This window comes from Anser cygnoides, chromosome 2 (genome assembly GCF_040182565.1).
Source record: "Anser cygnoides isolate HZ-2024a breed goose chromosome 2, Taihu_goose_T2T_genome, whole genome shotgun sequence".
Taxonomy (NCBI): Eukaryota; Metazoa; Chordata; class Aves; order Anseriformes; family Anatidae; genus Anser; species Anser cygnoides.
Window position 1 is genome coordinate 96,345,489 of NC_089874.1, and position 72,089 is coordinate 96,417,577.

Consider the following 72,089-nt stretch of genomic DNA (forward strand, 5'->3'; position numbering starts at 1 on the left):
GGAAGAAAATCTAAAGTTAAGTGGAAAAGTACTAGACAATATTTCACGTTCTGGTTAAATGCAGATCAAAACTGAAGTATGAAGATCTTGTTTGCAACTGAACATATTTTTCTTTTTTCCTTGAAAAGCAAATATTACTGATTCAGTTATTGTGGAATTAAATATAATAATAACTATGATGGAGAGTAAAATCAACTTGGTCTTTCACATTTGTTTATTATTGGATTCATGTGCTCTTTATGTGTGTTTTCGTCCATTCTGTAACTCAGTAAATTAAATTTTTCTAGAAGAAATTACAAAATGTAGAATATTTCGTACATGCAATGGATTGCACTATGATAAAATTCAGAGGAGGTATTACTAAGTATTACCATATTGATCACTGGGCACTGCTTTTGAGACTTCACAAAGGCAATCAAATAAATGAAAAAAAGAACTTCCTTTCATATAGTAGGTATATCCATAGAATAAAATAAATGATTCAACTAAAACATATTTCTAAATTCTTGGATTTATTCCCAGTTTAACTGGCAATTATTTAGCTCTTTCTTACTAGGGATAATTTCCTCAGTCTGGATAAAATACTTAAATTCATTTTCGAGTGTACAAAGTTGGACATTTAATTTTCTCTGTCCCACAGAATTAGAAAATATTATTTTAGCTATTTACTAATTACTGATTCTAGTCAAGGCTTAATTCTTATTTATGTATGGCTGATGAGCACTACACCAGCAATGTGAAGTATTACTTTCATACAGTCCCTTTAAAATGCTCATAGTCTGATAAAAGTTAAATTTGTAATAGGAAATACTGTATTTACAATGTTATTCCTTTATTTGTAAAAAAATGGTGGAAATGATTCTTTAAATATATATATATATATATAAATTAGATAGATCATCTTCTGACCACAAGAATGAGAACTGGACTGAACTATTTAGTTAATCCTGGATACAAATTTATTTCCCTAATTTTCTGCAGAATTTGTTGAAGGAGAGGTTTTGTCTTAATAACAGACATTAAACTACACTTTTATCAGTATGCTGAAAAAGAAAATAATAATAAAGGATACTAGTACTCAAAACTCTTTCACTGCATGATTCAAGAAATGCCTGGCTGAACCCTGACTTGACTCTTGACTTGTCTTGACTCTACTAACAACCCAATACAATCCAATGGCAGGTGGTCACTTCGATCACAGAAGAATACTGATGGTAGCCATCTCTGTGTGTAGAGCAACTGAATTCCATGCTTAATACACAATCATACTTCATTCTTGAGATCCGGGACTTGATTTTTGGTCTACAGTTTCTAAAACTTAGAAAAAATACAGCATTGTTTTTTAAAGCTAACTTTTCTACTGCTTACTAATACTCGCTAAAAACTATCCCCATGCTTTCCTGACATGTTAACCATCTTCTTGGACAGATATGAAAAACCTCTGCGTAGGGGAGGGTGCAACACAAAAGAGTGAACGATACTTCTTATGAGGAATAGTGGAATAGTAGATAAGATCTTTAAAATATCTTGGGAATGACAAATCACTTTAAAAATTTTAAAGATCACTTTAAAATTCAGACAGACACCAAAAACCTGTAGGATGTTTCAGAAGTTTCCCTACTCGGAAGCTTGAATTTAATCATGCCTTATTAAGTTTTCTCACAAATTAATTAATTAAATAAAATAATATTAAATATAAGGAAATAAATATGTTTTTGGAAAATTTTCTTAATACAAGGACAATTTTTGAAATTGTTACACCCTTCTCTATTTGTTTTTTGTTTTCTATTATAACCAACTATTCAAACTGCTGGACCTCAACTCTACAAACACAAAAAGGTACTGTGGATCTAGGAACACAAGTAGTACCACTGAACCATAAAAGAAATTTAAAAAAAAAAAAAAAAAAAAAAAAGAGAGATATCCCAACTAAAATAAAGAAAGAACAGTGATCATGAAATAAAACACAATACTTCCAAAAGTAACTTGAACAAAATCAAAAGAAAAAAGTTTTTCCCTGCTTTTGCTGCTGGGAAAGAGGGAGGCTGGATTTTTTATTTTTTTTTTTAAGAAAAGCTGTAGCTAAGCAGTCAGGTCATATTTGCCTCTCTGATTTGTCCCAGCTCCTCTGCAACCTGATGGTAGGGAACTAGTGGCTGGAGGGAAGATTGCTACTCTCCAGAGGCCCACAGAATCATAAAGATTGGTAAAGACTTCCAAGATCACCTGGTCCAACCACCACCCTACCACCACTATCACTCACAAAAACATGTCCCTAAGCACCACGTCCAACCTTTCCTTAAACACCCCCAGGGACAGACTCCACCGCCTCCCTGGGCAACCTGTTCCAACACCAAAACCACTCTATCCGAGAAAAAATTTCTCCTAATTTCCAACCTAAACCTCCCCTGCTGCAACTTGAAGATATTCCCTCCTGTCTTATCACTAGTTATCCGCAAGAAGCGGCTGACACCCAGTTCTCCACAACTTCCTTTCAGGTAGCTGTAGAGAGCAATAAGGTCTCTCCTGAGCATCCTCTTCTACAGAATAAACAGCCCCAGTTCCCTCAGCTGCTCCTCATAGGACTTGTGTTTCAGGCCCTTCACCAGCTTCACAGGGCATATTCCAGGGCCTCAATGTCCTTGTTGTAGTGAGGGGCCCAAAACTGAACACAGTACTCAAGGTGTGGCCTCACCAGAGCAGAGAGGGACAATCACCTCCCTAGTCCTGCTGGCTACACTATTCCTTATACAAGCCAGGATGCTGTTGGCCTTCTTGGCCACCTGGGCACACTGCCAGCTCACGTTCAGGAAAGCAACAATCAGCACCCCCAGATCCTTTTCCTCTGCACAGCTTTCCAGCCACTCTGCCCCAAACCTGTAGCGTTGCATGAGGTTGTTGTGGCCAAAGTGCAAGACCCAGCACTTAGCCACATTGAACCTCATCCCATTGGGCTCTTCCCATCAACCCGTCCTGTCCAGGTCCCTCTGCAGGGTCTTCCTACCCTCCAGCAGATCAACACTTCCCCCCCAACTTGGTATCATCTGCAAACTTACTGAGGGTGCACTCAATTCCCTCATCCAAATCATCAATAAAGATATTAAAGTGAATGGGCCCAAACACCAACCCCTGGGGAGCACTACTGGTGACTGGTCACCCTCTGGATTTCACTCCGTTCACCGCTACTCTCGGGGCCTGACCATCGAGCCAGTTTTTAACCCAGCAAAGAGTGTACATGTCCAAGCCATGGGCTGCCAGTTTCTCCTGGAGAACACTATGGGAGACCATGTCAAAGGCCTTGCTGAAGTCTAGGTAGACTACATTAACAGCCTTTTCTTCATCAACCAGGTGGTCACCCAGTCATAGAAGGAGATGAGATTGTTCATGCAGGACTTGCCTTTCATGAACCCATGCTGACTGGGCCTGATCCCCCAGTGGTCCCGCATACATTGCATGATTGTTTTCAAGATGACCTGTTCCATCACCTTTCCTGGCACCGAGGTCAGGCTGATAGGCCTGTAGTTCCCCAGGTCCTCCTTATGACCCTTCTTATAGATGGGCATCAAAAAAAACACCCCCATAAAACACATGCAGCTGGGTGATGCTTTTGTAGCACCTGGTGTAACTGGTAATGGGAGAGAAATGCAGCAAGCAGCAAACCTGAAGAAAGAGTGGAAAGACACCCTGTGAAGAGCACAAGGAGCCAGGCATCAAGGGTGACAGAAAGTAGATGACTTTCCAGCAGTCCCTAGGAATATTGAGAGTTTTCCCAATCAAGGGACAGAGAGGTTGTTCTTGGATGGGACCTGCAGCATATGTATGCAGTGCTCTAGACCTCCTTCACACCTGACAGACTGCATTCTCACCTTCAGAAAACTATTTTCTAGGTTATGCTCTTCTGTTCTACTAAAACTCCATTTGAGACACTGGATGTCTTTGCTATGCTCATTCCAAAGGAAAGGAGGCAAAAGATGAAGCACTGCAGAATTGAAGCACTTCTCAATAGCAGTCGTACTAGAAAGCATAAATTTCAGAACAGTGTTTAAAAAAAAAAAACAGTTATGCTTACAGACTTTCTTTGATTTTGTTTTACTGAAAATTGTGCCTTGGAACTTTCACAGATGTTTGTAGGCAGCTTCTGCTACAAACATATGATGATTCATATCAACATTAACCTAATGTTTATTATATACATATATATATATATCATGTGTCTTTAAATATTTGTGCATGTATATAAAATATGCATTTTACTTATACATATATTTTATATAACTTTATATATTAAAATTAATATTCAGCAATAAAACAGACATTTACTAGTGACCAGATTTACTTTATGTCCAGTTCCTGATGTCTTTTGGCATTAAGAATTTGTGCATTTGATACATATGGATTAAAAACTTAATGGAAAAGAATCCTGTCTGATAAATTTAAGAGGCATTTCAGGCTGTGGTTTGGAACCACTGAAATGAATGCTATGAAACAAGTCAGGCCAATTTAAAATAAAATGAAAGGTCTTGTCTATTTCATTTGCCTTAAATATCTTTGTTGGTTCCACTTCTAAAGAATCTCCAGGAGGAATTATCTTTTAACAGGAACCAGTGTTCACCATTCATTTTTGTCAGGATTTAAACTTTGGAAATATCCCTCTGATTAAAGAAGAAATTTAGGGCATTACATCCTTTAAGTACTGCCCTCAAGATAAAATTTAGGCCTCTGGCAGTCAGGATTGCTCTGACTAGTAAACAATGCTTATACAGAAGTTGTTCTTTAGTTAAGCATGGCTATTTTGGCTTTTTTTTTTTTTTTTGGTTCAAATATTTAACAGTTCTGTGCAAGTTCTGCAAGCTATATATATAAATGTCATAATAAATATTGTTTCTAATTTATATATATATATATAGGAATGACCTTGTTAATATATTAGGCAGCTACAGTGCCTAGAGGAAGTCAGCTAGATTCAGAAGTCACAAAGACAGAGACAAAAGGTAACTTCAAGCAAGTGAACCAAGACTGTATTTTCAAATCTAGATGAGAAAATTTTATCACATTTTTAGAGATTAAAACCCCATATTTGTTAATCCATATTTAGAGAGCTCAGTAATCTAATCAGATTCAGTACCTTTAATTAGCAGCTTCTCTCATTAGCATCCAGAAAGAAAATAAATACAGATGCTGAACTTAAGCACCTCTTAAAACACTGACATTGTTTTCTTCCACTTGTGCAGAAAATTGCTTTGAGCTTTTTTTTTTTAGGTACATCTTTATCTTTAGCAACGTATAATTATCCACAACATTGTAGTATCTGAGCATAAATGTAAATGTTTTCCTACAGTAGAAATAGCTCAGGGGAGAAAAATAAATATTTGTTGTATGTAACTCCGTCTCATGTTAGCACAATCCTCCAGGATCTTAGAGATGCGGGTTTGAATTCCTTTGAAGAGTGGTATGAGGTCTTATTTCCACATTGTGTGTAATCATTCTCTTGTGTTCACAGAAAGAGTGGATATGAACTCTGCAGCAGGTCTCAACTATGCAGATCCACTATCCACTACACCAAAGAATAGAATCCAGAAGAATTTGGACAGGATGAGTGTTTACACTGAAGTGTGCAATTTCTGTGGCCCAGCCCATCTCACTTGTGCCATTAGTGTAAGTGGCAGCAAATGCAAACAGACTTGACAACCATCATCATGCCTACATTGTTAGACATTTAGATTAATCCTGCCTTCACTATGTTAGATTATACACAGCAGGCAAGAAATCAATAATGAAGGGATCTATGGTGTGTACCAGTAACTGACCAGTATATGTTCTGCTCTTCTGCAGATCCTGAGAGCTAGGCTAATGACAGTGTGTGATTGATAATTACATCTGTTCTTTCTCTTCTGTCTGCCTGTTCTGCAGAAAGTGTCTTGGCTCTCTGTTAAGACAGGGTAAGCTTACTTTTTACATGCAGCCACACATGTTTTCAAAGGTATCATTTCTCCTACTGGAAGGGTATAACTTTCTGATGAAGTCATTGACATACAGCTTGAAATATGATACCATATGGAATCTGTTCTTTAGATTTCATGCACTTGTCATAAGAATGACTTGTGACTTTCTGTTAACTTCTGTTTTCAGACTTGTCAGTCTTAAAATAAAGTACCTTTTCTTGTATGTAATACAGTGGCTTCACTACTCTGACTCACAATATCTCTATATTGCCTCATCTGACTTATCTATTAAAAACAAAACAAAGTGTTGTTTGGTCAAGTATGTTCAGATCCTTCTGTTTTACGGTGTAACACTGCAGACTGATAGGCATTTATCACTTCAAAAGAATCTCTTGTAAATCAGACCGAACACTGAGACTAGCCATCTAATTTATCATCATGTACAAAGATTACAGTTCATCAAATAACAAGAGCAAAGCCATTTTTTTAAATTTTTTTTTCTTAGCCTTCTTAAATGAAAAGAGGTTTCCTTCACTTTGATAATATGTAAATAATAAATAAAAATGCCTGCTTATATGTTTCTTAACTAGCTTCTGTAACAACCCTGTGGTGATGAAAACTACTATCATCTGCTAACTTGCATAACTGGCATGGTTTTAAGAACTCTGAAGCCCTGCTTAAAGGCATGACTAATGTCAACAGAGAAGCATATTTCCCACCTACACAAGTAGGCTTGTAAGTTGTAATTGGAAGAATACTTGGAGGATATTTGTTCTCATTAACAAGAATTTCGGTTCCTTTCTATGAATAGATCAGAAAAAGGAAAAAAAAAAGTCTAAAATATTTAGGTACCTAAAGGAGAACTTGTGCCTTGCTCTAGAGAAAGTTACATCTGAATTTGCCATCACCTTCAAATTTCTTCTCTGATTCCATTATAACCAGTGTTGATTGTAATCCATGACCTTACAGGTCATAGTTACTCTGTACATGTATAGCAGTATAATACCACTAACACAAAGTTAGACACTGTCAAGGCCCTTGACTAGGCTCAGCCACCCTTGGTACGCTAGATCCAGTTGGTGTATTTGAACCATGCGCTCCAGAAGCATTATATTACCAGCAAAACCCAGCAACCACTGTCGCTATCTCTGCAAAAAGAACAGCATGAACTAGTGATACTGATGCTTTGTTTTCTGTAGAGGTATGATCACCTACAACATGCAAATCAGGCTTCACCACTCCTCTCCAGAGGATTCAAATATATATCTCTCAGATCCCAAAGAGGCACATTAACACTTAAGCTTACAGGCAGTTTGGGTGGAGAAGAGAAAAAAAAGAATATGTCCTCTCTCCTTTGCCTTGTGAAAGTTGCAAGATTGAGAAGAGAGAAGTCTTAAGATACATAAAGACAGCACAAGAAGGAATATCTGTTAGTAACTCAAATACCAGCATGGAAGAAAAAGAATTAGTGTTTTACTGATGACCGTAAATTTTCTGAGCTCAAAACACTAAAGGACAAAGGTTCTTCTCTCCATATTGATGTGGGAATTTCTTACAGGCTGATTGTACACTCACTGCAGGCTTTTCCTGTTGCCCAGCCTAGAAATCTAAATGTTCTATTTGACACATAGTTGTTTCCCAACTCACCCAACATGCACACACACACACACACACACAAACAGGGTAAAAATTCCCCTTCATTTAGGAATCTGAATGCCACAGACCAAAAGCCTGAAATATAGGCATCTAATCCTTAGCACTTTGTACTTTAATGAATTAGACCATAATTATCGTTAGACCATAAATGACTTCCTCATGATCACACAGACAGCTCATGCCAGTAAGTGAAATCCTGTCTTCTCATACTTTACCAGGCATGGAAATTATTTACTAAAAACAAAATCAAAGAGTTTATTTATATTGATACATCTATATTGATACACTGTTGTGTATCACATTAGATTTATGTATGAGAGGAAGGCTGCAAGTATTCTTGTTCTCTAACACTAATATATTATGCCTTGAAGGATGAATTCTTGAGGGAGAAAAGATCATCCCTATGAGATGAGAATTCCTGATAACAGAAACTGGAATTCAATAACCAAGTTAGTTTCATGTGACAATCAACATATTCTTCCTGCTTCCCTTACTTGCCAGATTTCTCTGTCCTGGATCTTCAAATATAGTACTGTTAGCTGGCAAAGTTGTCTTTTTTTGTTTTGTTTTGTTTGTTTGTTTGTTTGTTTGTGTCAGTTCTTGAATAATAATGTAAGAATAAGTGACTAGCAAGATTGAAACAATGACAGTGTTCTGGTAGCCAGACTGAATACAAACGCATGAAAGAGCCTCCATCTGAAATGTCCCATGAAGCTAGTAGTGTGAGAAAATTCTCATTTTCATTTTAGCTAGTTCTAAAAAGCTATGGATTCCTCAGATGACTCAACAAAAGTGTATTAAAGAAAGAAAGAAGGAATATGAGATAAAAGTTACGAATCATGCTTAAAATTTCCTCCTTTTCAACACACAGCACACGTATATTGAGAGAAATATAAACTAAATGAAAGTCTTTTGCCTGTCCTGCTCTAAAAGCAGAGTGAACCTCTGCTTCTAGTTTATAGAAACTCTGCTTCCTAGTTTATAGGAAATCTGGGTTTGGGTTCTGTCTTTTCCAGCAGAAATTCCTAAGAGAAATGATTTAAATATAAAGTTCCAAGCTTTTCTGCAGTGGCTGGGTGGAACACACTTTTCTTTGCACTGATTTCAGAGTTCTTTCACTTTTTGTTCACTTTTTATGTCATACTTAAATAGGGATGGAAACAGGAAAAGGCTCCCCAGTTCAGTATTTGAACACTGAGTTCCAGTTGCTGCTCCATCAAATATGTAAAGTTAAATTTCTACTAACCCCCTCCTTAGGGGAGTGTTCTGAAACACCACTCCTCATATCCTGTCTGTCTTTTATTCCCTGAAGACCTTTCTACACACATTCACCTGTTCTATGCAAAATGGCAGGCCTCCAGAAGGAAAGCTATGAAGTCAGTGAATTTTCTGTGACCTGATTGTTAAGATACTGTCTGGCCACATACCTGCTTGATTCTCAAGTAGACAGAGGTTCTGGGGACTTTTCTCAAGGTGTCATTTAGCCTAAGCAGAAACTTCTGACTCATACAAAACACCAGGAGTCCTGGCCTCCCTTGAAAGTCCTGATTCTCAGCAACTACAAAATTCTATCTTGAGGCAATTTGGAGAGTTGCTCTAAAGAATTATCCTGTTGTGCATCAGTAATTTGAATTAATAAATAATACCCATCATCAAACAAGTGATGATCATTTTGACTAGCAAATTACAATTATTTTACTTTTAACATAACACACACATATTTTTTTTCCCTTGGAGTGTGAAAGCACCTGCTTCTCTTGTAATATCCATGTACTGAAAGCCTCAGAGAGGTATATTTCTTTCTAAAGAATTAAGTGTTATTGCACATTATGTCAGAGCAGCAAAGGATAATGGAAAATACTTAAGTAATTGCTCATTATTTTCCTTCCCACTTGCTTAATTCCATCCTCTTCTTCTTATAAAAAAAAAAAAAAAGTGATAAAACCTTCTTCATTAATCTTCAGACTAACTATTTGGCAGAGAAATTTTGTACCAGAAATGTTTGAGTTTAGATGCCCTGTCTTTAGTCTTACCTGGTAGTTGTTCTCTGTGTTATTACTCACGTATAGGTGCCCAAAAACATCATCCAATTTTAGCATGCAGTAAGAAAATAAACTCCTGTTTACTTTTGTTCACCACTAATTAAATATAATACTTTCCTCAATATTTTGCAAATCATAATTATATAAAATTAAGGAAATTGAGATAATGTTCATAAGGGAGGCAAAAACATAATTCAGTGAGAGCCTTTCCTCTGTCAGGTAAATAAATTTCATCCATCTACACACCCAAACCAAATTCTCTCAGAATCAATGGAAATACTCCATTGGCTTCAGTGGCTTCTGGATCAGACCCAGCCAATTCCCATTAAAGTCAGCTCAGGACTTCAACTAGATCATGATGTAACTGAATTAATTAACATTAAATTATGAGAAACTATTCTCCATTACTACAAATTACTTGTAAAATAGCCAAGCTTTACTATTAATAATGAATTCAGCAGTGCTATATGAGAGTTTCTTTCCATTAATACTTCTAACTATGACTTTAGGACCAACTTGGGGTTTTTGGGTTCCCACTGCCATGTTCCGCTAACAGGCGTATGAAAACATGAGTGTCACCTCATTGCACTGGTCACTACTGTCTTGAGTTAGGTAGAATCAATTCTGGCATCGTGAATTTTCTCCTGGACTTGATTGTGTGTGACTATCATCAGGGTCCTATTCCTTATGAATATTGTACAGTCTGATCCATTGTGAACTTTTAAGCTGTTTGGAGTCTGTGCTATGATTTAAGAGAGCTTCAAGCTGGGAACTTGATGATAGGTCTATACTTCTGGCTCCAGCCCAGCTGTCTACATTTGGAAATGTATTTGATTTTGGAACAAACTTTTCTGGAACGGAATGTCAAGAAAATACATAATCAAGAGGGCATCATACATAATGAGCTACAAAAACCTGTTTGTCACCCTCCTCCCACAATAACGAAAAGCCTTCTACAGCTGCTAATTAGAAAATTAGAACACCACAAATGGATTATATTTTACTGGCAGCAGAGCATCTTCCCCCCGGTGTTTTTAAGTACTTTTTGAATTGTTTGCTGTCAGCAAAACAAGTACGCTACCTGCGATCCTATAGACAACAAAGCCCAGCAGCAGGATTTCAGTCAGGTGATGTCACCCAGGTAAAATTGTACTGACAAGCTTTTAATTAAAGTTTTCCCACACATCTTTCTGCTGGTCCCCAGGAGCTATTATTCATTATGTGCCGACTGTCAGCCAATTGTGAGTCGGGAGGGAAGTGTTTTATTTTCAAAGCCCTTGCTGACAGCTAGAGAACACTTTGTTATACAATCTGTTTACTTTTTTCACACACACAATCTTGCTAAAGGGGAAATGGTCATGCAGTAGTGTTTACAGTTTATGGCAATAATTAAATACATCTGGCAGTGCAGTAGCTGAAAGGAGGTCGGTGTGGGTGTGGGTGAAAAGCCATAAAATTATTCATATAAACAGTTACTCTCACCTTGCAGAGCCCCTAGCATTTTGAGGCAAAGTTTGTTTGGGAAAGGGCAGGTCTAAACAGGTGCACCAATTCTGAAATTGGAATATGTGGCTCTAAGCATGTGGTACATGATGCTAAGAAACACTGTCCAGGAATCAAGGCAACACTCTGTACCGATCTGTGGCTAGAACAGTTTGAAGTGGTTATAAAACAGCTACTTGTCCTTCACACTGCTAATGCCCAAAGTACTTACCTCTATAAGAAGTAATGTACATTGAGAAACAACTTACCACCAGTTGCAAGCAGAAGGCAGTATGGCGCCTGTTTCAGCAAATGGTCAGTATATGATGCTTAATACTTACAGGAAAGCAGTCTTCTTGAAATTTTTTAATGACTTACAACAGAATCATTTTTTTAGTTGGCTGGTGATGATAAATATTTATTTGGAATTACAAAATATTTTTAAATCATGGTTTAAAAAAAAAAAAGTAACATTAATCACTGCCTCACTTTAAGTATTTAATTTTTCTGTTTATTAAGAATGCCAGAAAGTTAACAAGCATTCTTAAATTATTTTAAGACTAATTAAAACTAGCACAATATTCACAAACAGAGGTAAAACAGAAATTGTATGGAACAAGATCAGTTGCTTGACACTTGCTGCCAAGACAATGGTTATTCTGTGGAAATGGCTTCCACTACTTAGCAAAAAGAATAGCAAATAAATCAATCAATGAATATTTAAATACCATCTTTTATTGATAATATTACAAATAGCTACAGAAATTATACAAGGGTTACATAGCTAATGAAACTTACACAGCTTTTAAGTGCTTTTAAACAATTACAGTCTTAAGAAATCATTTTCTTAGATGGAAATAAAGTTAAGTAATCAAGGAGAAGACACTTTAAAATGGGCTGTTTCTGAGGTTATTGAACATTAAACCATGGGTCTTAGCTGTATATTGGGTTGGAAGGCAGTTTCAGTAGACAATGTAATATGCATGTCTTAAAAAGCCTTTCCTGTTTGGAGATCATACCAAGACTTTAGCCAACAAGCATATGAACACAGGTTCCACTGCTGGAAAGAAAAACTTTAAAAATTCTAATTGCAAATGTAACTCATGTGTCACTTTGTAGACTGTGTTATCCTGTTATTATTCTTTTTTTTTTTTTCTTCACTAATGAAAGATATTTTTTATTTGAGTAGATGGTAAGAGCAAGATGATATTTTTATAAGTTTTGGTTTCAGTCACAAATAGCAAACAGATTCTAAGATACTTCACAGTTACATTCAAATTAACTTATTTATAATCATACCATTTTCATCTTCCCAAGCTTAACTAAACCAACATACTATGAATAATGTAAGCAATTTATGTTAATCTTTGCTTTAAGGTCAATGTTATAAGGGAGTATTATTACTTTAGGATCAGCATTATAAACACTAACGGTAAGATTTTTCAGAGATTTGAAAAATCAAAGTATAGAAAATAGGTAACTTGCCTGAGATATATGGGGTAGAAAAAGTGAGGAAGCTCTTGCTTCAAAGTTCAAAGCTGACTGTGCATTTTAGTCAATGACTATTGCATCCAAAATGCACAGAGCAATAAACCTAGGCTCCACACTGATAAGAGTAAAAGAACTCATCAGTCAGTCATGACCATTCTCACTCTTTTCTCTCCCACATGCTTTCCACTCCAGAGACCTTGGGGGAGCTGCAAGGCAAAAGAGCCAAATAACTTCAGACAGAGCAGGTACTTGAATCTAGCAGGGATTACTCCTTCAGGCACAGCACTGTGCTAATGTGATTACATATCTTCCTGCTGGAGTTAGTCCACATCTAGCTGATCTGAAGTGATACAAAGCCACTGTATGCAACTGGCTTCCTACTTCCCTCCTTAGGAATTCACTTTTCTTTGTGATCCTGGGCTCAGGACTCTCGTCTGACAAATGTGAGGGGTGGGGATACCACTGTCTGAGCTTCCATCAGTTCTCACATGCAAAGAGAAACTGTTGGTCAAAGGAAACCTTGTAAAAACTGTGGTGAAGAGATGCTCAGAGAGTGAGAACATTTTGAAGTTACCAGAGAATTCGTTATATGGAAAAGAGGGTTTGCCAAATGAATCTGATAGGGATTCTTCAGAAAATTTCAGGTCTGTCTTGTATGTACACAAGTGATTGGATTTTTTATCAAGATGTTAGGTAAGACTAAACATAAGACAACACCTCCCAATACCCAACATATGTGTTCTGGTGAACTGATGTTGAAGCATGTACCACAGTCTGCTTCTTTTATGTAGTTTGGTTAAAGCAGTGAGGACTACTGGTGATACACATACACAATCATGATGAGTAGCATATGATAGAGAACTAATAAAGTCTTAGCGGTATAACATATTAATTGAGAAAATATTAAATTGTGTATAAAAAAATGTAAGTGGGCAATCACCATTTAACTGATCTATTTTCAGCATTGTGCTGAAAGGATCTATTTTTTACCCTATGTAATTTGATAGTATCATCAAAGATCTGAAAGATCTGAAAGATGAAATGTGAGGGTAGCTAAAAAAGTAATTAATAAAGTCTGCTCAGCTATGCAACCCATTGAATTTCGCCTTAAGGATTTTAATAGCCATTTGCTCCTGGAACAAAGTGGTTTGGGGTCAAGAATAAAAACAGATATGCATAAACTGCCTTTCTAAGCAATGATCAAGATGGGAAGAAAGTATATACACACACACACAAAATGGGTATTTTTCCCATACTACAAGCATTTACAAAAAGGTGTCTCCTAGACCAAAATGATCTGTTTAGTGCACAAAACATATCTGTATGTGTGAAAAATCATACTTTGACTGTTTTTCTACCTTCCCCAGTCCTTTAGATCAGAATAGCCACCAAAGAAACCTATCATTCTTCTTTTTCCAGTGTGATATCCCCTCTGGCTATGTAACATAACTCTGGCCTAATAAAGAAAGAACTACTTCTGTCTTGAGTATATCAAATTCAGAGTTGAAATTTTTGAATATTTAGCTGCTCCAAGCCAATGTTGTTGTTGTTGTTGTTCTCTCAGAGTCAGTAGATGGTCAGATTATTGCTATATCAAATATAGTTCCCTAACATGACAGAAATCATACTTTGATAGTGGACTACGTTTTGGCTTTCTGCCATTTGCTGGACCCTTATTTGTTGTCATGGAAAAAAAACAGTAAAACATATTGGACTTTCTGCTATTTGGGCCTCCCTTGACAAAGGGAAAAAAAAAAAAAAACAAAAACCTTTCAATTCTCTTCCCATTCAACTCTTGCCAGTTGTCTGCACTGGTACATGTTACCTTCCTTCTGCACCATGTTTTAGCTCATTTGGAGTTATCAAGAAGCACCTTCTTAATTCTGAAATAAGATATATAAAAAGGCCCCTCTGGAAACTGACAGTACCCTGCAGGGCTCTGGCCCCAGGCATCTATGAAAGCACATGAAGACACCATAAAGGCTTGTTTGAACAATTTGAACAATTCTTTCCCTACCTTCAACCAGGTTATTTCCCCTATTAAACTGCAGGTCAGACTGGCAGATATCTTGCTCATCTTTCTCTCTCTTTTCTTTCCTTTTCTCTCTCTCTTTGTTGTTGTTGTTGCCCATGTTTATATTTTGAATGAACTAATGCATCTCCAAACATGTCCATTATATTTCATATTAGTCAGTGCAGGAAATTACTGTAGCTGTGGTTTCTCTCTCTCTTGTCTCTGTTCAGAAACTCCAATATGAATTTGTCATAATTTCCAACTTGTTACAGTGAAATAATTTTTTAGGGTGTTGTGAGTGTTTTCCTCCCTCCCTCCCTCCCTCCCTCCCTCCCTCCCTCCCTCCCTTCCTTCCTTCCTTCCTTCCTTCCCTTATATCTTCTTTTTTTTTTTTTTTAAGCCAAATCAGAAAAGATACAGTATGTATCTTTCAGTAATGCAGACCATTCTTGTCCCTCTTCCTTCCCTACTCTCACAACACTATGAATGAAGCACGCATTAGGGATAGAAGTCAAACTGCATGAGGAAATGCATACGGAATTAAGTTAACAGCCTGAAGATATGCACTGTAACTCTGTTCATGACTGCTCATGTGCTCACAGTTCCCTCATTCTTTGTGTCTCTGCAATCCAATGCAAATAGGAAGTTAACTCCAGAGACAGTATTTCTCTTCTTGCACTCATCAGTGTGGGTCTCCCTATCATCATCTCCCCCTTAAAGCAGACTGCATTGCTCTAATTGACTCTTCAGTCTTTCTGTACCTCCTTCTCTTCATGTGTGAATGGCAGTCAAAACAAGCATGAATATCAGACTCAGCCTAAAAGCAACTGACACATCCAAGTTTATGGCAAACCAGTTTCATGTGGCTCAACCTCTCTGCCTTTGAACACTGAATAGGTGCAAACCTTACATCTGAGTTACCACACCCATTTGTCTAACATCAGTGAGTGATAGTGTCTTTTGGGGCATGGGCTTCTCAGCAGCCAGTGCCTGGAAGGAAATGAACAGATGAAAATGCTAGGATGGCAACACCTTGTCAGACCAAAGATCCCTATAATCCTTTCTCTGACAATACCTGTCAGAAGATGCCTCAGGAGCTGTTAGGAATCAGGACAAACTTGTGCTGATGTTTTTGCTGGATAATCTGTCACCCTTCAATTCAAACTTCTGAGATAGAAATAACATTTCCATATTAATATTTATTTATTCCATGAATCACTTTTTATCTCAAGTAAACTTCTAGCAGTTAAAACATTTTGGCAATGAATTCCACAACTATCCACACATTATAAGAAAAACTGCCTTTCCTCATTGGGACCTGCCAACAACACATTTCATTTGATGATTTTAAAGTTCTTGCAGAGGAAGAAGCAGTGCTAACCGCTCTTCTCACCTTCCCATCAGGAAACTATAGACTTGTGTCACATCTTTCCTAAGGCATAATCATTACAAAAAAATTCCAGTCACACAGGACTTTTACTTGCATGGGAGTAATTTCACACCTCTGATTACCTCTGCTGTCCTTTAACTTTCCCAGATCCACTGTTCTCTTTTTAAAATGAAAAAGATAAAACTGCATTCAATACTCATGATGCAGATGAGTAATTTATACAGCAAAACAGTATCATCATCTATTTTGATCTCTATTTGTTGTCATATTACATAATTTATTTTATTTTATTTTATTTTATTTTATTTTATTTTATTTTATTTTATTTTATTTTATTTTAGCTAGTGTTGAGCATAATTTTCATGGAACTACAAAGTTAGGAGTGTTTTCCCCCATAAATGTCACTTCAGATTTTTCTACCCCTAATTTTATTTGACATTACATCTACCACTCACTCATCATCATGAGAATTACTGGATAAGTTTACTACATTTCTGCATTACTTTACAAGCATCTCTCCTTTTATAACCTTGATTAGCTTAGTATGGCCTGTGAAATTTTTCACCTCACCATTTGCTTTCTTTTTAAATCATGTATTAGCATAGTGAACAGCAAATATATATAATAGAATAGAATAGTTCAGTTGGAAGGGAACTACAGAGATCATTGTCCAACTGAATGTCATAAATGTGTATAAGACTCCACTGGTGATCTGTTTCCACTGTGAATATTTATTTCTGCATGTTTTTTCTCATCTTATGAAAAATATTTATCCATGTGAGCACAAAATGATTGATCTCTTAACAGATCAATCAAGAACTTTTGGGAAAAACCTGCATATAAAATTGTTTTTGGAAAACCAAATAGCTACTTCAACTGATCTTCATTACTCACCTCCTTGTTGACTTCTTCAAAGAATTTGTGGTTCTTTAACTTACTAGAACTATTTTCACAAACAAACAAAGAAACAAACTAATGACTCTTTCCTAGTATGTTATATTCATGGTTACATTAACCCCTAATATAGTTATTCACATTTTATCTAATTCTATCGTTTACTGTAGTTTCTACCAATTTTCTGGGAACGTACATACATACCTTACATACTTCTAATAGCCCCTGAACGATCTCATAGAAATCTGCCTCTTGGGGCTTTTCTACAAAGGAAACTATATTCTACAGTTATATTTCAGCTATCACATCCTAGGGAACCTATAAAATCTGCGAGGTAGGTGAATATTAGCTGTTTGATAATTTTTAGTGTTCCATTTATTGATTTATTCCTCTGACCCTTTTAGTGATATTTTTTATTTTGAGGCAGATACTGTGAGTTGCACCCCAACAGAATTGTACTTTTTGAACCTCCCGAAACTGAAATTATGAACAAAACTGAAAAAAAAAAAAAAAGAGAGAGAGAGAGAAAAAAAAATATCCACTATAAAATTATCTTATTTGTGCTGCTCTTCATCCTTTGTTCCTTTAGATCCCCTGGCAGGCTTCCTAATTCTGATATGTTTGAAAAGTGATTTGTAAATCATTTCTCAGACTTTTTCTTGCCAGTTTATTGTAATGTTCAACCCAATAGTTCTCCTATTTTTTTTTTCTTTAAGAATAAGGCATTGAGCTTTGGTTCTGCTGCATTAAGGAGTCCTTTACATAGCCTGAACTAACACAGAGAAATGCAAATTCTTGGATACTTGTAGGAGATGAGAACCAAGAGATGAGAACAGTGTGTATTTCTTGACATGTCTTTGGAGAATGGTGGCTTAAATGTGAAAAACATCAGTGAACATGTGTGGCATGAAATCTTGCTGTACAGCTTCACATGTCTGAAAAGTGGAAGCATATACAAGAAATACTAGTATGAGCAGAGGAGAGAATTATTCAAACCCACAAATTTAAGCCAACTGACATTTGGTAGATCTACTTACATTGCCTTTATCTCACCAAACATGTAAGTTAAACTGTGCTGACAGTTATACAATCATATACCAGCAGATTTCAGCCACTGACTGAAAACAGACTGCACCTTGTGGTCATAGGTTTCTTGCTTTCCAGCCAATATTCATGCTCAAAACAAGGAAAGGCTCTACATTTTGCCCATAATACTTCAAAGCACTGTTCCACAGAGTTAAAAGGTAAATCCAATTGCTTCTAAAATACCTGGTTTCTGGGACGGTTCATAATGCAGGGTAGGAAGTTTCCGGAGAGACGTATGAGTGTCTTTCTTTTAAAATACTATTCTAATAAAATTCTAAAAATAGGTACAAAAGTTGGTCATTTTAGAGACAGTTTTATCTCAGGAACTCCTTAGCTAATGACGGTCATTAAAAAAAAAAAACAATAAAATGAAATTGAAATTAATATATATATATATTTCCCAGATTTACACAGCAACAAATAAGTGAACATAGAATCTATTCCGTCACAATTAGCAAAGAAGGAAGGAAAAAAATATTTTTTCTGTTCCATAAAACAGTGATTTGTTTCCACATGTAAACACAGTTGAGCTATTGAGAAGAACCTGAAGTAGATTAAGGTGTTTAGCATTAAAATATTCTTTGACTTCATGAGAATCGTAACTGTACAAAAAAAAAATGTTTCCAGAAAAATTGTTTTTTCCAACCAATACTCAGATTTACTACACATAATTAAATCAATATCAAATGTGTCCAAATAATCAAAGCAAATTCTCTTATTATCTTTCATTCTGCAAAGATCTCTTTGTTTAACTTTCCTGTTCCATACGGAATAATATATTGAAATAAAAAATTCACCAGTCAGTGAAATTCTTTATAAAGAACAAAACATTGGTATGTTGTTTCATTGGAGAACTGCCATAATCATATGACAGTTATACTATAAGTTATGGGTAAGGAGACAGGACAGTGCATTAGATTAATACTTTACCGTTTTAATCTATTAATCTACCACCTTTGGGACACGATTTTAAATCTACTCTGGAACAAAGTGACTGAAAATCATTCCATCCTGACAGCTTTAAAAGATCACAATTGAAACATGTTAAGAAGGTCTCAACCCAGTTGATACTAAACAGGAGCAGTCATCTCAAAAGATACCCATCACTGATGCCCTTTCCGTATTCTTACCAGAATAGATAGCTTCATTACAGCAAGAGGTATTTCATGCTAGACTGATGATGAAATGATTGAAATACATGCTAAAGCAGGCAAGTGCAGGACAGGTTCACTGTTGAAGAGTATTTTATGTCAGATAGTCATATGTAAAAACTTAGGAAAAAAAATTCCCTACTGATGCTGCTGATATAAAGAGAACAGAATGATATAGTGTAAAAACAATTCACTGATTATTTTCTAACTTTCTAGAATGGATGAAAAAATGACAAAATCATCTGAAAAGCAGAAAGAAGCTAGGTAAACCATTCTTCTATTTTAATGTGCTACTTTAATTTATAACTGTGGATTCTCTATTTGGTCTTTTCTAACAACAGTAAGTTTGTTTTAAAAGTGTCTTTCAAAGATCAAGAAAAAAAAAAACTACAGCAACTGCTGTGGTTTCTTTTTTATCAATAATAAATGCAAGTAAGGAGAAAAAAAAAAAAGCTTTAGAGCTTTAGTCCTGTTCTTACTGTCAAATTCCTAATTAAATAGTTTATTAGTAAATTATCTAACCTTCATTTAATGAGGCCCTCCAGATGTTGTATTTTAAGTGTAGCAAAAAGGAAAGCAGCTGAATGTTAAGCACAACATAATTGGTTATGGTCAGTCTGGAAAAGACTGCATTCTCATGTTACCATTACTGTAATAACATATGATTTTCTCTAGAAATCATCAGTAAGTGATGACCTACAGAAAACTGTCTCCAGCTACAATTTTAAATATACTCACCTGTATTTGTTGCATTTCTATTTGACATTACTTTTCTGCCTACTACTAGTGAGCAGCTGTCTCTAACACTTAAAGATGCTAGCTTGCATGTTTCTGCTCTAAGACTTTCATTTTTATGATGAATATTTTTTTCTTTTTACTTGTTCCTCCTAAAGAAATATGTTCAGTACAGATTCATATTTCCTTTCGTTAATAGTTAGACAGAAAAATCATCTCAAATTGTTCTAGTTGGGATTTTTTTTTCATGGGATAAGAACTGATCAGAAATAAGATAGTTAATATTTAAGTAGAACAAACAAAATTTTCATAGAGGAGAGAAGACAGCCTATTATTACAACTGTCTAAATTTAAGCCAGTACCCTACATAATCATGATGAGAAGTACTTGAAACAGCATAATATTTTTACATTAATTATATTGAATCATATGGCAGAAGTGTTAAATTTTCTTCTGGAGAAACATGGAGACAATTCATTTACCTTTTCAGTGCTTATTAACATTTTAAAATTAGTCGTGATACTTTGTTGAGTTCAAAAACTGAATGTAGATAAAAGAGAAGGATATTTTCCATAAACATCCTAAATATTTTCAATAAAACTATGTAGTTATAGGATAAAATCCATAGCCATAACATGGATAAGTACTGTGCTAGTGTGTTGGAACAAGAGCATAGGAAGAGATGGTCAATTCTTATGATGGAAGGAGGTTTCCAATGGATTGATCTACTCCAGAGTCCATGTTTTTCATGTCACAGGAAGAAGGATAACCGGCTGACAGAACTTCTGATGACAATATTCAGGATAGTAAAACAAAGGCAACCTCTTAAGAGCAGCAAAGGTATTTTATGAAATTCAGGGACTGCGCAATAAAACCATGGATGACATTAAGCTTTTATAAACCTAGACTGATACTTACCTTTCCATATGAAAGGATGGTCCCTAAGCTGAACACAGTTGCTGAAGTACAAGATCTTGGGTTTATGACAGAAAATTACATGAAAACATCAACCTGATGTTGATGTGGCAGTCAGAAATGCAAATCAGCCATTAGGAATTAAAAAGGAAGGGCAAGAGAACAAAGAATATTTTATGTCACTCAGTAAACAGATGGCTGACATATATCTTGAATGACACAAGATAACGTCCCCACTTCTCCAGGAGGATAATCTTTCCATTTCCATTGAATGGAAAGATTCAGAGGAAGGAAAGAACAACCAAGAGTATGTGTTATTAAAGAAACATTTCAATTTCTTCCGTTTGGAAAATAAAAGAACTATAAAGAGGTATGATAAAACCATCTGTAGGATGGAAGGGGAGAAGGGGTGGACAGTGGTAGCCAGTTCACCATCACTTGCACTATAAAGAAGACCTAGGAAGCATTAAAAGCTAGCAAGAGGAAGGTTAAAAAAAAAAAAAAAAAAGGTGATCTTCTTTAAAGCAATGTAGTTAGGGTGGCATGCCTTACCACAGAATGACGTAAATGGTAAATGTTGAAAGCTTCAGCAGAAGCCCAGGCAAGCCTGTGCTACAGAAATACATTGAAGCTACTGAATACACAAAAATCACAACTAGTTGAGGAACTCTAAGATTACTGAATGGTGACGAAGCATTCTCCTCTTTTCTTTTACAAAAGATTATTTTTTTAACATGAAAACCATATAATAAACTAGTTCTAGAGTAGTTTCTTTTCTAGAATTCTCTATTTTTTCTTTTTCCTTCACATTTCTTTATGATACAGACAAGATTGTATAATTTCTTTTATTATTATTATTATTATTTGCATATTAGCAACTGTTCTGATCTTGAAAAAAAAAGAAAAAGAAGTATTTCCCCGTTTTTATTTTTTTATATATATTATATTATCATATTTATATTTATTTATTTATATTTTTATATTTATTATTTAAAAATAGCATTGTGTAGAAGAAATAAAAATACATATAATATACATAATTATATATAATATATATATATAATTAAAAAAATGCAAATGGAAATTCTAAATAGTTTTTCTAAAGTGTTCCTTCTAAAGAAGTTAGTAAACAGCATATTTTATTCAAGATGAGGAAGATTATTGTGATACAGTTTTAACATTTAAGATAAGACCATCAAACATTACCCTCAGATAGTTTAAAGTAATGCCAAATAAGACCAAGTAGTGAATAAAAAGCACATGGAAAACCACTCAGAAGAGTTCTCCATAGTGGAGAATATCTGCACCTTGAAACTTACTGAGAATTCTCCAAGAATGAATCATCTACAAGGATATCATCATTACTGACCAGTTTTCTATCTAGCAGTTTTCTACAAACACTTGTATTGAAATATTTGATCTATGAGTTTCGCTGAGGTTGAAGAATTGATGGAATGCTCATAGCAACCGTTTTTCTGTTTGTTATTAAAGTTTAGTGATAGTTCACCACATCGTCTTGTTTCTTTGTAATAATTGGATCATTTAACCTTGCTAGATTCTTTCTACTTCCATCAAAATCAAATTAAGTTTATTTCTTTAATAAATTCATCCTGGCTGCTTTTCTATAATTATAGTGAACACTTACAGCAACAAAACTTAGCTCAAAGTGGTGTTTATGCAGCATGAATAACAAAGATCAAATTCAAACTGGCATTTGGGGTTTTTGAAAAATATTTATGAACATTTTTCTTAAATGGACAGTAATTATCAGCATGGATGATTGCCATCAATAAATAACAGAATAGTTTGAACAATAAGGATGGAGGTGGTATATGGGAGTCAGTATGCAGATGACTTTTAACCGAGCTTTTACAGAACTGATTTGGCTACAATTAACCTGCTTAAATTCTAAGACTACTGGGAAGCAGACTATCCAGGCTAGCGTTGACTCTGTTCTTACAGGAAATGTTTGAAATAAGGTGAAATAATTTATAATTCAGACCAACTATGCTAAAAGTTTCAACCCACAGCAATCTGCAGTGTGTCTTTGAAAATTATGTAATAAAACTCAATATATATCAGGGTGATTGCTGGGTCTTGGCCAATAGCTTAGAAACATATTCTCCAGGTAAGTATCTCAGCACAAAGATCTGTTACAAAAACAGTGTTCCGCTTGTAGTCAGTTGCTTTTTCCCTAATGAGAATCCTTTGGGGCTCTTAAGAGGTTCAGAGACAGCTGTCTGGGCTTCTTTGAAATCAAATATTCTTTGAACAAGTCCCTCCTCTGTATCAGAGTTTGCAAAAAATGCTTTCCTCATTTGATAATGCTATGATATATTTGAGAGGAAAGCTTGGTAAAATACAAAAAAGGGACAGAAATTTCACGTGCTAGTTGTCAGCCATATAAATTAGATCTATTTGTACTTTCACAAGTTAATTACGTCAATTTAAATGGCATGTTTCTAACTGCTCCATGGAACATGTATATTAGAAATCCTCACTTTGTACAGAAATGTAGTAATGACCAACACTGAACTATAATAAAATCCCACACCATCCTGCAGAAAACTGTGGGAAAAGCTAAGGTCTTCAGCATGCTTCAAAGCAAATCCATTGTAAAAAGCCATGGACAGATGACTCTTTCACCTTGCCCCCTTTAGAGTAGGTCAAACCCAGAGCCTATCTTGCAGCAGGAGTGCAGCTGAGTTCATCATGAAACACCAATCTCTGAAAACACATTTATTTAATAAGTAATTCAAAGACATCCACACAAACTATCACACAAAATCCTGTGAAGATTGCATCTCAGTGTGACAATGGGATGGAATATTGTAACAGGGCCCATATCTGAGGGAGGCAGTCACAATCTTCCACGTAAGTACAAAGGACAAAAAGAAATCTGTGGAAATCATATTAGCTTGTTTATTTGACCTGTGAAGGCATGGAACTTTTCTACGTCGCAAAACACACTCTAATTTAGTGGGAAATTTATTTATTTTAATTATGCTATTTGCAAATTTTCTGCAGGATATACTATAAAGTAATGAGGTTATGTTGTTACAAGATACCTATCATAACACTCTGCTATTAAAACATTTTACTACTTCTGTGTAGATTACAAAGCAGTGAGTAGAGGAATGTAGGTAAAACATTACAGTCCTCCTGCAGGTAAAATATTGTACAAGGGGTACAGTTCAGTAACTGCTATACCAGCAGCATGATTACCCACAGATATGATGTGCAACAAATCTTCTGCAGGAAGGAATACCTGGAACAGACTGAACTATCATTTTATCAGTTATTTCTTTTGCAACCACAGTGTAGTGTAGTAGAATCCCATCTTAATGTTTATGCCAACTAAACTCTTTAAAATGTTGTCTTTTTCTTTCACATTTGATAGGCACATACTGTTCAGTTGCTTGTACAAGCAAAATACCAGAAAATCCTCTTAGAAGAAAAACAGTAAAACTCAACTTCATGTGATTTTTTTATTTTGTACCTATGAATTATGTCAGTTGACTTATACATGAACCCATTTTAAAGAAAAATGTCATGACATAAGACGAAAAGAAAATAAGAAGTTTAATTGAAACTCATATATCCACTACATCTTAACTACAAAAGATTTTAAGCCCAATAGTGAAAATTAAAAATAATAATAATAATAATAAACCAAATATTTTATGAGAACAAGAACAAAAATAGAGGCCAGGAACTGGGTGTTTCTTGCATTGGTTTACAAACCTCACATTATACATAAAACCTAAGCAAACATCAGAGGTTCTTATTAACGAAACTTAATACTGAAAATAATGACAGTTGATGGTAAGCGCACTTCCTCCTTGAAAATATTCATTTGGATCTTCATTTATATTCTGATATTATTTCTCAAGCCTTCCATAAGGTTGTAAACTCTTACTAGGACTCTGAGTATCTTCACAAACAGAAGCATTAGAAGCTTTGAGGTAAAACTGTCAGTACCTTGCTAAGACCAAGAGGTCTTACAAATTCAGAAGTCAGGTGGTACTTAGCCATAAATGATGCCTGTATTTAGACACATATGGCAACCACCTGAATAGAGCAGATACAATTCAAAATGCCAAGGTAAGACAAGACAGAAGTGAAAGATCCTGTTAAAACTCTCTCTGCATGCACATCAGTGCTGTCCTCCGACTTGGCTCCAGCATGTTGCCTTTGTAAACCTGTAAAAAAAACTGCTCTGAGTCCTCATCCTGAGTTTCTTCATGCCTTCTGCAACACCCTGCTCTCCCTGTTTGCTCCCTACTGTTTTCAACAGTGCTCCCTTTTGCTCCCTACTCTTTTCAGCTCCTTACTGTGCTCAGAGGGACTAAGCTGTCTGATTTGCTCTGGTTTGTCCCTGCAGTGGGGAGGCTGCTCACCCTGTGCTGGGATGTGGCAGGCCAGTGGCTCCCCAGAGGAAGAGAAGCTCCCAGCCCCAGCAAGTACGTTCTGGAGGAAACACAACACAGCAGCATGCACAAGTAAAGTATGCTTACTCTTCTGCCCCTGTCCCCCCAAAAGTAACCACTCTCAACTTAACTCCCAGTGTTTTGTTTGAATTTGGCATCATCATCCTGCTTTGCCGTAAAGAAAGCTATCCTATCTGAAGTATTGCAAATCAGTTCTCAGCCAAAATAGAACACTTAATTAACTGTGAGGGAAAAAAAAAAAAAAAAAAAAAAAAAAAAGGGCGGGTTGGGGGGGAGGGGGGTGTCACTGTGGTGCCATACATTTTCTGTAAAGATTCCTTGCAGGCTTTTCAGTTGTTAAAAGAATAAATATCCATAGTTTCCTGCATCTCAGTTTTAAAATTTATGGTTCAGATTAATCAGTATGGACAGAATAACAATATTAGACTTTCCTATATAGGTTGTTAAGATGAAATATTAATCTATAATTTCAATGCAGTGTTAGCATTTAAAAGTATTTTTTAAATAAAGTAGATCTCAAAAAACTCCTAACTGTGTATCTGTCAGGTCCTTTCAGAGTCAAGACTCAATACTTATGTTACACTAAAGGAAATCAAATTGAAATAACTAGAGTTGATGATAGCCTAGAATTATTCATTGCATTAAGTATAGGTGTCCTTAAATCTGTATTAAATATAATTCAAACATCATCAAACCAAGATGAAGAAAGTATTATACGATTAATAGTTTAATTTAAATAACAACAGTTTTATTGTCCTATTGTGAGCCAAGTTGATGTGGATGTTATTGGATGTTGCATGGAATTATTACAGCTTGTACAACTTCAGTGGAAAAGCTTTACATTGTATGCAGTTTATGTTATATTTTTGCAGGTAGTATCTCAGACCTTGATTTGTATGTAACTCAAGTTATTTCTCTGCTCTTTGTATCTCACTGATATACTATTAAATTACATTATTATAATTCATTTTTGTTGTTGTTGTTACTTAATACGTAAAAAATCAAAAGTGAAAAACAAATATTTTGTGGTAAATTACTAACTTTTTTATATACATAACAGCTATAGCTGAGACCCCAAGATTCTAATTCAAAAACAATCAAACTCTGAGCTGTTGAACATTCACTTAAATCGACCTACCAACATCCCTAAGTTTTTTCCAAAATTAAAATGATTGTAGTAGCTGGCCTTGTATCTCCATGCCTAACTTAAGGTTTATGGCATTCAGTCTGAGAGTATTTTAGTATGGTTACCAGTTTTTTTACTGATCAAAATAAGAATGCCATCTCTTCAGACATATCCTTACAAATATCTCTATAAGCACATACAACTGCAATCTACCACAAGGTAGCAGCCCTTTATAAACTTAGATGCCTAAAGTTTGGCTCCAAAATTTGCAGCGAGCACAGTGAGGACCCTACAGACTTGTGGTTATGCTTGCAAATTACAATGTAATCAATGAGATATCACATCCTTATTTATGAATTTTTTCTTATCCATGTGTTTATGTATGGATTTAGAACTCTTTAGCACACGTAGTTTGGATTTATATATGTATATATATTTCTATCTTTATTAATCACAAGAACATGACTTCTTGAATATGGAACTGGTCGATCAATATACTTTAAACTTCCTTTTGTGGATTCACATTACAGTTTCAAATTCTGTTTTGAGCATTTGAACATCTGTAAGGAGTGCCTAAGATTTGTAAAAGAAAATTGAAAAGATGTCTTTTGATTTTTTCTTCATGAAAATTAAGACCATACTGTAATATTGGACAATTCTAAAATCAGTCCTAAAAGCAGTCCTCTGCTTCCTCAAATAGGGTTATTATTATATGGTCTTGCATACTATACAGTTGTACTTGTGTGCTGTTGCTATTTGCATCTCCTGTGCAAATATTTTGCATGGGAAAAAAATCTGATAAAATTGTTTCATGTCTTTTAAATGGCAACTTGGCATTTCTTGATGAAAAAGACTTAGAAGGAAGGTCTCTTATTTGTAATTATCATTCTTAATTTGAAGTGTTTTGTTTGTTTGTTTGTTTGTTTTTTCATGTGTCTTACAGAACTAAGACTTCTGTCAATGTCTTGTAATCTGAGAACACTGTTGTTTCAAAAAAGACTCTGGAACTCCTGTTGGGATCCTGTTGGGAGATTATAATTACATATTCCAAATCTTCAGTTTGATTCTTCATAACATGGTGTTATCTTATCAATCATTTAAAACAAATGAGACTAAGCCAAATGTTTTATGTTTGTTTATCATTAAGGCACTCCAAATATTTTGCTGATAAGTCAATGCATGTGAAGAGCTACTATACCAGCTGTTGACAGCAATAGTCTGAACTCCAAACACTTCTTGAACTGCAAAGCTCCTTTACAAACTTGTGCTAATGTGGAAATAAAATAATGATGATGATGATGATGATGATGATGAGAAGAAGAAGAAGAAGAAGAAGAAGAAGAAGAAGAAGGAGAAGAGGAAAAAGCACAACCTACCGATCCATTTTTTTTGTCCAGATTCATTGATCTGATCCTATTAGGTACACAGATGTGAAGCTGAATTTACATAGTCATGAAACCAGTTAATAAAAGTATCATGAAAGTTGGTGTCAAAGAGATTATAAAGGCTTACCACTGCAGAACCTTTGGTGTTAAAGTGAGTATGTGGAACTGAGTTCCTAATTTTAGGAAAAATATATATATACAAACCCGTATCTGTCACTTATTGCTCCACCATTATACCAGGTCACAATCTAATTTACCTTTTCACAGAAATGTTTTATGTACAGCACTTAAACATTTAATTCAGGTGAATATTGCTGAGAGGCTGTTATCACTGGTGCATCCAGAGCTGAAGTTCATTTTAACTTCAGTTAGGTGTGTTTTGAGTGCATCCTCTTGCTTACACAGTGCTTTGGCTTTTGTGTTCTAGTTTAATTTGCTCCTTTGATAAGGGCCATGATGACAGTCTTCTTTCTTTCATTTTTAACTTCAACATTTTCCCTCATTGCCCGTTTACCCTACCATTCTCCCCTTCTCTCCTTCCTCTGCCTTCTGCCTTTGCTTTCTATTTAGACAGAACGCTGCTCAGACCTTGATCAGCAAGTCTCTTAATTTGTTTTTGTAAATTACTGTTTATGAAATGGAATGTTGTTCTCAGTTGTCTTTTAAGCATTTAACTGAGAAAATGTTATATAATTCCAAGGTGTTGGGTAAAATGAATGCAAATGTAACCTAACTCTCAGGACTTTTCAGCTGCAGGAGGGTGGAACACCAGACCTAAGATGACCAAACAGAGTACAGAGAGTATGCAACATTACACAGTGGTGGCTCACATCATTCAAGATCCTCAGATCTTAACAGAAAAATATGGTACTTCCACAACTATAACAAACACAAAAATTCAACCTAATCATAAATTTGAGATAAAAAATAGATGGTGTGTCAATCAACATGGAGAAAATCATGCTGTCCCTTCCACTATACACAGCAAAACTGAGCTGTTTGCTGCACATAAATTCACTCAATTTTAAATTATTTCAAATGATTGTGCCAATATTGATGGAAAGGTAGTTTCCTGTATTCACAGAATTAGGGGAGTTTTTCTACAGTTTTTCTAAGTAAATGTGGAATCGATGTTAGATCAGACTACAATGCAGACTAAAATTGTACAAGGCTGTTGTGCTGAACAGACGCAAGATTTTGACATAGTATAGAAAGCACATCTGCCAGCTGGAGAAGTTCCACCAGAGGCACCTATGTGTCTTGCTCTGAGTCAGATGCTACACTAAGCTGACCAGTGATGAATTCCTGCAGTGTATCCACATGGAAGGCCCAGGTGTAATGGGCTGGACATATGGCTTGGATCAACGATGTACATATGTTCAAGTACCTCCTATGCAGAGAACTGGAGTGTGGAAAGAGGAAGCAATGGTGATCCAAGAAAGCACTTCTAGGACACCCTAAAGGCAGGATTGATTGAGTGCAACCTTCCGGCCAAATCTTTTGAGTTCTTTGCCAGAAAGAGACAGCAATGGAGCATCAAGGTGAGGGAAGGCATAGGCCTCTTTGAACAAAAACAGATGCCGCTGGGCAGGAAAAGCATGTGGGGAGAAAAAAAAGACAAAAAAAGAAAGGTTGTGTCAGCAACAGCAGCAGCAATAGATCATTCCATGCAGTAACTGAGTGGCATGGTGACAAGCATGGTAAAAGATATTTATCCTGCACAGGCCTCTACAAGTTTTCTTTGCACCCACTGAGTTTGACTCACCACTCAGCTGAACAGGACTGCCTTCCTTCACTTGGAGGGACAAACAGTGAGTGATTCAAAAGCTTGGCAGACATCAAAAGATATCTGGGGACGTTTTTTTTCTTTTGTGAGCTTTGAGCTTTTTTTTTTTTTTTTTTAGTTTCACTTTGTTATTGAAGCCAAATTCAAAGGAATATTAAAATGATATTAACTTCTACTAAATTAATTGTGAAAAAGCAAACTTTTTATCTTAAGAATTCTTCTTTTTTTCTTTTATTTTGCTAACGTTGTTGAGAATTCTGACCACTATCCTGTTAATCTATTAAAGTTCTTGTCATAAAATCTGAGATCTTCCAGCTTTTAAGCAGGCTGGTTATACAAAATCACTACTGTTTCTGATGACATCCATATATTCCACCTTTGTTCCAGCTGGGAGTCTTATCAGAAGTCATGGACTGATCAAGAAGGCTAGCTGGCCTACCTCAGAGAACCCTACAGTTCACAGAATGGAAGTAGTCTGATGAGTTTTATGTAACTTTGTCTGTGCTTGCAAGTTCTCAGGACATGGTTAGGACCCAGTCCTAAAAAACATCTGTGCCTTAAGTGCTTCTTCACACATCCAGGTAACTGCATGCCCCTAAGTCCTCAGGCCTTTAACTAAGGTTCTGGGGACCCAGTTTGTCACACCACTGGCTGTAAAATGAGTTCAGGGTGATTATCTCAGACTTTGATGTTTGCCAGTAAAATATCAAAATACTGGACACAAATCCATGGGGTTTTGCATTTTTTAAGTGGAGCTTCCTAGACTTCCACAGTCTTGCTGTGTGCATCAGAAGCTGTCTCTTTCTTGGCAGGACACTGCTTAATCAGAGCTCATGAATTTAGCAGAGTTACTGGAAGTTGCATAGGTACATTTTATCTTTTCCATACACATTTTAGAAAAGGTGTGGCATCTCCCTTCATCTGTGTTTTTGTTTGTTTGTTTTTGTTTGTTTGTTTGTTTGTTGTTTTGTTTTGTTTTGTTTTGTTTGGAGGAATTACCTGTTTAATAATGTCAACCTATACTCAGTGTTGAAAAATCCTCATTTGTTTTTGGACATTGTAGGCTTGACAAGACTACAGGACACTCACTAGTACAATATAAAATATTCTTTTCCTTCTTCTATGCTCCAGGTCAGATTTTGGATCCACGTACTGGCTGTTGTGAGGACCAGTCTGAATGTCTAACCATCGTCCCATATGGCACAGAAAAATTACACACCTAGATGAAAGCTATTAAACTTCCTTCAGTCCTTTCAGGGATTTAGCAGCAAACCTAGGTTGTTGTGTTTGATTTTTTTGGTTGGTTGGTTTGGGTTGTGTTTTTTTGTTTGCTTGTTTTGTTTTGTTTTGGTAATCATTAAAACTCTTGTTGGATGAGAAGTTAACTTCAGAATAGCTCAAAAGGGCCAGGAAGGAAAGACATGCCCAAAACTTCTGCATTTTTATCTTTCCTGTTAGTCTTTAGTTGGTTGTCTCAGAACCAAATCCGTTTGCCTTACTTTCCTAACAGGAAAGATAAAAATGCAGAAGTTTTGGGCATGTCTTTCCTTCCTGGTCTTTAAAAAGACAAGTCTTGTGAGTCTTTAGCAAACTGCAGGTGACAGTTTTGCAGTTTTCTGGCTCAACTATATAGTCAGCAAGTCTCCGGTTTTATATCCCTGCACCATCTGATCTTTGTAAGCCTATATATCTCTTCAGGGCATGAAAGCCCATTGAGATGAAGTTACTGATTAAATGAACAGCAGCAATAGGAAAAACTAGTGTTACAATGGGATTTGAAGGAAAAAAGAAACACTGAGCAAATATTATTTCCCTTCCTAGTGATGCTCATCTTTATTGCAAACAGCTGAGTATAACCTCAGTAACCATGACAGAGAAACAAATGTCCATGAAGTAGTGTCAAACTACCACCTACATATTTTCCTCTTTCTTTTTTTACTTACAAATCTCCATGATGACAGTGTGCTACAATTTCTGTCTCTACCATATAACAGAGAAAAAAAAATATTATTTGAATAATAAAAAACCTTTATCAAAAACTCTATAACTAAACACAAATCGTTTCTGTAGGAATCCATAAATATACTGTAGAATGCTATAGAAATTCTATAGAAGGTTAAAAAGGAGATCAGAGCACATAATTTACAAATTACATCAAGAGCAAATTAGTACATTATTTTCTAAGATCCTTACCTGGATCTGTAACTGGTCATATTTACCAAGTAGAGTAGAGAATCTTTGCTCAAAGACAGCATTTTGACTAACTTATAATCACAGGTTGAAGAGGTCTTGAGAGTAAGCTTTTAGAGGAGCAAATCAATCAGTTATACAGCACCTGAAATGGACTTTAGGACAAATTTAATTCCAAAATCATTATGCAAATATCTTTTCTTGTTTTTTGCCTACCCTCAAAGGCAATTGCAACCTTACTGTCCTCTGTCTTTGTAAGCTCAGATTTGCTCTAGGTCTAGCTGGGATGAGGAGTTGGGCATCTTGCTTACCAGCTTGGAGGGGGTCCCAAACTAAACCTGGATCCCCAGAAGATTCTGTCTAGTAAGTGTTTGGTATTTCTTGCCTCTTGAGCAAGTTCTGGCTGCCTGAGCTGCCTGATTCATATAACAACCTGCAGAGTATGACCAATGGGCTCTAATAAAGTCAAGCTGCCAACTGCATCACAAGAAGCTGCTCCTCGATTTGAAAACCCCAGGGCAAGGGGAAATGAACGCACTTTATCCCATTATTTTTCAGTTAACCTATGTAATGGAAATAGGGTCTACAGCTCACTATGTTCCACTCCCCTAGCTCAAGGATTAGGGCACCATCCTAGGAAAGAAACTATATATAAGACAAAATAAAATTACTAAGAATTTGAAAAAGAAAAAAAAAATCCTTTATTTGTATTCACAAAACTGTGTCCTGTTCATTCTTTCAAAAGTCAGCAGCAGCCTTATACCGGAGAGAAGGTACAAACCTGTGGTGTGCAAACGAGTGTAGGTACCCAGGCTTGGGTCACTTGCACCCCTAGGAGGGGCAGGATTTCACACTGCCCTGCTCAGCTCTTCCTGTGATGGTGGATAGGAAACTGTGATCCCATTCAGAATTGCCTGGTTTTCCCTACAGAATACTAAATTTTTTTTCCAAGGACAGGCCCAACTTTCTCTAGGAGTTCTTCTGAATTATGACCAAATCGGACAACTCGGCTACTTTTGCTGCACCCAATAGCCAGATCCAGCTGTATAAATAAGCAGAGCTTAGCTGAAGTCTGTATAACTCCACTGATTTACATCTGCTTAGATTCTGGACTTTGGATATGGATTTATGTTTTGAAATCTTAGCACTTAGTTTCACAAGCAACAGGCCTGCCAGTTCATACAATCAAACAGATATTTTTTTAGTCACTCTTCAGTTGCAATCAACATTTCTTTTGTGCATAAAGATTCCAGTGATTCTCCAAAGATTCTCCAGTGCATAAAGATTACTACCAGCTTTAAAAACTCCATACTGCAGTCACCTTGATCTCTGAGAAAGAGTCCTTAATTCTCCAGAATTTTGTATTTGAACCAGAACAGCAAAGAGTTTTCCAGGAACAGAGCAAGTAACCAATCTGTCATTTATATATAAACTAGTATGCTAATTATAACTCCCTCTTCAATCCATTTGAAAACTGTAATTTAAAATGCTTTAAAAAAAAAAAAAAAACAAAACAAACCACAATTGACAAAACGAGTTAGTTTGAGATGATTATCAAAATCTCTGGAAATTTTTGTGTGTATCACATGAATTTAAACATGTCAGAAGATTCTACTTTAGGAATAAAATCATGAAAGTGTAATTATGTGGCAGAATTACATTGAACACAACTGAGGGTTGCTGAGGATTGAATTGCTTGTCTTTCTCCACCTTGTCCTCAGCCAAGCAGCAGAAAACAGCTGGTCAGAATTTCTGAGTGCCTTTAATGAAGTGAATACTTAGTTGTTCAGATTTGGTGATTAAAAGAAATAAGACTGATATTCCTGTGTGGATTTGCAGAAAGATGATTGTCCTGAAAGTAAGGCAACTCTCTGAGTGAGATTTAGCTAGGGAGTAAACTTATTCAAAAGTGAAATTTATGGAGTAAATTTGGGGGGAGGGGGGGGGCTATTTTTTTTATTGTTATTGTTACAAGACTCCTTAAAGACACTAAATCAAGGCACAAATTAATTGATTTATTTTGGATGTCTCACCTCAACCAAATACATACAAATGGCAAAGCTAAACAAATAAGCTAAGTAAATTTATTCTGCTGTCAGGACCTTCTTAATGTTATACTGTAATGAATATAAAGCTCAGAAGGTTACTCCAGAACAGCTGTGGGTTAAATAAAGCTCTTCAAAAGAAAATTCTGAAGCTGTACAATGTAAAATTCTCAGTATACAGGAAACTTATTCTGATGTTGGAAGTTTAGGTATAACAACAGGCATCAAAAAGTGACCAAAAATATGATGTTGGACATTTTGCATCTGTTTATGTTTTACTAGAGGAGACATAAGAAATTCCAGATTCACTTTCATCATATCTGATACTTGCAGTTGATCTATATTCCAGATTTGCTTAACAAGAAATATTAACTTTCTGGGAATTCACCCTCCTTTTTAGCTGCAGTTATAATCAAATCATAATGTACTCCATGAAGTAAATATTTTTGGCCAAATGATCAAACTAGACTTACCATTCCTTTGCAGAAAAGAAAACAAGAACAAAAACATGAACAACAACAACAACAAAAATAAAATGAAAAAGGGTAAACTGAGTTCAACCAAAATACCGAAAACATTGTTGAGTTATTTGGATGTCCAGTCACATGATTCTGATAACAATTTAATTATATCGAACAATGTACTCAATAATCATGATGTTTGTGTTCAGTTTATTGCTAAAAGGCACTCATAAAACTCTTTATCATTCTCCAAAATATATATATATATATAAAAATATCTTTACCTATCATTGACAAGTAAAATAGGTTAATCTTCTTGAATTGGTTGAAATCATCAAGGAATTACCCTTTTCAGTTTCTTCAGCCAAGAAAGGATTTGACTAGTTATAACATTTATTTTTTTTTAATCAAACTTTTTTAAACATGAAAACCTACCTCCATTTACAACTTCATCCCAAGTAAATAAAAGGAAGATTTTCTGACAATTTTAGTGAACTTTTGGTAAGGTGTGCAAACCTAAACAACCCACTTGACTTTAATCAATTCACAGAAATCTGAAGAAACGTCACTTTTACGTACTGCATATGATGCCCTTGAGTATGGTAAAGGTTTATTGCTCAGCCTGAAGTAGTGAAGAACCCTGTTCTATCATGAGATAAACAAACTGTAAAAATGACTTATAATAATAATTTATACTCTGCTAATATTTCTAAAGGGTTCCAGGATTTTTGTGATATTGAAAAGGTATTTTATAACAGTATTGTGTTTGGGGGTTTTACACACTGCTCAGTTCCTGCTGATTTTCATTCTTTTTGCCTATAAGAGGATATCACAACAATATAATCTAAACATCCACAATACACACTTCTACCTTTGAAAACACTGTGTAAAACATTATTAATTTGTATAAAGACGAACCTATAAAATCTAGAGATTTTAAAACAAAATGTTATAGTGGACCCTCGTGATATAATATCTATCATTTATTTATTTATTTATTTATTTTTAAGCTGGCTTATAGAGAAAAACAAAATAAACAAGCAAACTGCTGCCTGAGGCAACGGCTTGATAGAGGAATACATTCAGGAGAGTGAAAATGAAAATGAGCATAACACTACTTCACATGGATGATGCAGCCACCACAGCCTCATCCCTCCACTTGGAGCACAAGCTGCAAGCCTGGCTCCCAGAACTGGCCCCATTCTCCACATCTGCTCCACTTTTCTTCCCCAGCTGCCTTCCCTATAGCAAGAGGGGTCAGTAACAAGTTCCTCAGTTTTGGGAATATAAAACTGTCCTACTTGGAACTACATCTGTCCCAAATGAATATTCTTATGCATTCAAAATAAAACATCAGCAATTCTACTGCGAGATCTTACCCAGTTTCTCTCTGTCTTTTTTTTTTTAATTTGTTTTTAATGGTACAAAAAAAAAAAAATACTACCTGTGTAGAGCCATACCTGAGCACAACTCTTTCAGGAGCATGGAATTTGCTCAGCCTAACATTGCTCTTGCTCTGTGACTTCAGTGAAAAACTTCACCCTCAGATGCTACATCTGATGTAAAACGGTGGCAAACAGCAAAATATAACAGAACAGATCTCCTTTACCATACCACAGTGCTTCAGTTCCCATCGGACACAAAGTTCTAAAGAGTATGAGCAGTTGACATTATGAGCATGGTGAGTCGTCCATGGGGCAGAGTAGTTATCCCTAAATTTGTATTGCTTATTTCCTCAACCTTTGCTGTATCCAGACAATATTTTATCACTTTTAGAAACACATGAAACTTTATTCTGCAGTGCAAAAGAAGCACAACACAGGGCTACTGGTGAGACATGAGCACATCAAAGTAAGATTTTTTTAACTGTAAAACCACAGAAAGTATCAAGCTTAGGTCTGTTCAAGCTATTTTGAACTGCCTTAATGAAAAAGCCATTATTCTTAGATAAGAATTCCCTTCTAATCTCATACCAAAAATATCCTTGATTGATGGCTTTTATATGGCTTTTATGTTGTCTATATGATTTTGTGTTTTTTTCGTTTGGTTGGTTGGTTTTTTTTTCACTTTCCTTATCACTGTTGATTGGTTATTGTAAAAATATTTTGAAATAGTTCTTTCAGTATCATAAATACTAATCATATATTACCAAACATTCTGAAATGAAATGTCTGGGGTCAACCTTTCCTGCAGATGTGTCTAAATAATAACCTCCATCATGCAATAAAGAAGTGTGTGAGTGTCTGTGTGTGTCTGTGTAAAGTATGTAGAGAACTGGGGATATATATATATACATGAAAACTAGGGATCTGCATTCTTGCCAGTGCGATTATTAATCTGCATATCTACAAACTGAGAAATCTTTAAAATCTTCCTTCATCTGATTTTCCACAAATAGATATTATTCTATGCCATTACTACTTGGATGGCACCAAGGGTTAGATGCTTGTTACTTTATATGCATTATGTCATGTCTTATTTCTCTGAAGTAGGAAAAAAAAATAAAAAAAGAGAGAGAGAAAAGTGCATTCCTCTCTTATATTCTCCTTCTGCTGCAAAATTCTTACTTTTGTTTTTCTTCCTAGGAGTAATTCTTGTGGGGGAGAATCACTGACTGACTGACCAACTGGCTCAAGGAAAGCATTAGATACACTACAAATGCTTTGGCAGGACTAACACATCTGGCAGTTCAGCTTGTCCATATCCCTTTCCCATTTAGGAAGACAACAAAATAACCAAGGCTCAAATCCTGCAAATATTAATGTAAACCAGTAATTTTAAACTTACAAATGGCTCAGTGCCTGCATTGACACTAGCTATCTGCATACATATTTGGACTGATATGGGAGCTCTGTATATATAAATTTAGCATGGAGTCTTGCTACAATCAGTTAGTTACAGCATATTGCAGCACTAATGTTGTTGGAAGAAACAGAAAATCTAAATAGCTACAGCCAATAGTTGCAATCCTAGAAACTCTCACATCTGAATAACATTAATGTTATAAATTCTCATGCCAGATTTTGCAGTCCTCATTCAAATAAGGTAAGTTACTTTATCAGACTGTTTATTAGATTATGTAACTCTCTAATGCTCTTTATGCCATCTTCATTTCACAAAGAACATATGAAAAGAGAGAACACGTAACATATACATATATATAATGCACATCTATGTGCAATTCACATGTGCATAAAAACACAGATAATTTTGCCAATCAATGAGTAAAAGCTTGATTGTGTCATTTTTCTCTATCTTTTACTGTATTCAAGAATTTTGTTTGAACAAAACATTGGGGCTGCAAGGCCAAACATCGAAAATTAGCAAATTTGCAAGCTAAGGTTAATTTTTGAAACAGTTTCTCATTCACAGAGAACTGTCTATCCAACAGACGATTAAGTGGGATGATGTAGGGCCTAGGAAGGAACAAATATAATTACTTCTTTGTTTCTTAGTCTGACAAAAATGTTAATCACATGAAATCTTTCCAATTCTCACATCGTGGACGATGATGCTGGAATTTGAATTCCAAGCAGAAGTTTATCGCCTGAGGCAAGAGTATGGTCAACAGGGATTATGGAGCCACTACTATGGGGAATAAGAGATTTACGTTGCCAGTGATACCCTAATCATGTAGGAAATAGCAGAAGAATCCTGATAAACCAAAATCCTTTGTTCTACCCCATGTCATGGAAGAAGATGCATTTTAGTGATTACAGACCTTTTGCAGTCTATTCTAATCTCTCTGGTCCTACCCCTATCTTTTCCTCTCCACAAGCTCTTTTCACCTCTCTTTCTATTTTCTCTGCTCCCCACTCACATTTTTATTCAAGGCTGATTAACCTGCTGTTCTTCAGGCTGCCCTGAAGTGATATAGATGGTCATGAAAGAGGAATGAGAGCAGAAAAAAAGACATCGTTCTTGCCCTCACTTTTAGAGTAACTGAGGCACGTAAGAGGAACAATTATAGGGAATTACCTGCTTAGCTCTGCACTGAGATAGTTAGCCTTGTACATACACAATAGAGATGAAATCTACAAATAATTAAACAACAAGCTATTATATCATGTAAACCCAACAGTAACTCTGCCAAATGAGTGTGTAGTTTTATAGGAAAAGCAAAAAAAGCATCTCTTTCTGGCCTCAAGATACCCTCTTTCCTAAATTTACATCATTTAGAGTGGCTTATTCAATGAAGTCACGCAGTTTTTTAACATTAGCAAACCAAACTATTTTTCCCTATCATCTTTCCTGGAAACAGTTAAACTGTTTTGCTGAAGCTTTCTTTTTATATAAAAACAAGACACACAGTGTGAGGCAGACATCAGTCATAAAAATTCTCGTCTGAATGATTACATCTAACAATAAGAAACACACCAGAATCTTACATAAGAAAATGTTATCCATCTTTAACTAGGGATCTCATTTCCAGTTCCATCTGTAGTTTATATATAAATATATGTGTTCATTTTTGAGTGTTATCTATTTTTAACCATATGCTTTCATTGTAATTTCTGATGCATTTCAAAGATTTCCTGTTTACCTGCATTTATGTGTAATCGTGTGAAATACATGACGTATGTTTCTCATGTTAAATTCCCATTAAGCTCATTGGGCCAGGTGCCCCTTGATAAATTCATCAGCCCTCTTTTGAGTAATACCAGAGACCAATTCCACCCAAGATATACCTAATGGTTATGTAAAAAGGTAAATGCACTTAAATCTGCAACAAAAATTTCTTCAATGTCTTGCAGTTCTCCTTGTTCTTTTTTAGGCTTTTATCTTGAAAGTACTAGTTAAAATATCAGTATACATATTTTCCCGTGCAAAGGCTGATTTAATGATAAATTATGAAAAAAAAAAGTAAAAAAAAAGAAAGAAAATAAAAGAAAAAAAGTCTTTTTTTTCCTCAAATTCCTATACTCTCGTTATATGACAATAAAATAATGGGATAAACAATATACTTCACTGTTTTATGTGAAGATTTTGCTTATCTTTCAAGGGTTTCATATAGGAGACACAGAGTATAATAGTAGTTGCATGCTTAAATCTTGAATGAATTAATGGAAAATCTAACCTCATAGTTTATCTACAACACCTCTGAATGTGTTTACATTTTTGGATAAAGGCAACCATATTCCCTTAAAGTCAACTTATAGAGCCTTATGTATTGATTCATGTATTATTAACATATTTGAAGAGATTAATATGTTAAACGTGTAATTTTGTGGGGCTACAGTAATGTGATATCACATTTCTAAAGTAAAATGTATTTTACAAATACATAGATTTCCTTGAATCTGATATTCCAAACTTTGCATTACAAGATGATAGCTGCATCTCAGCATGTAGATGAATCTTGGCTGAATATTATAAAGCTTGGATTTTTGTAGACATGTGATTTCCTTCTCCTCTCTGCTCCATGTACACACACCACATTTCTCTTGAGAGTGGTTTAAATATTAGGCATTTATTTTCCTAGCTTCAACCAGCAAGAGCTGCTCTTCTTTACTTTCTACATCTGTTAATGGCTATTATGGCAAAGTCTGTCCGATAATAGACAGTCTTTACACCAGTAGACACTGTTCCAGAAACATCCAATGGCTTCATCAACTGAGGTGAGACGAAGACAGTGAAGCTGCACTGCCAGCAGTCAGCACAATGCCAGCTCCTCCACCTGGCTCTACCTGATATAGGTGTCACTCAGTTCGATCAATGAGGTGTATGTGAAAATGATGGATTTTTACTGATGATGGTAAAAGGTAAGAGGTAGTTACAGCACAATTTATTTTTATTTTTTTGTTTTTTTTTCTAAAATGTGGAAATTACATACATAAGGAAATATCAGATCTCACACATTTTGTATCATTTGATTCCCAACACATCTTCCTTTTACTGTGGTTGTGCTTCACACATTTGCAAGGCAGTACTATTTTTTCTCTCTCTCCCCTACTCCCCCCCCCGCCCCTTACATATGGGTCTTACATATGACCCCCACACATCAAATGCAATTGCTTGCCCTGATCTGCAATCTACTAAACAGCTGCATCTGGAATCACGGACTGGGAGAGGAGCTATGGCAAAGAGATGGAGATAGAGGAGTCCCTCGTAGCAGATTTCTGCAAGAAAATCCCCAAATCCTCCCACTCAGGACAATAGTCTTCCTTCTTATATGCCCAGTGTGCCTTGGAAGCATGATAATGGAACCACCAAGGGCTCCAGAGGCATCTAGTTCAGTTTTCCACTGTAGTGGAGTTCAATCCTCCACTACATGATCTGATTCAGAGAATCTTTTTGATAAAAATGAAAAAAAAAAAAAAAAGCATTTAACTTAGCCTTCAAATTCAAATGTGGGTATCACGTAAATAATGTCTGTGGGCTTTTAATTTTGTGCCCTTATACATATGTTTTACAATAAAGTAATTAACTAAATGACCGCACAATTTTTGTCCACTGGACTTCTCTTCGTTTGTGGTATCCGTTGTGGATATCCATGATAGTAATTTTCATCTAAAAAGATGGCATTTACCAAATAGCAATTATTCTGCCAATTGTTTAATTAATATGTTTGTATTCAATAGGCGCATTTTAGATTTGGGGTTTTAGAATTGACACACACTTTTTATTTTATTTTATTTTATTTTTATATTTAAATGCAAAAAAAGCTAATTCACAATAGGAAAATATTAGAAACAGTTTTTTAACTATTGATGAATGATTTGACATATTTTAAGACTATCTTTCACACAACTGATATTTTTACTACATCTCTATTATATGCTTTTTCATTTTAATATTCTAACAACAATGTGATAATGGAAGTAAACAGAAGACTACTGAAGCCATATCTCCCACTGATTCACATAGTCACCTTAAATGTTTATGCTTAATGTTCATGCTCAGGCATTACAGAAGGGACTAATATATATAAAATAAATAAAATAAAATAAAATAAAAATAAAATAAAATAAATAAAATAATAAAATAAAATAAAATAAAATAATAAAATAAAATAAAATAAAATAAAATAAAATAAAATAAAATAAAATAAAATAAAATAAATAATGTGGAGAGAAAATGTACACGTTTATTTGCTGTCAGATTCTTTCATTAGCTTGAAAACAAGTTTACCATGGATTTACACTGTGACTTATTGTCTTCAGAATCAGAAACCTACTCCATTAATAAAAATAAGCTTATATGCACACTACATTAAAATAACTTAAGGATGAATATTTCAACTTTACCACTTTTTTTCAGGACTGGATTCAATAACAGAAATTGGACTCAGCTGTATGGATTTTTCAAGGATATTATGGACCATATTTCCACAGACATTTTTATTGTTTCTAGTCCTCTAAAATATCAAAAAGTTGTGCTTTAACTGAGAAGTTTCTTCTGTTTATTAATGCATGTAAACATTTTTGTTGTTATGTCATTTGTGGGGCTATAATTTCTTTCTTGCTGTTACAGATAAAGAAAAGTTAATTTGAATACTACTTACTGAACATTTAACTCCCACAGAAGTCAGCTGAAGTAGAGTTATGTGTGCTTGTAACTCAGAAAAGGCTTTGTACAAAGGCGGTTTGGAGGATTCTGCTGAATGTTTGTGTTTTTTGTTGTTGTTGTTTTGTTTTCTTTTTGTAACTTGCAGAAAAATATAAACAATTTATTTGCTACAGACAATTTTGCAAATTCAGCATAAGAAAGCAAAGTGATGAGTTTTTATGTGATTACCAACAATATTCTGTAATTTAAATACTTTATGATGAAAAATCCAGAGGAGGGAGATTTTCTTCCGCTGTAACCACATTTTGCAGCAATAATGAGAATTTAAAACTTATATATGGGGGCCAATAAAGCAAGAAGATCTAGCTTAGAAACATTAATACAGACTAAATATGGGGAAATGCAATCATTCAGTCACTTTGCTACAAATATAATATTCTAAAGTTAAGTGAGATTTCAGTATTTAAAGGAAAAATCTCATATTTGTTTGGCTGTTTGTTTTGTGTTTGTTTCTTGGTTTTATTCAAAGCCCAGATCCTGGAACTGAGGAATGAAGCAAGAATTTCACATTTCATTATTTTATAAATGAGTAGACTTACAGTGTAAAATTTTGCACAAATGAAGTTCAAAAAACAGAAGACAAATGAAAACCCGAACATAAAAAGAAGAAAAGCTATAGAAACACACAGAGTTGTACATTGTTGGGTAGTTTTTTTCAGAGAAACGTGCTCAGAATAAGATTATTCCCATGCAGCTGAAGAGCAAGCAGGAGGAGATAGAGATAGAAAGGAAATAAGTCCCACAACTTTCCCCTTGCACTCCCTCTCACCAGTCAGTCAGTGGGACTGCACCTCACCTGCTTTTTGGCAGCTGCAGGAGAATTGACTGAGACACCTCAGCCACATGTCTCAGAACTGGATCCAAAGCAGCTCACTCCCTGGGCATGAAGCCACCTATCCTGTGTTTAGCTATCCAAAAGTAAATGCAAAAGCAGCAAAATGTGGCTTAAATTTTTCCCCTCACCACCACACCCGCCCACCATTCAAAGCTCGTGGAAGATAATGTCCATATGCTAGAGTCCTCCTCCATAGGAAAGCATCCATGCCTTCTCTTTACAGGAGCTGTGAGCACCCATCTGTTCAGCCACCTCTGCACAGCTCTCAGCGGGTCTCACCCCCCCTTGCCAATGATGCAGTGCAGAAAAGCAATGTGAGGGACACTGCACTGGGAAGAGAGACAGAGTGGGACTGTGACTGCATTTCCTTGTTCTTGAGTAGCTCTGCTGGGAATAGCTTTATGTCTCCGCTCTAAACATTTCATATTTGTTTTGCACTGTGCTGTCACCAGCAGGAACATCTCCATCTCAGTTGTACCTCTGCCTCCTCTAAGCAGCTAGAATTTTGGGACTGCTTGGAGAAGATGTGCCAGCCTGAGCCCTTCAAGGACACAGGATGGGGGCATGTTGTTGTCTGGATCCCAGATAACCTTCTTGCCCCCAGAAAAGCTGAAGCCTTTCTTGATATGGGGAAACATTGCATTTATTCTTGGATGAATTTAAGGTCAAAAAGAACACGATCCTGAAAGTGAATAATCTCAAGGAGAGAAAGCAAAGTAAGACTTTCCTATTCCTCTTACCTTAACATTTTGTCCCCTTCTTGAAGATAGCCCCTTTATAAAGGCTGGAGGGAGGCCTGTCCTTTCTGTTGTTGTTTTTTTTTTTTTTTTTAATTATTATTTTTATTTTTTCCCAGAGAGTAATGCAATAACAACGTACCACACCAAAACCCATACAATCTATGATATTAGTCCAGAAGGCATAGAAAGTCCCCCTCGGGGACCTGATCCTACAGTTCATGCAGACCTGTGGAGAACACCCACAATCCAGAGACACAGTAACAACTTTGCATCTCTCTTGATACTAATTTTATAGTTTTGCTGTTTAAGGTACTCCACAAATGCTTTAACTTACAAGTACATCCCTACTGGGAGAGGGAAAAGTCATGACAGGAATAGGAATTATGCCCACCTTAAAGGTTCTGAAAACACTTTCTATTTCCTTAGAACACATGAGAGAGGTTCTACAATGCATTGCCTGCCCTTCAGTTGCAAAATTATACCTGATTGCTTTCTCCCAACAGTGCATGGCGTGCTGGTGACACAGGCACAGGACTGCTGGCTGAATCAATGGGGAGCTCTGCATCAGATCAATGCCCCGATACGGTCGGCAGCAGGCACGAACCGATTTCCATGTGAGTCACCTCCAAGGCTGCAGGTGCTGGAGGCCTGTGGAAAGTTGAATCCTAGCCACTAACAGCTAATGTAATCATGTTCCTTGCTCAGATCTCCTGCTGATAAACGCACCCAGTTACTCCTAACTGTCTCCCTTACAAAATAACACCTCCCAGGACACCTACCTCTTCAATAGTTTTTAACCACGCTGCAGCTGCACAAGAAAATCCATTCATCAATTATAAATCAATTGAGGAAGAGAAATCTGCAGCTCGCTTGATTGCCCTTGTTGTCCCTGCAACTCACTGATCCAGCTACAGAAACTTTCCAGCCTGCCAGGTCTGTTTATTTATTTATTTATCATAATACTATTATTATTATCGTTAACTATTTAGAGCCTGAAAAGATCATTCCTTCCTTTGCAGAAAATAACTCTGCAGCAGTAATCCATTGGCAAAGTGAGCTTCCCTCTGGTGGGAGAAAGGGAGAGATAATGAGAGAAAGAGAGAAAAAGGGAAAGAGAAAGAGAAAAAGAGAGACTGTATGTGTTCCACAAATGGCAAAGCAAGTGTGGTGGGCCAGATGCAGCTGCAGCCTCTAGCTACAGACCTCCCTCTGTGATTGCAGGGGACTTCTTTAAATAGGTAGTTATTCCCGAGAAAGAGCTCCGCTCCTCCTCTCCAGTTTATGCTGTCAGTCCCCAACCCTCTCCTTCCAAGCAAAGATTTGTGGTGTGAGAAGCTGCTTTTAGCAAGTAAAGTGTTTGAGAAAGCTTATTTCAGAAAGAAGGATTAGGCATGCTTGTTGCTCCATGGTGAGAATAAAAAGAACACAACTGCCTGGTTGAGGAGGAGTATAGGCAGGCTGGAAATGTTAGAAACACTAGGAAGGACTTAGGGAAAATACATCCATTCTCCAAGAAACATAGCTGTATTTATGATCAGTGGAAGTGGTGGAGGGGAAATTACACTATTGAAGTGAATAATAATAATAATAATAATTATTATTATTAACAATAATAATAATGAACTCCAGAGGAGAGAGATTTTTTTTGTCCTTTCCTGCTGAAACAGCCTCGCAAATATTTTTTTCCTTCTTTATTAAACTAATCACCATGAATATCACAGTATTCTAATATTCCTGGAGCAAAACGAGTGGCAGGACAACTGGATGTTTTGCTTTTTTTTTTTTTTTCTTTTTGGTTTTGAGTGTTCCGAGGTGACTAAATTTGCCTTGTTGAGCCTTGTAAAATCCTGACTTAATCATGTAAACTTCTGTGTAAGCAAAATAGACGAAACTTCAAAGGGTCAAAAACCCTTTAGGGATTTGCGAGGAGACGCCAGCAATAGATTCTAATCTGCCTCCAGAATCCTGGCTGTATTTGTCCAAGGAACTGGTACCAGCAAACTCTCGAAGGTAGAGATAGTGGGTTGATTCAGCCTTTATCCCCTTAGAGAGTATTGGCTTTGTAAGGCTCTAGGCAGCACTTCAACGCCAGGGGATCTTGCCCAAACCCTCTAAAACTGAAGTACAGGAGTAATTTGAGATAATGACTTTGTAACAGGCTTGGGCAGACCTTGGACAGAAGAAGTGAGAGATGTTATCACCCCAGCATTCCTCTTAAAATGCAGTTTTTCCCCCTACTTATTCTCAGTTAGTCAAAGCTACATTAACATTCCATCCAGGGCTGCTAAACAGAATCTTAATTAGTCCTGATACTCTTGTGCAAGGGGTTTATTCATTGCACTCTTAACTAATGGTTGCTGTCAGAGTGTTTTTTTTCTTCTTTGGGTTCTTTGGGGATATCGTGTTCTGCTGCAAAGCATGACAGAAATGTAATGTGCATGAAAAAAAAAAAAAAAAAAAAAGCTTGCAGATCAGAAATCTTGAGACTGAGGCTGACTCCAGCCCTGTCTAATGGTGATACATTGTTAGGACTAATGAGAATAACTTCACCAACAGAAATTCCTGCAACATGTTTATCTTAAATTTTAATAGAACACGCTCTCTCTTGCCTTTTTTTTTTTTAATCCCCGTGACAGAAAACATTACAAACTTGTTAGTCTTTTGAAGCAGTTCACGCAAGTCTCACTAAATTTGCAGCTCTCTGTATTTTGCATTAGCCACCCGTGGCTCGGTATTTAATGAAAGATTCTGTAGGTGGAGAAGAACTAACAAGTTACTAAACGGCCGGTTGCTCCGGCAGGACCTTCCTCGCTGCGTAATTTTGTATTTATAACCCAGCTTCGCAGCCATTCCTCCCTCTGCCCGCCGCTCTCCCCAAGCACCCAGGTTCGGGTTTACACGCACACGTACACGCCGGTCTCTCTCTGCCACACGCCGATTCGGACTCGCTCCGATGTCAGCAAGGTGAAACCTGGGCGCCCGTAAGCACGGGACCCACACAAACCATTTCATGGGAGCGTCCCTCAAAGTTATTTGTGCTTCGGGGCCGAATCGTGACCATAAACTGCCGGGACAGACGACAGTAAAAAAAAACCAGAAATGTAGCGGGGTGACTCGCCATCCGCGCTGAATTCAAGAGACTGTTTCGTTTATCAGCCGCGGCAGAAGTAGTTATTTGCCTGTAAATCTACGTTCAGCTACACCGGTCGCGGAAACAGATTTATAAGACTATAAATTACCGTTTCTTTCTTTCGGGCTGGGGGAAGAAGATGAAGAAGAGGGAGGGGGGGAGAAAGGTGTTTTTTGGAAACAGGAGGTCCATGTTTCTTAGCTAGTGCTCACCCCTGTTTAAGACTCCTTCCCATAAGCTTGCGTAACATTGATTACTCACAAAGAGTTCACAATAACTATCATGTAGCTAAACTAATTGAGACAATCATGCTAAGTTATAGTCAGTCTAAAAGGTACCATTGATGTGGTAATGCCTATAGAAAGTCAGACATGCGACTCACTACCATTTAATTGCTCCTTTAAACCTGTTATTACAATGTTAACTGGCTTAAGTATATATTGCTGCCTTTTAGTGCCTTGACGTGACAAATTAAAACACACTGTGGAAGCGGCATTCATTTGCGGAAAGAGTTGCAGGAAAAAGGGAGCCGGGCGATGTCAAACCTGTCAGGATGAATTAATTTTCAAACTTGCATTTTGCACTGCAATTCCCACTGCAGTTTTGCTGCACGGGGGAAAGATTTTATATATAAAATATATGCCTATTATATATATTAGATACACATATTCCATCTCACGCGTATCTACCGTAAAATGAGCCTCACCGCGCTAAAAACGAAAAGTGCTCTTTGGCTCCGAAGCCTCGCCTGATGCTAAATGAAGTGGAGGTCTGGAAAAAAGCTAGGAGGGCGGGTTGGGGGCAACGGTGAAGTTTCTACCTCGGCTCAGCACCACATGCATGTGTGGTAGGGGGCCGTGGGAGTTTTTCAATGCTTAACTCGCCCTTGGCTGCCAGGTCCCGGGGGTTTACCCACGCCCTAAACCTGGGAACCAGGCAGCAGCCACGCTCCCTGCGGGCTGCCCTTCTCCATGACGGAGCTCTGCTGAGCTCCCACAAGGAAGGTAAAAAAAAAAAAAAAGAAAAGAAAAAAAAGAAAAGAATATATATATATATACATATAAAATTTCTTGCTTCCTCATCCCCAGGGCTAAGCCAGGCTCAGGATCATTTAAGCGCGCACGGCTGCGCCTCGCCCGCTTCGAGGAGTGGAGCGGAGCCAGGCTCGCGCTGCTGCCCACCGCGCATCCTACGGAGGCTGGGCGGGGAGCTCCGCGGGCACCAGGTAAGCTCCCCCTATTCCCTTGCCTACGCGATCGTGAAAGCATTGAGAACTCCGATAAACACGAAATACTCGGCCCTTTCCTTTCCCTCGCTCTCTCTTTTTTTTTTTTTTTCCCTCCCCTTCCCTTCCCTCCACCGCTCGCGAGAAGATGTCAGGGGGTTAAAATACCCTGTTCACCCTCTCCCTTGATCTCGGGGAGAGAGGTAAGAGTTGCTGGCACCTTTATGGGACTCAGATCTGCTGCGGCTGCGAGAATCGTCGGCCCCCGCTAACTTTGATCAGCCTTATTCATCCCAGCTGCGCTCTATTTGTTTGTCATTTTGCCCTTTTCCTCCCAGAATCGTTATTTATAGTCTGAAAAGTGAAACGCGGCGCGATTTGCCTTTACATGGACACTTCTGCAAACGGGGTTGGGGTGGGGAGACACCTTCCCCCGAGAGAGGGGCTGCCAAAAGAGAGGGAAAAAAACCCTGTCTCAAACATTATCAAATCAGCTTTGAATTCATTACTCCAGAGCATTAACTAATTACCAGATCAGAGAGAAGAAAAAATAAATATTCCTTTAAATAAGTGAAGGTAATTATAACCCTGTTGTTGACACTAACGATTAATAATTGATCAGAAGTTATACACAATAGATTGTCACTTCTCCCTATAAAAATGTACTTTTTTTTTTTTTTTTTTTCCCTTGGACGGTTTTTAAGAGCCCGAGCAGTGACAATATCCGCACGGCCGCTGCACGGAGAGCACGAAGGTTTTTTTTTCTTCTTCTTCTTCTTTTTCTTCTTTTCCTCGCAAATATGTGCTCTTTTGAAATCCCCCGTCATGGATGACACAAACCCGGGTGGAGCAGAAGTGACTTTTGCAGCCGGCCTGCGCTCCTGCCTTTCTTTCCGAGGAGGGCCGGGCCCAGGTGCCAGCCCTCTTGTCTTTCCTTTGGGTCCCCAAAACCCTGAACGGAGCAAAGTGAGGGGCGCGGCTCAGCAGCCGCACGGTGCCTGCCCCGAGTCGCTCCGTCCCTTGCTTTTGCTAAGGGAAAATACCGCCGGCTCGGCCGGGATTGGACGTGAAACGGTGACATTCCCCTGTGACTCTAGGCTGGGGGGAGGGATTGGGAGGGGGGGCTGGGGGCGGGAACACGGGTTCAGGCTGCAGGAGTCCGGCTATCCCCCCGGCCAGGATGCTCGCAGGTAACGCGCTCCTGCCTCCAGAGCCCCTCGCAGCCCCCAGCAGCATCTCTGCCATCGGGTGCCCTACCGGCCGCACTTCCCCTCTCCCGTTTTAATAAAGACTCCGCTTCAGAGTCACCGAGTAATAATCAGGGATTAGATGCATGGGTGCTTTGAATATTCACCGAGGATCCCTTTGTTTCTTAACTTTTTTTTTTCCCCTTCTCTTTTATTTCTTTAAAGGCCAGGAACATACCTGAGTTATAAATTACTGGATTAAAAATAAAGGGGTAAAACTCATATTATTTAATGTGCAGCACTACTATTATTAATATAGGTATATATATATACATATACCACTATTATTCAATTCCTACACTGCAAAGGCTCTTTTCGAGTAGCTGGATCGTGAGAAGCTTGCCCAAGCAGTCGGGAAAAGTCTGAATACAGAAGGCAACAAATCGACCTATATGTAAATTCCGTTTCTCTCTCTCCCTCCTTTTTTTATTTTTTTTCCTTCAAAAAGTTAATAAGCAATAAAATCCTTCCGGTATTGATTACATCCCCGCGAAGGTTTCTCAGCAGTGCGGTGAGTCTGAACTGCCTTTAAGTGAGATGTAACACGTGGAGGATGCAGAAACTTCCAGTGGCGAGAGGGCTGGTTTTTGTTTTGTTTTGTTTTCTTTTCTTTTCTTTTCTTTTCCCATGAGGTTGGGCACGGAGGGGCCGCGGCCGGACCAGGCTGCCCTGGCCCCGGCCTTCTCCCGCTCCCCGTATTTGACATTGGTGAGGCGGGTTCCACCAGGTAGACTAGATTAAACGCTGCACTTTGCAATTTGTTTCTTCACCTGAAAAATCACCTTTCTCCCCCAAACCTCAAGACCTCCTCCGAGAATGGACGCTGGGGAAGATCGTCCTCTTTTTCTTTTGTTGTTGTTACTGTTTTCATTATCATTCCTGTTATTTCTGCAGCCGCCCGTTGCGCTTTATATTAACTGTCCCCTTAGTTAATTCCCCTTAGCCCGTTCCCTTTCAACCGGGAGCTCATGTCCAGGAGCAATTCCCACGTCTGTCCGTCTGTCCGCTACCGGCCTGGGCTAAGTGCTACCTCCGTCCCCATCCATCCCTTCCCCCGTCTCCAGTCGAACAAAGGTGGGTGACGCTTTTTTCCGCTCTCAAAGGCAGTTGGTGAGCAGCTTTCCTGAAACAATAACTCTGTTATTGAGAACAAATGTTGACATTCGCAGGGAGCGAGGAAAAACGCAGCCCAGGAAGTGCAAAGTGGAAAGCGACCCTCTTCCTATCTGGCGACAGCGCCAATTCTTCGGGGATCCCACCTGAGATTAAAGCCTGAATTTCAATAAATCAGCTCTAATGAAACCTCTGGCCCCGCAGAAGGGAGGGTTTGTCTTTCCGCTCCGAAAAGAGGGGGTGGGGGAAGAGGGAGTAAATATAGAAAGGGGTGTGAAATTTTAATCCCAGTGGGTTGATTGGCATCATTATGAAATAAACTGCACACAAAGTGATGTATTTTATCGTTCATGACTCTTTCGTGCTATCCTGAAATAAACGCATTGTTTGTGCCAACAATTTAACAGGGCTACACTTTCCTCCTGCTTTCAATTTTGATTATTAAATCTCAAATGACGTTGAATATGCAGTTCTTGCCCATTAATCTCTGGTTAAAAAAAAAAAAAAGAAAAAAAAAGAAAAATGTTTATTTGCCAAATCATTTGGGTGTCGCCCATCTGTATCCATGAACCACTCGTGAATTTCTCAGAGGATGAGAGAAGTCCATTGGGTTTTACATACATAGTGAATATTTAAAAGCGAGTTTTCCAAGTCTTTCTACTTTTCTTTCCTGAAAGAAATCCAGGTCTAAATACTAGCAAGGGTGGGTAAATTATGGAAATCTTTTATAAGTCTTTGGGCGTATAAACATCAAAGGAATGTCGTTAGCCTTTTTTAATCTCTGCCACAGCTTTTGGTTTTTACCAATCGAAATGTACACGTTGTGTCCAACAGAGACCTGGAACATAAAATGTGGGTGGTGGGGGCAGATGAAGTAGGAGGCAGAGTGAGAAAGAGAAAGTTTAGGCATCTCACCTAACTTAAAAGTTCTTCTGTAAAATCTTCCAAACTGCACATAAAAGACGGTTTGAGTATTATTAAAGTAAATATTTGCATTTACATCATGCACTAAATAGGAGGGAAAAATGAATTACTTTTTAGCTGGTATCTAATTGTACTGTACACAGACAGAATGACATTTTACCTCAATTTAAAATGGGATGTTTTAGGAGCAGGGAAGTATCAGTCAATGACATGAGAAGAAGATGAGTAGGCCTCCAGCTGTAAAGATCTTCAGTGTTTTATTTTTAGCTAGATGGATCCCAGAGTTCTGCAGAATTACAATATTAATTTCTGCCCTATCAGCTGAAAAACACATGCATTTTCTCAATCGTTTGGACAGCTTTATAGGGGTAAAATATGATTGGGGGGGGGGGGGGACAGGGCGGTGATGGGGAGATGGATCATGGGGATTGTGTATATGTATTTAAGAAGCACAGCTTCCTTTCCCCCTGTTTAATATTACCACAACGTATTTCCTGACTCCAGAGTAGCATGGCTCTTTATCCAGTTAACATTCCCAAGGCTGATGCCTGAAGTATCTAGGATCACTTTCAAATGCCCTTTCTAACAAGACCTGAGCAAGAGGCCACTAATTTTCAGTGAACAAAAAGCCACTGGAGAGAGATCCGTTTGTCAATATCAACTGGTCCAGCAATTTCCCATCTTCAGACACATCAGCCTATCTGAGCTGGCAGATGTTTAGACAAGATTTTATAAATTGTTCAATATCAGACCATAATGAACCCCAACTGACCATTCCAAAGCAGCTAAAAGCATTCAGGATCTCCCCTGCTGGGATCTAATAATGCTCTCATGCTGGAACATTATTAATCATGGAATAAAATAGATGAGCCTCTTGAAAAATAAGTGTATGATTGATTAAAGGGCAATCTAAGAAGCTATTATTCTTGTTTTATAACCGTACGTTATATTCACTCAATTTATCTTTTGGGGAAAATAAATGATTCTTCGTTTCTTTTCTGAAATTATATTATATGAGGATTCCCATTATTTTGCTGAAAATTAAAATGATTAGTTAGCTGATCTTATGAGTCCAATCAAGGTGGATTTCTTATGTGACTATTAAATTAAAGATATGATTCACTGATATAAACAAAAAAGGGGAAAGATCATTAAAAAGCAGGAAATGGACTTTTTTCTCTTTATGTTTTTGTGTTTGTTTGTTTTAGCTAGAAGCAAAAACAAATAAATTAGAAATAAGCCCTATCTGATTATGATTCTTTTTTCTCCCTGGAAATGGTGAATTTAAAGAGTGTTAACTCTAATAAAGAGCTACTTCACACCCAACATAAATAGTTTATAAGAAACATGCCTGTATTCACATCACTCTCTCTACACATTTGCAAGTATGTATATAAATATGTACTTGCACACATGTGAGTATTTAAACCTTCAGTATAACGGAACAACCCAGAAGGAATTAATTTATGTAAAGCATATCTTTGTAACATATTTGTATTGCTTACTTATTTTATAGTCTAAGCTGTACAAGTGAAATTATAACTTTCATCATCTTCTGAATAATAAATTGTTATTTTTGGGAAAATGAATGAAAAACACCATATTGTTGCAGACTAGTCTGTTTTTATTTACAATTAGAGATATAAATTAGTAAAGAATTCTCGTTAAACAACCAAAGATTGTATAACCATCAATGTTTCAAATAAAAACCAGGCAAAATTTATTTACAAAAAGTTCAGATTCCATTGCAATACAACTTGCATAAATTACTAGAAGCTTTATATCGTTACAAAAATAAATATCAAATTTGTTTCCACTTTGTAAGGACTCAAGTTCTCCAATCACGTCTTTATTATCTCTACAGTATACATCTTTTACAAATAAATTTTACAATAAATCCTATCACACCTATCGAATATATACCGTGGCAATGAAGTGATCAATTCAAGATATCCTGAGAAAAACAGATCTGTTTTCAAAAATCACACATACATTGGGGAAACTATACTATACCAGAAAACTCACATTATGTCCAACAAAATTCTGGTTTAATAATTAGAGTCTGAAGATTTAATAGTGCTCTGTGGTCTTCTTTTATACAGTGGCACAAGATGTGATCCGGATTTAGAGATTTGTTATATATATTAGCTCGGGGAGAGATGATGGCTTGCTGACTTTTTTCAAAGCAATTGTGACACCTACCTGTGGACCAAGGAAAGAACCAGATCATCCTTCAGTTACACACTAACACCATTAAACTGAAGGAAAAAAAAAAAAAAAAAAGATAAAATTCTTTCTCATCTAATTTATCTTAGCCAAAGAATTAGTTGGAAAAATATCGACAAGGCGATTTTTGTTGTTGTTTAGTTAGCCCTAGATAATGGAGGTATTAAGACTGCCATTGATAGTCAGCCAAGGGGCAATTCATAGATAACACACCCTGCTTAAGATGCATGTCGATCTCTAATAATTCTCCCTTTTTATTTCAAATATATGGTCACAGCGGGAAACCCCACTTAAAATATGCAATTACGGCACTGCCACGTGAGCACAAGCACTTTGTTTTTAAACAACAATACATTCAAGAATATTTTTTAAAGCTCTCTTTCCGTAACATTCAAATAGTCCTTAAGGCTTTGCATCACACAAGCAAAGAGTATGGGAGGTGAGGGAACTGTCTAACCTGACTTTAAAATGAAGACCAACCAAGAAAGAAAAGCTGTAATGAGAGGCTTAAAAATAGCAGAAAAGAGTGTCTTACTTTGTAATCAGAGCCTTATGCAATGAAGCAAGAAATTAACGTTAAGCAAGTCTAGATCTGTGCACTCTTAGACCTGATGCCAAATGATCAGCGTAATAGAAAATGCTCTCACTTACTTACATTGCTGTGTGATTGCACTTCTATAGGTATGGTTGTACTCCTACTGTGCAGACTTCAGTGGGATCTGTCAAAATATAACCTTCAGTTAGTCACAGGACACAGCTAGCTAACTAGATTATACACTTTGTGTACGTCCCAACTCTCGCTCACACAGAATTCATAGCTAAGTCCTTTAAAAGACTGGGTGATATTCTATAATTGCCCTTATCTTGAGTTTTGTTTGTTAGTTTGTTTCTTTGTTTGTTTTTAATAAGATAACGATTATATTAGCATAAAACTTTCTAAAAAAAAAAAAAGCATTAAAAATGTCACGCTCCACATAACTTCATGTCCAAGGTTAGCAATTATCCGAACCCAAAGCTGCAAAAACCGTGAGAATACTGGCAACAAAGAGAGCAAAACCAGTTTGTCAGAAAAAAAAATAAATAAATTAAAGGTAATGACAACAGTGCTCTCTGGATACCTTTGGATTTAGTTTTCCTTCTAAAATGGCATTAAAAGCTGTGTCTGCAGTGTGCGGAGTGATCTAAAAGTCGTGTTTTAAATTTCCTCTCTGCGTTCCTAAAGGCAAGTATTGATAGGATGGTGACATGCAATTTTTAATCCCCAGATTACACTACTGCCCATCTTCAGTATGCGGCCAGTGGCAGCGATGACAGTGTGCTCAGTGTTTTGTTCAGATAAGGTTTCAATATTTACAATGTATAAGAGATTCACACTGGCCAAGGACAGGGGACGAGGTGGAAGGGGGAAGAAAGCGGTAAAAATAAGTCACCTACCTTTCTTTGAGTCATAACTAGAGGGCCTGTAATGCTGTTCTAGCTGGTTAGTGATCGTTTTCAAAGAGTCACTGCTCTGCTTGTGAACAGAGCTGGCATTTAGGACAGTCTGACTTAGTCCCTCGTTTGAAGCCACTGCTGCCGAGTTGTATCTCAGGATTCCCTGGCTCTGGAGAGCGTTAAAGTTCCCATAGTTTGTATAATTGCTATAAAAAGGTGAGGTGTAATAAATATGCCTCCCCAGGAGGGAGGAGGGCGAGTAGGCAGCGCTGTGCGGGGCGGAGGCGGGGGTGGCCGAGGACAACGCCGCTGGCTGGCAGCCTTGGCCCAGGTTCTGGCTCTTGAGGTCCGAGGTGGCGATTTCGGCCAGCGACCAGAGCTTAGGCTTGCTGGCCGGCGTCGGGGGCCCGGGGGAGGCGCGGCCGCCCAGCGCCGCCTTGCTGGCGCTGCGGGCGGCGTCGGCGTGCGGGTGGCCGAGCAGAGGGGCCTCCACGGCGGCCAGCGGCGAGGAGGTGGCGGGCTTGGCCGGCGGGTCGCGCTCCCCGCCGCCGCCGTCGTCCTCCTCGATGTCCTCCTCGTCGTCCTCGTCCTCCTCGTCGTCGTCGTCCTCCTCCTCCTCGACGTCCTCGTACTTGTCCTTGCACTCCGAGCCCGACTCGCAGAGGGGGTCGCCGGCTCGGCAGGGCAGCTTCTCGCCGTCCGACTCGGCAGAGCAGGAGTGGTCCGTCAGCGAGTCGACTTGCAAGCTGATCCCTGCGAGGGTCGGCGGGCACAGAAAGGCAGAGTCAGGGGGGGGGGCAGGAGGGAAGGAAGGAAGAGAGGCAGAGGCCGAGAAGCGAGCCGCCGCGGCGCCCCCCGCCGCCCCGCCGGCCCCCCGCGCCCCAACCGGACGCCCCCAGTCCTCCCCGGCCGCCGGCGGCGAGCGGAGCCCGCGGCAGCCCGGTTACAAGGGACGGGACGGGAGGGGACGGGACGGGACACTTCCCCCCCAACTAGCTGCCCGTTTTTTGGGGGACGCGTTGAGATGGGACGGCACGGGAGGGGGCCACCCCGCCGCCGCCGGGCGCCCGCCGTCACCCCGCGCCCACCTTCGTCCTCCGCGGAGGTTTCGTTGCTCTCGGGCATCTTCTCGGGACTCTCCTCTTTACTCCTCGCCCCATCGCCTTCGTCGTCGTCCTCGTCCTCGCTCTTGTTCCGCGGGGCCCAGGTCATCTTGTTTTCCTTCTTGAGCCGCCGGCGGGCGTTGGCGAACCAGGTGGAGACCTGGGTGAGGGTCATCTTGGTGATGATGGCCAGCATAATCTTCTCACCCTTGGTGGGGTAGGGGTTCTTGCGGTGCTCCTGCAGCCAGGCCTTCAGCGTGGCTGTGGCGTCGCGGGTGGCGTTTTTCCTGTACGCGGGGTCGTTGAGCTGGTAAGGGTAGGCAGGGCTGCCGTACGGGTGGTAGCTGATGGCTCCGGTCATCCCAGTCGTATGGGCGTCGTAAGGGGAGCCCTGGACAGAACAAAAAGGTGGGGTTGGCAATTTGTTACTGCTGATAGCCACTAGTAAGTTGTCAAGGCGAGATCGGCGGTTATATTTGTATTTCCCCGGGACGGTGTCTTGTATCCATATTCTATGAGGGGGAGAAACAGCACCCAAAGGCCATTAAGTTGTGACCCCCCTACCCCACCCCCCCTTCCTCCGCCCAACGCATAGGCACAGGCACACACTTAAAACCGGCGATGTTTTAATCTTTCTGACTAATTTCAGCTCCTTGTAATTGAATATTTCCCAATATCTTTTTTGAACCATGCAGACATTTTAAAGGCCCTACAGGTAGTGTCTTGATATCTACATTTCTCTCAAAGGTTCAAAAGATGTTTCCTTTTTTGCTATAGAAAATACAACAAAGCCGCCACTTAGCAATTCACTGCACTAATGCATTGCAAATCCAATTTGCAAATCAGAAGATATGCACCGTTTCGAATTGTTCAAATGCGATGTAATTAGCATTTTAATTCGCCCTTTAACGTTTAAATTGCGCTTATTTAAGTCTGCATGGTGCAAGAAAAGTTAGATATCGCTAAGGAACTCGCTAACTTTCCGCACGTCTCTGAACCCTGCAGATCGGCGACTCGCAGGCGCACCATCACCCAATATCCCGCACAGTTCACAACCTCGCTGCAACTTCCAGCCACTCGCCTACTGCTTCTCAACAGAAAAAACAAGCGAGCGAGTTCCTCAGATCTTTTACCCTACCCCGAATAAAGACTGCACGACAATTTATGCACCGCATTTTACGAACAGAAAGCAAGTAGTTTCCCTGTCACTTTGCAGGGAGAGCAAACTACCCTGCTGCCATCCCCTCCTAGGATCTCGACAGCGGCTCCAGTCTTAAATTCCGGGTACAGGTCTTTGTGTATGCGGACTAGATACGTGTCTGACTCCGCGTGTGTACGTTTATAAAACTATATAACCATCTAGACGTGCAGTTTATTTATATACTTTATGGTTTTATTTATATAGTTTATGCACACGCAATTGCAAATGCTCCTTTTAACTAATAAGAAGAAAGTGAAATCCGAAACTCGGCCACCACAACCATCTTGGGCTTAAGCGAAGCTCACAGATCGCAAACAGATGCTCCTTTTCATTCCCAAAATCCAGTTAAACCATTAGCACAAAACACACTGAAAGTAAATAAAACCACACGAGGATAAAGCCCGCAGCGCCTCTAAACACCGACTTAAAATGAGAGAGTGGAAAAAAGACAAAAAAGGGAGAAAAAAAAAAGAAAGGAAAGAAACCCTCCGCTATCCTACCACAGCGAAAAGAGGGAAAAAAAAAAAAAAAAGAAAAAAAAAAGAGAAAGCGGGGGGTGTGTGTGGTGGAAGGGGCCGGGGGGTTGGAATGAAAGCCTGCAGCCCAACTGACTGAGAAAGCCGTATTTCTTTAATCAGGGCTCCCGCACGGCTCCGGGAACCGCGGGGCGAGCCCGGGTCCCAGGCACGGCGGCACCGCTCTCGGCCGGGGCGCACAGCGAGGCAGCTCCCCCGGCCCCGGCCCCGGCCCCGCTCGGCCCCGGCCCGGCCCCGCTCCGCCCGACTCGACTCGGCACTGCTCGGCTCCGCACGGCTCCGCACGGCCCCGGCCGCGGTGCGGGGCTGGCAGCGCGGAGGCTGCGGCGCTGGTGCGGGGCCTCCGTCCGGCTGTGTCGGGGACTGATGGCGAGTGTGTGAGGAGAGAGGCTGAAGATGATGAGGATGAGAATGCGGATGCTAATGAAGAAGGAGAGGGGTTCTCTTCGGTAGTTACCATGTAGGAGGGGAATCCCGTGGCGGGGTCTGTGGAGTACTGGAGCGGGCTGGTGAAGCCTGTGGCCGCCGCCTGGGCGGTGAAAGCTGCCGATCCCGGGTAAGGGCTGAATGCCGATCCCGACGAAGACCTGGCCAGCTCCTCGCTCCTGGGGGCCGCCAGCGCCGACGCCCCGTACGCCGGGCAGGAGTACAGAGCCAGCGAGCCGGGGGGCTGGTAGAGGTAACCCTGAGGATAGGACATGGCTTGCACTGGCGTGCACAGGAGCAGGGAGGGGGCGAGGGTGACCGGCCCTGCTGCTGCCGCTGCTCCTGGCGCTGCTTTCGTGCTCTCTCTCTCCCTCTCTCCCTCTCTCCCGCCCTCTCTCTCTCTTTCTCTCTCTCTCCCTCTCTCTCTCTCTCTCTCCCTCTCCCCGGTTGGCTCTGTGCAGTTATGTAGAGAATCGGAATTGCTATATGCTCCCCCCCATGCACACCCGCTCAGAATAAAAACAAACAGGAGGGGAAAAAAAAAAAAAAAAAGAACACCCTCCCCCCCCCCAAAAAAAGGGGAAAATAAATCGAGCGGTCAGAAATCTAACCGGGAGGGGAAGGGCATCTGGGAGAGACGGAAGAGGAGAGGGTTAATAAATAGAGAGAGAGAGAGAGAGAGAGAGAAAGGGAGAGAAACAGAAGGGGAGAATGGGAGAAAGAGAGAGAGAAAAGCGAGCCCCCGAAATCAGAAAAGTGGCTGCTGTATATGGAGTTCTCCCAGCCAGCCAGCCAGCTCCCCCAGCGCCTGCGAGCCTGTATTTTGGGGGAAGTATAGAGTCTGAAGTGAAGAGTTGAGGGAAGGAACACTCGAGTTTCTGAGGGACATTGGAAAACAGAGCTGTCCGTCACCACCGCTCATCTGCATAGCGCGGCGGGCCCGCCCCCTCCCGCTCCGGCCCCGTCTCCGTCTCCTCCCGCGGCCGGGAGGCAGGCAGGCAGGCGAGAAAGCAGCGAAGGCAGGCTTTGTAATGCAAGCCAGCCTCCCCGGCTGCAAGCACACTGCTGAAGCCAGACGACGATACTGCTCATCAGCTCCTCTGCGGACTCGCGGAGCCATAAATACTCTCACACACTCTCGGTTACACTCCGTCGCCTGCTTTCTGGGTCCAGGCGGGGAACAAAAAATCATGCGTATGATAAATAAATGCATCCCCTCACACACACACTCTCTGGAGAGCTAGCAGCTCCCACTGGACGCACGCACACGTATCATATGTATGTGCATTTGCACGCATGTGGGTACGCTAAGCCAGGCTCGACGGAGCTGGGTAGGGTACAAGGGGAGAGCACTTTGTAAAAGTACTGCCCTATATGGCAGAAAAGAAGAGCAACTGCTCAAAGCAACAGATCCAGGATCGTGCTGTTCCTGGCAGCGAGAGCTCTATAGTTTTCTAAGTTGCCACGAACAGTCTAAAGCTGGTCATGTAGCGCGTTTGCACACGAAGGGGAAAAAAAAAATCCTCATCTTTCTTTCATTTCTATTCTTCCTGGTGTGGTGCGTGGAGAAGAGGCCTGGGTGACTCCTTCCGGGGGGCTAGCTGCTCCCTCCCCTCCTTTTGAAGTTCAGATAAATCTCTCGGAATACAATCGCGATGTAATTAATTTCCCAAATAATGTAATCTCTTCCTCTGCCCCCTCCCTCCATTCGGCCCTGGCCACCCACCAGCTTCTAGACGTTAACAGCCCTGCTCCTACGGGAGGACGAAGGCACCGAGCTTTCCTTCTCGGTACAGGTCTAAATACATAGAAATAGTTATCCATGTATATATATATATGTATCCTTTTAAGAGTCGCCCGCAGGGACCCTTCAGACCCCCGCGGGGAATCACAGCCACTCGAGCTCCGGCCTGGGGCTCCCGGGACGGGCTCTCCAGCAGCGCTCCCCGGTCCCCCCCGTGCCCCCCGGCTCCCTCTCTCCGCCCTAAGGGCACGGCGCTGGAGCCGGCCCGCGGCACCCCCCCGCCGCCCCGCCGGTGGGCTAGGCCGCTCCGCGCCCCCTGCCGCACCAGCGCCCCGAGCCGGCAGGTGGGAGCGGAGCCGCCGGGGCTGGAGCGCTGAGAGCCACCGCGCTGCCAGCCAGCCCCCCTCCCTCAACGTGCGCAGGCTTAGGAGCCCCTGCGCTGCTGGAAAAAAAAATAATAAGAATTGAGGTTTGCACAAAAATAATTAAAAAAAAGGTTCATCAAACTGCGTGGTTTATTTATATATATATTTTTTTCAGCATCTCTGAGTGAGCATTTGTCCCGGGTTTTAGCAAATAAAGTCGCTTTGCGTTTGCGGCCGACTTGGTAGAATACCTCGGGTAATTGCCGTTGGGTAGGATGGAGAACGCGCATCTCATCAGGTACGCCGAGGAACCGGCTCGAAACTGACAAGAAGGAAGGTGGCACTAGCTGGAGAGTTGCAGGCGAGCAGGACAGCCTATTGTTAACAATTAAATATGCAGCTAATAAAAAATACACGTCGAGAAGCCGTTTCTATACTCTGGCGGACGCAGCGGGGAAAATGCCATCTTAAAACTACGGTCAAGTATCAGGATGCGTGTACTGTCTGAAGCGATCTGGGCTTTCCATTTTCTTTTTTCTATCTGATTTGTTATTTTATTTATTTATTTTTTTAATGTGAAACCAGCATACCGGTATACCCCTGCCCCTGCACGCAGCAGCAGCAGAGATCTGGCCACCAGACATACTGGATTAATTCCCATCCAGATCTATCAGCTGGCCTGTAGAAGAAGCAGTCCTTGAAAAGGCAGGTGAGGGGGAGGAGGTTAACACCAACAGGTATTTCTTGTCATTAACTCCCGACTTCCTGATAAGAGAGTGATAAACCACTGGTAAACTCAGTGCAACAGATTACAGAAAAGACGTTTCCTTCCCTGCTTGATGATTAATGCGCATATATTAAATAAAAATAGAAACTCTAAAAACAAGAGCTTTATATAAAACACATTCATATTTCAGTAGTTCTATGGAATAATCGATATCATGCGATTACATCTGAATAGTCAATTCCTGTGTTCCGCAGACCGATTTCTAAGTATATGAGCTCTGCTTCTGAACAGAATAGCAGCTGGAGAGCTGAGAATGCAAAATTAATTATAACATTATAAAGTCATACATGAATCTCTCTAAGTCAACCTGCATGCCTTGCAAAATGTACTATACTCTCTGCATTTTTATTTGGGAAGCCAAGTCTGCTCTTTCCAGCAGGGGTGGTGTAAGTAAGCGTTTATCTACACGAATTGATTGATTTTAGTTCCTCCTCTTTAATAATTAGTGGAACAATACAGATTGGGAATACAATGGCCGTCGTGTTTACATTATAACAAGGGATTAATGCTATTAAGTGAGTGTTACAGTTATGACCTGGGAAGAGTACTTAAATAAATACCGTGATCCCAGAAGAATCGATATAATTCAGTTCAGAGTGTGTGTAGATACGCACAGACACACATGCACACACAGGAGATACAAATCTCCATACGTATCTACACGCATATACATATGTTATACACGCGAGGTATACGTGCCCATCCGTGCAAAATCTAGGTGTTGTTTTAGCTTCCATCTGCATGTCTTACGTCCATGAAAATATTTTTTCTGTGATTTCGGTGGAAGGAATGTTTAAATCAAGAACATTACCCCCTTCCCCCTAACACAAAGAGCAACAGATTATATTTCTCGTGTTTTAATTTGTGCAATCTAAAAATGTAGCTTTATGTACAGAAACGGGGTTAATTTCTCCATCAGAGATTAATGGGGTAAAATATTATCATTTCAAAAGACAAGTTCTTACGTTGATTTGATTTGCATAATTTTTGTATGGCTTCAGAAAGGCATGGATTTACCCACTGCAAGGAGACGCTATGCATTTTATTACGACAAGTACACCACTAATTTGACTCTGCACAGTGTGGAGAAAGAGAAGCTAGTGGGGATATACAACGTGGAGAACGAGAAGCCAGTGGGGACATTCAGTCTTAGGCAAAGTCTCTGCACTAAACAAACGAGAAAACCGTGTCAAAAGCGCTTTTAAATAGCGGTCAGCGTACTTGGTCGTATTTAACTTCTTCTCGGAGTTATCTCGGTTTGATTCGAGTACCTTTCGCAGGGAAGAGGTTTTTCATCTGCCTGGCTTCACAGCTGAAATCTAATTTTCCCATAGTACTACCCGTTACTAATAAAAAGCCGTCTAACTTGCGCTGTTAAACAGTAGAATAGTATTACATGCACTTTTTATTGGTAATAACTGTGGCAAATTAACATGCCTACAAAGAGACATTAAAACTTTACACACTGCGTTTTTTATTTGAGTAATCTATTCATTAGCTCAGCGTTTACCTTCCTAGATTTTAAGCGGTGCTCTCGCCTTGTCTTCTTTAATTCAGTTTGCTCCAGCTCATCAGAGAAGTTAGTCAAGAGCCCCCCCCCCCCCCACACACACACCCTGCCCCCCTCTTCAGCTATCGCTCACTGCCGTCCTGGGAGACAGGTTTTGCGGTTTGCCATTTATTAGCTACATCTCCTTGCACTAGTGATAGAGGCTGAAGTTTTCGGGCGGATGAAGTTGAAAGCCAACGTCTGTGGAGAAGAAGAGCGCCCGTGCCCCTGCTGCGGGAGTGCGGTCGCCTCGCTCTGCGCGGCGGCTGCATGCGCCCCTTCGTGCTCTGGACTTTGGGAAGATCGGGGGGCAATCTGCCCCGAATTTCTGCCCTGGAAAGTTACCCAGGTAAAGCAGAGCAGAGCAAAGCGAATCTCGCTGGCGTGAAGGAGAGATTTCCCTGCCTCAGGAGGGCTCCCTGTGGCCCAAGGAGGCACGCACGCCCATCTTCCGGACAATGCCGGTTACCCAATCGTCGTGACACTGGTCACAGCAACTTCTGGAGCAGAGCGAAGTGGAACTTCGTGGGATTTGGAGATGTAACACAATGCGCAGCAGAAACGGTTTCCTGTGACATAACCACACAATGGTCTGGGAATGCTTTCTCCTTTCTCTCATGAAATGGGGGGTCGCCACCATCTCCAAGAGACAACGACGTGAAATAATAGACTATTGTATTTAAAAATAACAAATGACACACGCATACTGTGCAAGCGGTGTTGTCCAGTTTTCTAGTAAAAGAAGCCTGGTTTGTGAGGCTCTTTCTGAGCGAAGCACTTTACAGGAGCGACCTGTGCAAACGAGAGGAGACAGGATGAGCAGGACGAGCCTTTCTGCCGCGTGTCTGCTCGCAGGGCTACAGCAAGGAGCAGGGAAAACAGAAAGGGAGAAATGAAAAGAAAGAACTTTTCTTTCCCCATCTTCAGGATGAAATCTTTAGTTCAAGCTGTATATGGGAGGGGGCGCTGTGGCAATGAATTCACCAGATCTCCCGAGCACTCGCAGCGTAATTGTTCATGTAAGCGTCTTCGCTAAGGTTTCTTTTCATATTTCAGTCATTACTTTTATTAACAATACCATCTAATTGTCGCTCCACGAGACCTGCACTAAAAGGTGGGCTGATCGAATGAGTTATGGCCACTACTCTAACCCTAGTCCTAGATTTCTTTTTTTTTTTTTCTTTTCAGTTCAGTAAGAGTACAATAGTGTATTTCATTTTGAAAACACAGTGAAAGAAGGGGCTGCCCAAGGAAGCGCTGAGAATTTAAATGACTCTCTATAACATGCAAATGCGCTCAAATAGACAAAAATTAACCGTACCGCTTATTTGTAGCTTTTGTTTTGTTTTGTTTTGTTTCCCCCACGGGATCTGTGGCTTCGAAATTTTGAACTAATAACGGGCCACGTCTCTAGGAGAATTTAGCTCTCCCATTTTGGGACGTTACTGGGGGTGTATGTTGGGAAAAAAAAAAAGGAAAAAAAAAAAAAGACAACTAAAGCAGATCTCTAAAAAGCAGATCTGGGGCTTAGAAAATTTGCTTCCCATATGTCACACTATTATTAAGAGTCTTAGTCATTTTCTGCTTAGGGAAATATAAGCAAATACATATCCATAAGGATAAGATAAAAGCCTTCCAAAGCTTTCCTGGAGCCTGCTATTTTCACCTGAAAGGCAGGCAGTGTTTCTCAGGGCTAGAACAAGTGTACGATCCACAGGTGGGATTGTTCCTCCTTCTTAGGCAGGAAAAAAAAATAAAAAAATTAAATCAGCGTATCTGAGTTGATAGGAGGATTGAACTCAACCAGCAAGAAATCTGAGTGGGGCAGGCAGGGGCATGGAGGTCCCGTCACTCACTCTGAGGGGCTCAGAGGGGCCCACACCCCATTTGCTGCCAGGAGAAAACATACTCCCCATTCCTCAGCTCCTCTGGAGCCAGGCAGCCAATATGCCACGTCTCTGCCGGCAGGTTTCGTGCTTGGCCAATGTGTCTTGGAAAGTCTGCTGCAGAGTTAGTGGGAGGCTAAATCCCTTCAGCGCCTGGTATGTTTTCAAAGTGGATGATGGACAGAGTAAAGGCAAAATGGGATGATTTAACTGAAGGGGCCAGGGTTGCTTTAATTTTAAGGGCTCACACTAAAAACGGATTCTTCTGTCATGGTGATAGCCAACAAGTAGGTCTGGGCACTTAGGTGCCTAAGGAATACTGGTAGGCTGGTGGCTGGGTGTGCATCAACCTGAGGATATGTATATAAATGGAGTTCTCCTACTGCTTTTTCCCCATGGTTATGCTGGCAACGTGGAAGCATGTTGTCAGGTTAAAATTGCTTTAGACAGTTTTGAAGTAACTCTGCCAGATCCCTTCCCCTTCTCGTAATTGCCATCATCTGTTTGATCACCGTTTTTAACACTAGAGAGCACCTGCTCACCTGCTTTGTGCTTTTCTCTCATTCATTCACATGTTCATTCACTTATATGCGTGTATATGTGTATATCCTTCACTTACAGACCCAGAAACACATTTCCAGATCAAGAACAACCCCTCAGCTCCCACCCCCAGTCCAGAAAGTTCTGCTCTCTCCAATAAACAACCTGCTGGAAAAATGAGACTTCTTGTATCCATTTAACACCAGACAGTTCCTTTCCTCAGAACAATCACCTATCTCCATCATATCTTCAAAATTGCCAGGATACCCAAAAAGTAGACAGAAAAATACAGAAAAACTGTAGGCATACTTAGGAAAAGCATTAAATATTCATGTGTGTAGTGATACTATGAGTTATAACAAAGTCCATTTAAATCGATGCAGCATAGTTCACAAACATTCAGGTAGCTTTATAGTAATTTTGTACTTCTCTTCCACTAATGGGCAAACTGAAGGGTGTTTGAAGCTTTTAGCTTGATATTTTCTTTTAAATTGAAATTTCCTCTAAATCAGTGTTGCACTTCTATTGATCCTTACATTTAGCTAAGGAATAGCAATACTATTATTGTTTAACTTCAAGTTTTACTGCAAGTTAGAATTTCTGAGAGAAGAATTATTATTAGAATTAATTCTAATTATTCTATTATTTATCTATAATTATTCTATTAGAATTAATTCTAATTATTATTAGAATTAATACTAACACAAGCTTCTGAGAATTTCTAGAATTTCTTTTTTTTAATTTTTTTTTTTTTGTGGAGGAGGGATTTTTCATACCACTAGTCCTTCATATATAAATGGTAAAAAAATACATTATTTTGGATACAAACGAACAAACCACCACCACCACCAACAACAACAAAACACATAATACCATTTCTACCTTATTAAAAAAATACGATCTAATTTTACTCATATGGTCTCACGGATTTTCCCCACTTTGTAACAATGCTAGAATAGAATGTCTACTGAACCAAGTTAAAAATCTTCCTTCACATCACATAAAGGAAGTGCAGGCAGACCATCTGGCCTTTACCTTCTCGTCCTCTAACTGTACAGGTTTTAAGACACTTTCATCTGAGAAAGGTTGGTGGTCAACCTGCCTGTGAGAATTCTAATCACGTGCACATTTCTTCTTCTACAAATGACTCATTTCAGCCAGTAGAAGCACAGAACAAAAACTAGCTGAAATGTTGTGCTTTTCCTTCTGATATAAATGTAGTTTTAGGAATGAGTGAACTGTTGACTTTGTCGTGTGTTGTCTATGCTCAGCATTACAGTGGGATTCTGTCATAGCTAAAATACTGTAATACCGTGTATAGGCAGACTCTTCACTCCATGGAAGTTTTAGAGAGCTTGTATCATTTTGGTAGTATGACATCTGGAAAAAAAAAAAAAAAAGAAAAAAAGGTTTGAAGAGGCCCTCGGAAAGATCTACTTTAAATTAATACTAACACAAGCTTATCAACAGTTTTTCTCACATTTTCAGGAAGGCATTTTACATTTGAAGTATAGGTTCTAGTAGTTTAAAAGAACAAATCTCTTCAATCTTATCAGGAGACAATGAATTCTGCTTTATGCAACTCAGCCTTTAAACACACGACCTTTTAGTGAATCTCTAAAAGGAAAGTAGAGAAATTATTCTTTTTTTTTTTTTTTTTCATTTCTTGGAAGTTCCCCAATTGCTAATTAGTGAAGTCCTAGAAGATTATAACTCCTCTGCACTTTTGAACACGGAGTTTTGAAACTACAGTTGAGAATTATGTGATATCATCTCAAACACCAGAAGTACACAATGTTTTAATTTTGTTTCTCATGCAAATACACCACCCTATTTTTTTCATCCGGGACCTTTTTGGCAAAGACCTTGTACATGAAAGATAGGAAGCAATAGGAGCTGGAAGAAAAAACTGATAAACCAACAGCCTCAACTATGACATTTTTTCTCAAATAATTCTGTCCTGGAATCACCAAAATTTCTATAGTTTTCCGATCTTTACAAATTTTTAAGGCTGTTGGAATATAAAGACAGAAATATACCAAAAGTTCCTTCCTTCACAGAATCACAGAATCACAGAATTGTAGGGGTTGGAAGGGACCTCCAGAGATCATCGAGTCCAACCCCACTGCCAAAGCAGGTTCCCTAGAGCAGGTTGCCCAGGTAGGAGTCCAGATGGGCATTGAATATCTCCAGAGAAGGAGACTCCACAACCTCCCTGGGCAGCCTGTTCCAGTGCTCCGTCACGCTCACTTTGAAGAAGTTCTTTTGCATGTTGGTGCGGAACTTCCTGTGCTTCATATTTTGGCCATTGCCCCTTGTCCTGTCCCCACAAACCACTGAAAAGAGGTTGGCCAAATCCCACAGTCTCTGACACTTAAGATATTTGTAAACATTAATAAGATCCCCTCTCAGTCTTCTCTTCTCAAGGCTGAACAGACCCAGGTCTCTCAGCCTTTCCTCATAGGGAAGATGCTCCAGGCCCTGTATCATCTTTGTGGCCCTCCGCCACACTCCCTGTCTTTTTTGCTCCGGGGAGCCCAGAACTGGACACAGTACTCCAGGTGAGGCCTGACCAGAGCAGAGTAGAGGGGGAGGATTACCTCCTTTGACCTGCTGGCCATGCTCCTTTTAATACACGTCAGGATCCCATTGGCCTTCTTGACCACCAGGGCACATTGCTGGCTCATGGCCAAACTGTCATCCACCAGGACCCCCAGGTCCTTCTCCATGTAGCTCCTCTCCAGCAGGTCATTTCCTAGCCTGTACTGATACAAGCTGTTGTTCCTTCCCAGGTGCAGGACTCTACACTTGCGGTTGTTAAACTTCATTTGATTTCTTCCTGCCCAGCTCTCCAGCCTGTCCAGGTCTTGCAGAATGGCAGCACAGCCTTCTGGCATGTCAGCCACTCCCCCCAGCTTTGTATCATCGGCGTACTTGCTGAGGGTGGACACTATTCCTTCATCAAGGTCGTCGATGAAGATGTTGAACAAGACCAGACACAGCACCGACCCCTGGGGAACACCGCTAGTCACAGGTCTCCAGCTGGAGTCTGCGCCACCGATCACCACCCTCTGAGCTTGGCCAGTCAGCCAGTTTTCAACCCACCTTACTATCCACTCATCTATCCCACACTTTCTCAGCTTTGCTAGCAGGATGTCATGGGAGTCAGTATCAAAAACCTTGTTAAAGTCAAGGTAGATGACATCCACTGGTCTCCCCCCGTCTACCCAGCTGGTGATGCCATCATAGAAGGCAATGAGGTTGGTCGAGCAGGATTGCCCCTTGGTGAATCCATGCTGACTACTCCTCATAACCTTCTTCTCTTCCAGTAGCTTGGAGATGGCATCCAGGACAAGCTGTTCCAACACCTTTCCAGGGACAGAGGTGAGACTGACTGGCCTGTAGTTTCCTGGATCCCCCTTCTTGCCCTTCTTGAAGATTGGAGTGACATTGGCTATCCTCCGGTCTTCAGGCACCTCTCCTGTTCTTCAAGACCTGTCAAAGATGATAGCAGTTCGGCGATCACCTCCACTAACTCCCTCAGCACACGTGGATGCATCCCATCAGGGCCCATGGATTTGTGTACGTTGAGCCCACTCAGACACTCCCAAACCACTCCCTCATCAACCAGGGGGGAGATCTCCACTTCCCAGACTCTTTCTCCTCCCTCCAGGGTCCAGGAGTCCTGGGTGTGGGGGGGAGGGTAGTCTTTGAAGCAAAGACCGAAGCAAAGAAGGCATTCAGTATCTCCGCCTTCTCAGCGTCCCCCATTACCAAGACACCCCCCAAGTTCAGCAGGGGACCAACATTACCTCTAGACTTTCTTTTACTGTTTACATACTTAAAAAAACCCTTCTTATTATCCTTTATGTCTTTTGCAAGCTTCATCTCCAGGTGGGCTTTAGCCTTCCTTGTCGCATCCCTTCAGACCCTGACAACACTCCTATACTCCTCCCAAGATGACAGGCCCCTTTTCCACATTTCATAGACCTTCTTCTTCCTTTTGATCTTGTTGATGAGCTCCTTGCTCATCCACACAGGTCTCCTGCCCCCCTTCCCTGATTTCCTACTCTTTGGGATGCACCGATCCTGAGCTTGCAAGAAGTGCTGTTTAAATGTTGCCCGTCTTCACAAACACCCTTGCCTTCTAGCAATCTAGCCCAAGTAGGTCCTGGAAGAGGTCGAAGTTGGCTCTCTGAAAATCCAAGGTAGCAATCCTACTTTTTGCCTTACTTCTTCCACCAAGTTCCATCTTGAACTCCACCATCTCATGGTCGCTGCATCCCAAGCTGCCCCCAACCTTCACATCCCTTACAAGCCCATCCCTGTTGGTAAGAACAAGGTCCAGAAGCACCCCCTGCCTCATTGGCTCCTCCACCACCTGCATCAGAAAATTATCTTCAACGTGTTGAAGGAACTGTTTGGACTGCGTGTGCCCAACCGAGTTGCTTTCTCAACAGATATCTGGATAACTGAAGTCCCCCATGAGAATCCGTGCCCGGGATCATGAGGTTACTTCTAGCTGCTTGTAGAAGGCCTCGTCGACCTCCTCCCCCTGATCTGGTGACCTGTAGTACACCCCCACAACAGTGTCACCCATACCAGCCTGCCCTTTAATTCTCACCCACAAGCTCTTCACTTGTTCTTCTCTCTCCCCCAGGTGGAGCTGGGTGCATTCTAATTGCTCCCTCACATAAAGGGCAACTCCTCCCCCTTGCTTCCCCAACCTGTCTTTCCTAAAAAGGGCATAGCCCTCCATGAGAGTGTTCCAGTCATGCGAGCTGTCCCACCACGTCTCCATGATTGCAATGAGATTGTGGCCCCATGACCATACACAGATCTCGAGCTCATCCTGTTAATTTCCCATGCTTTGCGCATTGGTATACAGGCATTTTAGGGAAGAGGCAGGCTCAGTTACCCCTAGAGGGATGCAAGAAGAAGATTCCGGACAGGGTATCGGGAATATTATTACCTTCTCTGAGGAGCCCTCAGACAATTCTATGGGACAACACAGAGGTTTTTCCCTATTACCTTCATCTGCGTCAGCAGTGACAACATCCCCCAGCCCTTCTCTGTCACTTTTAACTCCCCTCCCTTCCCCTGTCAAACCTAATTTAAAGCCCTGGCAGTAAGTCCAGAGGGCTTGCTCCCCAATACACTTGTGCGCCACTTGCTGAGCCAGAGTCCGTCAGAAGCTCACATACCCAGCTTCTCAAAGCCTGCCCAAGATCAAAATACCCAAAGCCTTGGTCCAGACACCATCCCCTCAGCCAGTCATTTACCTGTTCTGTTCTCCTACTTCTTTCTGGGTCCCGGTCACCCATTGGGAGGAGAGATGAGAACACTACCTGCACCCCTGATCCCTTCAACATCCTTCCCTGGGATGCAAAATTCATTTTAAATTTACTCATTTTTCTTGTTGCAGCTTTCCGGGACCCAGCCTGAATGACAACAAGAGGACAGTAGTCCTCTGGTTTAATGAGCTTCCTCTCACTCTTCTCCTTCCCTGCTGCTGTTTCTTCACCTTCTGTTAGCTAAGCCAGAACATAGTAGTCTGCCTGACAGACCATGACTTGGCAATGGTGAACTTCAGAAGGAAATATATTCTCATCTAAAGAGCTACATGAGCTTCATTTTGCCATATAAATTTCAGATCAATAGTCAGACACATCAGAAAGTTTTAGTGAAATTTCATCATAAACTAACAAAACTTATTTCTGTAAATACATCAATTTAAGAAATTGGTCAGTACCACTTTTATAAGAATAACTTCTGGTTTTGCACAAAGTTAATATGACATATACAGGGGCACATCAGTATAAACATTTATATTTATCAAGAATAGGTAATTAATTTCTAACACCAATTGTGTTTCATCTGAAATTATGCACCTTATCAGATTTGTAAACATTATCCACTAAAAATATTTCCATGAATTGGATTAAAAATCATCCATGAAGGGATAATTCATTAATTCCAAACTTTGTCAAAAATATGGGTTATAAAGAATTATTTCCCTATAAATGTTTGTTTCAAATAGTTAATTGAAAGAAGAAACAGTACACTGAATATGCTATTGATTGTTGTTTAATTGTTTAGTCTGTTTTTACCTGATCAATGGAATTGTCTTTTAGCTTTCCTAATTTTTTTTACAAGTTTGCTTAAAAGAAAGAAAGAAAGAAAGAAAGAAAGAAAGAAAGAAAGAAAAAAAGAAAGCAAGTTTTTTTTTTTTTTTTTTTCTGGGGCTAGTCTTTAATTCTCCTGCTTCCTCCCTTTTCCATTTTATTTGGCCACATAGCCTACCAGACATAGTTTTCTTAAAGTTACTACCCAGTATTTTGACAATGAAACACATAGGCCGTGATTATGCCTTGATTTTCAGGTTCACAGTATTTTTCATAGGAAAATTCAGTGAAGTTAAGAAAAAAAGAAGTAAAATAATTATTTCACCAATATTTAATATGACTCTTTAATATTTTTTAGATCAAATCCTCTTAATATCAAGTTCTATGCAAATGCACAATGACAAAGGACTGCTTCTAATATACAAAATAAATAGGATATGTATATTAAGAGTACTAGTGAGGAGGTAGCAATACTAACAGACTTTTACAAACCTTTTAGTAACTTTAAGAATATAAATTATGTTTTACACATTAAGACTTTCAGCATAAGTTAGGTCATAACAAAGATGTCAAGCACCGAAGAATCACAGAAAATATTAATAAGTGAAAGACTGTGGAAGCAATCAACTGTTCCAGCTGAGAGGTAGGAATGAGTGTAGAGCAGGGTTAGACTGGTGTAGGTAACCACAGAGAATATACATAAGGCAAAACCCTAAACAGAATGAGCCATGAGCCATTGAGCAAGTTAGAGATATCCACTTGTCATATTTGCAATAATTAAGTTTTATACCTTTGACTAGATAATCAAGGAAGGATTCTGAGATGTTCATCCCTGCTTAGTGTCTGCATGTTCCTCCCTCTCTTAGTGTCTGCATCTGGGCAAGAATGATATCTTCATGGGCTGACTATGTTTCTGTCTCTTCATATCTTAAAGAATATGAAAGAAACAGCATTCAGAACAGAGAGACTATTCTCTCTGCAACTCTTATTAGAACCATATCATAAATTATTTCCTTCTTGCAGCATTTGTATTGCATTATTTTAATTCATTTGCTGAATGTCATTATTGATATTTTCAGCAAAACTCTCTTAAATTTGTTCTTTGGAATATTTTCTTTGTCTGAAGCTGAACACTTAATCTT

The 72,089-nt window shown here is 39.3% G+C and overlaps 1 protein-coding gene across 4 annotated transcripts; it reads right to left on the minus strand.

Moving 5' to 3' along the window:
* Positions 1-52,628: 52,628 nt before the first annotated feature.
* On the minus strand, positions 52,629-58,795 carry IRX2 (iroquois homeobox 2). 4 transcript variants are annotated; one of them, XM_048079592.2, is made up of 5 exons: positions 57,983-58,795; positions 55,774-56,179; positions 54,686-55,438; positions 53,907-53,970; positions 52,629-53,227 (listed from the first exon to the last, which is right to left on the minus strand). In XM_048079592.2, exons 1-4 carry the CDS (start codon positions 58,223-58,225, stop codon positions 53,927-53,929), a joined length of 1,446 nt encoding a protein of 481 aa, XP_047935549.1. In that variant the 5' UTR covers positions 58,226-58,795; the 3' UTR covers positions 52,629-53,227; positions 53,907-53,926. The 4 variants fall into 4 exon arrangements, with proteins under 4 accessions (XP_047935549.1, XP_066848772.1, XP_047935548.1 ...); XM_066992671.1 differs by having other exon boundaries at positions 52,629-53,283; XM_048079591.2 differs by having other exon boundaries at positions 53,903-53,970.
* Between the last annotated feature and the right edge of the window lie 13,294 nt (positions 58,796-72,089).

Bases quoted from the DNA above. Each gene is read 5' to 3' on its own strand.
- IRX2 (XM_048079592.2), bottom strand. From the start codon at position 58,225: ATGTCCTATCCTCAGGGTTACCTCTACCAGCCCCCCGGCTCGCTGGCT. The intron at 55,439-55,773 runs GTGGGCGCGGGG...CGACCCTCGCAG, and splicing joins AACCTCCGCGGAGGACGAAG to GGATCAGCTTGCAAGTCGAC. The intron at 53,971-54,685 runs GTAGGTGACTTA...ATATTTTGACAG, and splicing joins TAGTTATGACTCAAAGAAAG to ATCCCACTGAAGTCTGCACA.